Raw genomic sequence first — 72089 nt, 5'->3', positions numbered from 1 at the left:
TGAAAACTATAAAACATTAGTGAAAGAAACTGAAAAAGATAAAGTAAATTAAAAAATATTTCATGCTGCTGGATTGGAAAAACTTGTATTGTTAAAATGTGCATAGTCCCCAAAGCAATACCCAGATTTAATGCAATCTCTATCAAAATTCCAGTGACATTTTCCACAGAAATTTAAAAGCAATTCTAAAATTCATATGGAATGACAAGAGACTGTAAATAACCAAAGCAATCTTGACCAAGAAAAGCAAAGCTGAAAGCATCACACTTTCTGATTTCAAACTACATTACAAAGCTATAGTAATCAAAACAGTATGGTATTGGCATAAAAACAGACACATAGGTTGATGGAATAGAATAGAGAGCCCAGAAATAAACCCATTCATATATGGTCAATTAATTTTCAACACAGATGCCAAAAAATATACAATGGGGAAAGGACAGTGTCCTCAATAAGTGATGTTGGGAAACTGAACATTCATATGCTAAAGAATTGAATTTGATCCTTATCTTACACCCTACATACAAATCAACTCAAAATGTTTGAAGATCTGAATGTAAGATCCGAAAATGTAAAACTCCTCGGGGAAAAACAATAACATAGAGGTTAAACTCCTTGATATCTTGGCAATGATTTTTGATTTAACACCAAAAGCAAAGTCAGCAAAATAAAAACAAACAATTGGGACTACAGCAAACTAAAAACCTTCTGCACAGTAAAGGAAACTATCAACAAAACAAAAGGCAATCCATGGAATAAGAGAAAATATTTACAAACCACCTATCTGAAAAGTGGTTAATATCCGAAATATATAAGAAAGTCATGTAACGCAATATCAAAAATAAAAGCAAAAACAAATAACCCAATCTAAAAATGGACACTGGACCTGAACAGACACTTTTTCAAAGAAGACTTAGAAATGGTCAATAGGTAGATGAAAAGTTGCTCAACACACTTGTCATCAAGGAAATGCAAATAAAAATCCAAACCTGTTAGATGTCTATGAACAGGAAGAAAGAAGATAACAACAACTACATTCTTACAAGTAGTAAGGATGAGGAGAAATGGGAACCCCTATACACTAATGGTAAATGTAAACTGATACAGCCATTATAAAAAAAAATAATAAAAAAGTAGGGAGTTTCCCTCAAGGGACTAAAAACAGAGCTACCATATGATTCGACAATCCTACTCCTTGATAAATCTCCAAAGGAAATGAAGTCATGACCTCAAAGAGTTATCTGTACTTCCACATTCATTGCATTGTTCATGACAGTCAAAATATGAAACAACCCAAGTGTCTGTCAATGGATGAATAGATAAAGAAAATGTGGGGTGTGTGTGTGTGAGAGAGAGAGAGATGAAATATTTTTCAGCCTTAAAAAGAAGGAAACTCTGCCATTTATGACAACGTGAATGAATCTTGAAGGCATTATGCTAACTGAATAGGTTAGAGAATGACAAATACTACCTGGTATCTCTTATCTATGGTGTCTAAAACAAATAGAGAGGAGAATGGTGGTTGCCAGGGGAAAGGGGATGGAGGAGATGGGGAGAGGCTGTTAAAAAGATACAAGCTTTCCATTATAAGATCAGTAAAGGTATGAGGATCTAATGTATAGTGTGCTAACTCTAATTGATAATACTGTATCATATAATTGAACTTTGTGAGGAAAGTAGATCTTAAGTGTTGTTACCAAAACAAAACAAAACAAAACAAGGTAACTATGTGAGGTGATGGATATGTTAATTAACTTGATTGTGGGAATCCTTTCACAATGTAGACATATATCAAATTATCATATTACACACTTCAAACATACTACAATTTTATCAGTTATACTTTAATAAAGCTGGAAAAATTTTAAAATAAGAAATATGACAACAAAAAAGGTATAACATAATTTATGGAAAACAAATTTCCATTTTGTAAAATAAGTGCTAGTAAATTCACATAGGAAATGTTAGCAAAGTCATTAATGTATTTTTTTCTGCAGAACACATTTCATTGTTTTATATCATGTTTGAATCGGAAATTATCATCTTTATCCAGTGTCTATTACAAAGCAAATACAAAGTTCTGCCCAATAGTTGTCTACTAAATGCTATTCCTCAAAAAACAATAAATATGTATTGTATTACTAATTTAATGAAACTTATATATGCTGATTTGTGACTCTATTCTTTGGGAATTAAGACATAGTGAGGATTTTTGTCTATCAAACCTCTGACTACATATTACAGCTTTCCTAATTCTACGGGAAGACAAACAGGATGAGCAGGCTGGCAGGAACAAATACTGGACTGAGTTCACAAAGATGTAGTAGGCGACGAGGATCAGACATCCACACTGAGAATACAGTCTATCAGGCAGAGCACATAGATAAGAATATGGAATACTGATGTGCTTTCAGTGATTATCACAGGATGATGGATGCTCTAGAAAGCAGCAGGTGTTTCCAATTTAAGCATGTGTCCGAGTCATTTGGAGGGCTCACTGCAACACACATTGTCGAGCGTCAGCTCAACTGAATTAGAAACCCAAGGCAGGAGGTGTGTGGCCTAATAATGTGCATTTCTAACAAGTTCTTAGGCAATGTGCATGCTGTTGGTTTGAGGAGCGCAGTTTGACAACCAGTAATATAGAAGAAGAGAATACTCATGAAGGCAGGAAGCATCAGGTAAGTCCAGCTAGTGCCAACCCAGTGGGTAGAATTCTAGTCCCTGAACAGGGATTAGTCTAGAGCAGTACAAAAGGAATGATTGCTAAATTTGGGATTCAGGGACAAGGTTCTGATTATTAAACCTAGGGTGTGAGGTGGGGATGAAGTTTTAGGAATAAGGAAGAAACAGGGATCTCAGAACTACTGCACCAGATCAAGTCTAGTTTAATACTCAAAGTGAGTTAATGCTAAATCCAAAAGAGTTGAGTTACATTATTCCTGCTTAAAGTCAAAGCTGGTCCTGGGGTCAAGTCTCAATCCGCAGGAAACATCAAAATCTATTTTAGTGGAGGGGCGCCTGGGTGGCTCAGTTGGGTTAAGGCCTCTGCCTTCGGCTCAGGTCATGATTCCAGGGTCCTGGGATCAAGCCCCACATCGGGCTCTCTGCTCGGCAGGGAGCCTGCTTCCCTTCCTCTCTCTCTGCCTGATTGTGATCTCTGTCTGTCAAATAAATAAAACCTTTTTTTTTTTAAATCTATTTTAGTGGAAAGGTGCCTGGCAGGCTCAGTTGATAGAGCACACAACTCTTTGTCTCAGGGCTGTGAGTGTGAACCCCATGTTGGATGTAGAGATTACTCAAAAAACAAAACAAAACAAAACAAAACAAAAAAACAAAAAAAAAAACCCAAAACTTAAAAGAGATTGTGGTGGGAACTAATAACAGTTTGAAATCAAGTAGAAGTTGGCTTCAACATTAAATAATAAGTCCCACCAAAATCTGAACATATAAAATAGATAAAGCAGTATCTCACAATGCTTTAATCTAATGTAAACATTTTCTCAAACAAGAGTTTCAAGCACGGGCACCTGGGTAGTTCAGTGGGTTAAAGCCTCTGCCTACAGCTTAGGTCATGGTCTCAGGGTCCTGGGATCAAGCCCCGCATCGGGCTCTCTGCGCAGCAGGCAGCCTGCTTCCTCCTCTCTCTCTGCCTGCCTCTCTGCCTACTTGTGATCTCTGTCTGTCAAATAAATAAATAAAATCTTTAAAAAAAAAAAGAGTTTCAAGCATATTCTTGGACTATAGAGAAGATATTTGAACGTTCTCAAATCACATTATACTGCACTGGTCTTATATTATCATACTATCTAAAGCTATAAGCAATATAAAACAACCACTCATTAACACCTGCTATGTTCTAGACCCTTCACATATGCTATCCCTTTTAAACCTTCCAAATCTCTCAATCTCAGCAGATATCCTCAATTTCTATATCACTAAAAAAGAAGAAGAGGAGGAGAAGGAGAGCAGCAGCAGCAGCAGCAGCAGCAGCTACAATCTGGAATTACCTCAACTTTTGCTACCAAACCTATAAACCTATCTTTATCTGAATCCATTCTTTCTCCTCACCCCCTCACCCCATTGCAACAAAGGAAATGTTAATCTTTCCATCTAAAGTAAAATGCTCTTGGTATTTTGATAGGGATTGCATTAAATGTGTAGATTGCTTTGGGTTGTATAGACATTTTAACAATATTTGTTCTTCTGATCCATGAGCATGGGATGTCTTTCCATTTCATCATCTTCAATTTCTTTCTTCAATATTTTATAGTTTGCAGAGTACAGATCTTTCACATCTTGGTTAGATTTATTCCTTGATGTCTTACTATTTTTGGTGCAATTGGTAAATGGGACTTTTTTTTAAACATCTATTTATTTATTTGACAGAGAGAGATCACAAGTAGGCAGAGAGGCAGGCAGAGAGAGAGGAGGAAGCAGGCTCCCCGCCGAGCAGAGAGCCCGATGTGGGGCTTGATCCCAGGACCCTGAGACCATGACCTGAGCCGAAGGCAGAGGCTTTAACCCACTGAGCCACCCAGGCACCCCAATTCCTAAATATTTCTGAAATTCAACTACTTATTTCCATTTCCTCTATTACCTTCCAAGTGCAGGACATCATTGTCTTTAAGATTCCTATCACAGTTTTGTAGCTGGCTTCTATATCCAGTCTTGTTCTCTCTTATCCTTATCCTGCAGTGACGAAAACGACTTGTTAAAAATGCTTAAAATACTCAGGTCATGATCCCAGGGTCCGGGGTCGAGTCCTGCATCAGGCTCTCTGCTCAGTGGGAAGCCTGCTTCTCCCTCTATCCTTCCCTCCTGCTCGTGCTTTCTCTGTCTCAAATAAATAAATAAAAATCTTTTTTAAAAATGCTTAAAATATTTTAAAATATTTTCACTGTCTTTAGGATAAAAAACAAACTCCTAAGCACAACTAAAAACTTCGGATATTACATATAAAATAAACATAAGAAGACTCTAAGTGGTGGTGAAAAAGAAGGTATACTCTCTAGAAAACTCTGAATCCAAGAAATGACATGGTGGTGCATTCTCCAGCCTTTTTCCCCCCTTTCATATATCCCAGACTTAGAGCTTAAAAACCTGACAAACCAGAAACATGAGCAGGCACCGAGATAAAAACCCTAACAAAAGCCATTATCTGTAGCCAAAAGATTGGAAAGGGGCAGGCTAGCAACACACAAAACTTAGACAGTAACCCCTCTGTTATAGCCAAACATTACATAAAAACTGTAACCTCTGACTCAATCCCCATCCCCATTGGCAAAAGCCAAATAGGGACCCTCCCCTCACCAGGGTGGTATTAGAAAAGACTCAGTAGGAATACAGGACTTTCTTCCCCAATGGATATACTTAATCCCCCACTTCATATTAGTGAACAGTATGTGGGTAGCCTGAACTTCCACCCCATCCAGCAGTGATGAGTCATCCCTCCTCTTCACCACTAGAATGGTGTCAGAGGAGGCCTAGTAGAGAGTCAGGAGTTTCACCACTATCCAGCAGATACAATAATCAAAAGATGTCAAGACCAAGATAACAGCAATTTTACAACTATATGACAAAGATGTTAAAGCAGCCATCATAAAAATGCTTCAATGAATCTTACAAACATGCTTCATATAAATGAAAAAAGTTTAAAATCTCCCCCAAAGAAAGACAGTCTTAGCAAAGAACTAGAAGATATAAAGAAGGACCAAGTGGAAATTTTGGAACTGAAGAATAACTGAAACAAAAAGCTCAGTAGAGGGGCGCCTGGGTGGCTCAGTGGGTTGAGCCTCTGCTTTCGGCTCAGGTCATGATCCCAGGGTCCTGGGATCGAGTCCCGCGTCGGCCTCTCTGCTCACAGGGAGCCTGCTTTCCCCCTTCTCTCTCTGCCTGCCTCTCTGTCTACTTGTGATCTCTGTCTGTCAAATAAATAAATAAAATCTAAAAAAAAAAAAAAAGCTCAGTAGATGGGCTCAACAGAAGAACAGAGGGAACAGAGGTAATAATAAGTAAACTTGAAGACAGAATAATAGAAATTACCCAATCTGAACAATAAAAAGAAAATGAGCTGAAAAAATATAAATGACTAGAGCCCCAGGATCCATGGGACTATAATAAAAGATCTAGTGTTCCCATCACTGCAGTTCCAAAAAGAAAGAAGAAGGTGGGGTTGAAAAAGTACTCAAAGAGAGGCACCTGGGTGGCTCAGTAGGTTAAGTGTTTACCTTCAGCTCAGGTCATGATCCCTGAGTCCCAGGATCAGGCTCCCTGCATCAGGCTCCCTACTAAGTGGGAAGTCTGCTTCTCCCTCTCTTCTAGTCCCACCCCATTCATGCTAGCTTTCTCTCACTCACTCACTCTCTCTCCCAAATAAATAAATAAGATCTTAAAAAAAAAAAAGATAAATACTCAAAAAAATAATGGACAAAAATTTTCCAAATTTGGCCAAAAGCATAAGCCCATAGAATCAAGAAGCTGAACAATTCCAAACAGAATAAATCCAAAATAATCTACACCAAGACATATTATAGTTAAATATCTGAAAAGTCATATTAAAGAAAAACAAACCCTAGAAAACAGTGAAAGAGAAATTACATTTTACCAATAAGAAAAAAACAATGCAAATGGTAATGGGTTTCTCAACAAAAACCATGGAGATAAGAAGGAATTAGTACAACATTTTTAAAGTGATGAAAATTAAAAACTATCAACCCAAAGCCAATATCTGGCAAAATGACCCTTCAGGAATGAGGGGAAAATGAAGATATCTCAGGTAAGGGGAGCCTTAGGGTACACTAGAGAATTCTATCAACTGCTGAAAGAAGAATTAAGATGAGTTTACACAATCTTTTCCAGAAAATGGAAGAGGGAGGAACACTCCCCAATTCATTTGATGAAAGTAATATTACTCTGATGCCAAAACCAGACCAAAAAAATGCAAAAAAGGAAAACTACAGACCAATATTTCTCATTAGTGCAACATCCTTAATACTACTAGCATAAGGAATTAAGCAATATATACAAAAGAATTAAACACCATAAATGGGGTACTTGGGTGGCCCAGTCATTAAACATCTACCTTTGCCTCAGGTCATGATCCCAGTGTCCTGGGATCAAGCCCGAAATCAGGCTCCATGCTCAGCAGAGAGCCTGCTTCTCCCTCTCTAACTCCCCTGTGCTTGTGTTCCCTCTCTTGCTATCTCTCTCTGTCATACATAAATAAGATCTTTAAAAATAAATAAAAAATAAACGCCATAACTATTTTGGTTTACTAGGACTGTCATAACGAGAGTACCATAAACTAGATGGTTTTAAACAACAGAAATTTACTCTCATGGTTTTGGAGGCTAATATTCCAGACTCAAGGCGTCAGCAAGGTCATTCTCCCTCTGAAACTCTGGGCAGAATCTTGCCTTTCCTCTTCTTTGCTTTTGGTGATGGCCATGATCCCTGTCCTTCCAATCTATGTCTCTGTCATCACACAGTGTTCTGTGTATCTCAGTCTTCATGTGGCTTTTTAATCTTCTAATGACACCAGTCATACTGAATAAAGGAACTTGCATTTGGAAATTGTTTCTTAGATGTGACACAAAAGTACAAGCAGCAAAAGGAAATAAATACTGGACTGTATTGAAATTTAAAATTCTGTGCTGAAAACAATACCATTAAGAGAGTGAAAAGACAACTGACAGAATGGGAGAAAATATTTTCTAATTGTATATCTAATAAGGGGCCAGTGTCCAGAATATATAAAGAATTACAACTCAATAATAATATGACAAAGAACCCAATTAAGAAATGGCAAAGGATCTGAACAGATTTTCTCCAAAGAAGGTATACAAATAGCAAACAGGCACATGAAAAAAGGTATGCAATAGCGCACAATAGCGTTAGCTATCAGAGAAATACAGGTCAAAACCACTTCACTCCCACAGGAGTGGCTGTAATTAAAAAAAGACCTTGATAAGTGTTGGGGAGGATGTGAAGAAATTGAAATCCTCATATATTGCTAGGGAGAATGTAAAAAATTGTTCAAGCCCTTTAGCAAAGTTTGGTAGTCTCCCAAAGTTATACAGAAAGTTCACATACGACCCAATAATTCTGCTCCTAGGTATATACCCAAGAGAATTTAAAACTTATGTGCACACTAAAATGTGTACGTCTGTAGTAGCATTATTCCTAATAGCCAAAAAGTGGGGAAAACCCAAAGTCTATCAACTGAGGCTTGCATAAACAAAATTCAATATATCCATAAAATGGAATACTATTCAGCCATAAGTAATGAAGTACAGATATATGCTAGAATACAGATAAAATTTGAAAACACTGTTAAGTAAAAAGAAGCCAGTCACAAAAGAACACATATTGTAGGATTACATCATATGAAGTGTCCAATAAGCAAATCCATAGAGACAGAACACAGTTGCTAGGGGCTGGGGGAAAAGGAATGGGGAGAAGACTGCTAACAGATAAGGGGTTCTCTTTGGGGGTGGTGTTGAAGTATCCTGGAATTAGATAGTTAAGGTGGTTGTAAGATTTTACAAATACACTAAAACTATTGTATACTTTAAAATAAAATAATGTTAAATAATAGTGATGACCCCAAATGCTGGTGAAGTTTCAGAGAAACTTGTACATTGGTGGTTTTAGGATATGGTGCAGCCACTCTGAAGAATGGTGGGCAGTTTCTTATAACACTGAATATGTAACTACCGTACATCACAGCAATGTCATTCCTAGGCATTTATCCCTAGGATAAATGAAATCCCTAGGATAAACGAAAACTTACATTCACACAAAAACCTGTAAAAACCTGTAAACGAATGTTTACAGGAGCTTATAATAGCCCAAACCTGGAAATAGCCCAGAGGTTGTTAAGCGGGTGAATGGCTAAGCAAACCGTGCGGCACCATTCAAGTAAAAAGAAAGGGACTGACACATGTAGCAAACTTGCTCAAGCTCTGGAGAATTGCAGAAAATAAACCAATCCCCATGCAGGAAAATAAACCAATCCCCAAAGATTACATGCTGTATGATTCTACTTACAGAACATTCTTGAAAGGACAAAAATACGGAAATGGAGAAGAGAATGGTGGTTCGCAGAGATAGGAAGGTGTGAAAACAGGAGGGAAGTAGGTGTAGCTATAAAAGGGCAACATGAAGGAACCCTACAGTATTGTTAATGCTTTATATCTTATACCAACATATTTACCTTGCTTGTGATATTGCACTATAGTTTTGAAGATATTACCATTAGATGAAATGAGTAAAGAGTACATTAACTAGATTTCTTTGTATTATTTCTTAAATGATGAAATGAGTAAAGCGTACCTTAACTAGATCTCTTTGTATTATTTCTTAAAATGGCATGTTTATCTACAATTATCAAATACTTTAAAACTTTAATAAAAAAAAATAGGTCACAACAATAAGACCACTACACACCTATTAGAATGGTAAAAATCGGGGCGCCTGGGTGGCTCAGAGGGTTAAAGCCTCTGCCTTCGGCTCAGGTCATGATCCCAGGGTCCTGGGATCGAGCCCCGCATCAGGGTCTCTGCTCAGTGGGGAGCCTGCTCCCTCCTCTCTCTCTCTCTGCCTGCCTCTCTGCCTACCTGTGATCTCTATCTGTCAAATAAATAAATAAAATCTTAAAAAAAAAAAAAAGAATGGTAAAAATCCAGAACACTGACACCACCAAGTGCTGGGTGAGGATGTGGAGGAACAGAACTCTCATTCATTGCTGCTGGGAATGCAAAATGGCACACTTTGGAAGATAGTTTAATGGCTTCTACAGAACTAAAAATACTCTTACTGTACAACCCAGCAACTGGGCTCCTTGGTATTTACCCCAAGGAATTGAAAACTGATGTCCATACAGACACCTGCACATAAATGTTATAGCAGCTTTATTCATAATTGCCAAAACTTGGAAGCAACCAAAATGTCCTTTATTGGTGAATGGATAAATAAACAGACATTATTCGGAGCTAAAATTAAATAAGCTATAAAGCCATGAAAAGACACAGAGGAAACTTAAATGTGATTAAGTGAGAGAAGCCAACCTGGAAAACCTTCATACTATATGATTCCAACTATATGACATTCTAGGAAAAGACAAAACTATGGAGACAGTAAAAAGACCAGTGGTTGCCAGAGATTGAGGGGAGGGAGGAAAGAGTAGGCAGAGCACAGAGGACTTTTAGGGCAATGAAAATACTCTTTATGATACTTTAATAGTGAAAAACTATCATCGTACACTTGTCCAAACCTACAGAATGTATGCCACCAAGAGTGAATCCTAATGTAAACTATGCACTTGGAGGTCATAATGATACATCAATGAAAATTTATTGATTTTAACAAATGTACTATTTTGGTGGGGGAAATTGATAGTGGAGGAGGCCATACATATGTGGGTATATATGGAAACTGCACTTTCTCCTTAATTTTGTCTAAAACTGCTCTAAAAAATAAAGTTTATCTTTAAAAAGGTAAAACCATTAAAGCACTAGAATAAAAAAGAGGAATTTTGTAAAATCTCAGAGAAAGGTCAGACATAAAACACAAAGGCACCCAAAGAAAAAAAAGTATAAATTTGATTTATAAAGGTTTTTGATTTCTACATGGAAAAATCAAAATACAAATAATTAAAACTAGACAAAATATTTGTAAAAATATGACACAAAATTCCAATTTCCTTGTTACATTAAAAGGTTGTATGTATCACCAAGGAAAAGCAACCAGTAGAGAAATAAACATGAAGAAGCCATTTCCAGAAATAAAAATATAAATATAAAAAGATGTCCAGGGCGCCTGGGTGGCTCAGAGGGTTAAAGCCTCTGCCTTCGGCTCAGGTCATGATCCCAGGGTCCTGGGATCAAGCCCCCCATCAGGGTCTCTGCTCAGTGGGGAGCCTGCTCCCTCCTCTCTCTCTCTCTCTCTCTCTGCCTGCCTCTCTGCCTACCTGTGATCTCTATCTGTCAAATAAATAAATAAAATCTTTAAAAAAAAAAGAATCTTAAAAAAAAAAAAAGCTGTCCAACCTCACTCATAATTAAAGAAATATACATTACAACAACTAGATAATACTTTTCATCTAACAGATTGGCCAAAATATAAAAGTTTGTGTATGTAATGTATGGATAATCGAACTAATTATTTTGAAAATTGTTAAAAAAGAGTAATAAAATTTTACGTTTTTCCAGGACACATTGGACCCCTAGGGAACTGAATAATAGGAGAGGAAGTTTCTCATTATAGACATTCCAGCTAATAAGAAAGGAATGATATAGGGCGCCTGGGTGGCTCAGTGGGTTGAAGCCTCTGCCTTCCGGCTCAGGTCATGATCTCAGGGTCCTGGGATTGAGTCCCACATCAGGCTCTCTGCTTAGCAGGGAGCCTGCTTCCCTTTCCCTCTGCTTGCCTCTCTGACTACTTGTGATCTCTCTGTCAAATAAATAAATAAAATCTTAAAAAAAAAAAAAGCAATGATATGCCCATTTTGCAACACCTGATCAATAATCTATCTAGGTAATGAACATCAAAGGCTGCTCTATAAATACAAAAATAAACACAACCAGATGATCTACACTATCTTGACCAAAAAATGAGATAAACCTGAGTCTGATAAAGCCTCTCCAGATCCAACTATCAATTTACAGAAAATATGGAGGACAGGAAACCATACGAAATGGCATTATGGAGATACAATCAGCAAAATCCATAGGTGTAAAACTATAGGTCAAATGACCAATTTTTTGGATAAATAAGCTTCAAGGGGGAGAAAAGGTGGAAGAAACTCTTTAGATTAAAAGACTTATGTGTCAAATCAATAAATCTCAATGTGTGAATTTTATTTGGATCTTTGCTTCATACATACTCAATAGTAGACAGCCGGAAATTTGAACAATGACTGGACATTTGATGACAAAGAATAATTAAATTTGTATGTGTGGTGATATTGGGGTTGTTTTTAAAAAAACTTAAAAGCTTCACACTGTAATCTTTACAAATGAAATGAAAAAGTATCTGGGATTTAATTCAACATGAAATAGGGAAGAGGGGAAAGGATGAGGGTTTAGGTGAAACAAGACAGGTCATTAGTAGATCATTGTTGAAACTGGACATTAGGTACATAGATCTATTACATTAATCTGTTTACTTTTTCACGTTTGAAATCTTCCATAGTAAAATTGATTTAAAAAATAAGAAACACATACACAAAATGAAAAAAAAAAAACCCACAGGAAACAGTAAAGAGTGCTATTGTGAAACAAAACCTATGTGGTCTTTTTTATGATATAGCTAATTGTGGAAGAATTATCTTCAATCCCTGCTACTCTCTCAGTCTCCATGTCCAAGCAATCACCAAATACTGTTGATTCTACCTCTAAACTAATACTTCTTTCGAACTAGTCCGAGCTAAATTTGGCCTGTGCCTAGTATGCTTTTACTTTTGTCTGCCTCCAAAACTGCAGCCAAAGTGTTTTTTTTTAAAACACCAATTTGATCATTCCCATAGTTTGCTTAAAATCCACAAACGCTTCTCACCGATCATAGGATAACAGCTAGCATCGTCGATATATATACATTTTAAGGCCTTGCAGGATCTATTCCAACCCTGGGTACCTCACCAGCTCCATCTTGAGATGTTCTGCCTTACGTTTCTACACTCCAGCTACTTCTTGAACTTGCCATACTCATTCCCAACTCAGAGCATCACACTTGCTGTTCCCTCTGCTGGGAATGCCGCCTTCCCCTACAAGCACCCTGATCCTTCAGATACCACCAGAAATGCTGCCTTCTCGGGACAGCTTTCCCATTATTTTCCGTCTAGGTGAGGTCAAGCTTCTCACAGCTTTATAACAACTTGTCACAACTGAAATTTTAAAATTAGCAAAGTTATTTATTTAATGTCTCTTTCCTCCTGTAACACAATCTCATAGAGAGAAGAAACAGGTCTTACTATATCCCCAAAGCCTAGCATTTTTTCTGCACATAGTGTAAAAGGACAATAAATCTCTACTAAACTATAAATGACTGGTTTGATGAATGAATGAATAAACAAATTTAAACACAATACTGGTCGAATCATGAAAGAGAATTACATGCACCATAAGCACAATATTACACAGTTAACCTTAATCATGTTAGTCATATTCCTAACAAAAGATTTGCAAAGCTTCAAAGTATATGTATAGAAACAGACAAAAATAGGAATTAGGTGAGAATGACTACATTACAAATCCAAGTTACAGTAACTCACTGATACTCCAAAAGTATTTAACAACAAAGAAACAGGGACATCTCTCCATATACCATCCACCTTTTAAAGGAGGCAAACAGATATTCAATAAAACAGCTGATTCAAGTTCCAACTTCGCTATTCAGACAGAAAACTCAGATTCTCTGAAAGAGTAATAAAGACCATATATACTAAAATTTTACATTTATATTCAATTATTTAAAACAGGCTACATACAGATTGCACACGGTCTCTTAACTTTTATAAAATGGGTGAACTTAACTAATCTATTCAAGTAAAATCAAAGCTTAAACATTTTAAAGGTTAGATCTTCATAACTTTTAATTAATGAGAAAAAAACTACAAACTCCTGAACCAAAATTTTATTTTAAATTATTAGGCTTTTGTGCATATGAAAGTTTTTTATAACATGACATGTAAAGATGTTAGCACATTGAATAGAAAATATTCTCATACAACTTGTGAATCCCTAATTCTCTAGTGAAATGAATGCACAGTTTGCTTAAATCAACTTTGTCATGGAACATCAAGTAGGTTTAAAATTTTTATATTATTGCTTAATAACTTCCTAATAAGATTTTGAGTTTCTTGTTGACTTACACATAATATTTTTTTCAATGTATTGAATACTGTAGTAGCTTTTTGTCTCATCTCTGGTGGAACATATCTAATATCTAAATATTCAGCTAATTTAGATCTGGAATTGTACAGCGTGTTAATAACAGTTTCAATGTCATCAATTCCACTACTGCTTCGTCCTAGTGGTAATAGCTGGGATTTATACATCTTTTGTAGTTTATGTTCTGCTGCTTCTGCTAAAGCAAGGCTCCGTTTTAGGTGCTCTCTAGAGGCTCGAATGTCCTCTCTGTATTCTGGCTTGAGGCTCTCAGCAAGAGGTACCCCTTGTACCTGTGAATGAATATCTGAAATTTTTTTCAAAATGTCTTCATTATTCAGAATCTGTGGGTGTTTTTCAAATGTTACTGTGTCAGGTGTTCCCATTTCATATTCGCCTGAGAGCTGAGGAACATCTTCTAGCTCTGTGACGGTATTCATGTCAGTGCTTCTACTTAAAGAAGTGATAGACGGTTGGCCTGAGGTGACCTCTGGGCTTGGGGATGTCTCAGTAAAGTTTAGCCATGGCCTTGTTTGTGATAATTCTGGTTCTGGCTCTGGCTCTGGCTCTGGCTCTTTTACAATATAAGGTTCATCTGTGCGTAAAACAATAGAAACATTATTTGGTTTAATCGACCAGAATGCTGTGCTTTCGGTAGGTTTTTTCTTCTGTACTTCCAGTGTGAAGCCTCCAGTAGGGGAAGCTGTGGTTTCTTCACCAAGAGGATTGATTAAAACATCATTTTCAGTTGAAACGTCTCCATGTGTGATTATCTCCTTTAATCTTGATACCTTCCGTCCTATAGAATGAACATTATTTGGAGACTTTGATTTTTTCTCACGACCTGGCTCCCTAGTAGGAACACTTAGTATTAGGTTCTGTAAAACTTCTACATAATGATTTAAGTTTTGTTCTTCGTCAGGCGTCACGGTTATGCCTTAAAGGAAAAAAAAAATCGAACAATAAGTAACACTTAACATTATATATGACATATCGACAGAATCTACTGACCTAAATTTAATTCAGATGTTATCACTTAAAAGTTGAGAGAAAGAACCAAGAAATAAAGCACCTTTGACTTGGTTGATTTTCACTTAAATAAAACATATATATATTTTCAGATTCTTAACAAAACACATGAACAAGATTAGTAAAGTTTGCATATCCACACAATTCTTTATAATTTTTTGCTTTTACTCTCCCATATGATTCAGTAGGTAGCTCATTAAACCAAAATCCTGATCATTTCGTCTCCCACAGCAGTGTACTGGAATTGGTTCCTACTGCCTCACCAGAATCAATTATTCAATCTTTAGGAATGCTGTGAACCAAACGTTAAACACAGACATTATTAAAAATTATTTTAATTTGCAATTAAATAAATTGTATTCAAAATAAAGGTAATAAGTATTCAAAATTTATCACTTCTTATTATTTTATGTCATTTTACTATTATCTATGGTCTTGTTATTTACATCTAGGGTAGCTGTATGGTAGAAATGCTATGTAATGGTGTACCACTCTGTATCTCTTTCTATGTCCCTGCTTAGTAACACCAAATACATAGTCTGAAATCAACTGTGATGGGCAAATGCTGTAAATCTCAGCTTACCAGTCTCTCCAAAGAGCCAGTTGTTGAACGTTTACCAGTATACCACTGCCTTCAAACCGGCAAAGATCTAACTACACCCGTGGGTCATTTCTGATGTGGAAATGTTAAGGTTTAGAGCAAACAGTCAAGAAAGAACTCTTGAGACATCTTTGGTGTAAAAGGGTGATATTATTATTATTATTTTTAAAGATTTTATTTATTTATTTGACACAGACAGAGATCACAAGTAGGCAGAGAGGCAGGCAGAGAGAGGAGGTGAAGCAGGCTCCCTGCTGAGCAGAGAGCCCGATGCGGGGCTCAATCCCAGGAACTTGAGATCATGACCTGAGCCGAAGGCAGAGGCTTAACCCACTGAGCCACCCAGGCCCCCAAAGGGTGATATTAGTAAAGCAAGGAGACAGCACCCATGGGCAGAAAGGGTTGCACTGGGACTGTGGGGGGTGGCCAGTTATATATTTTCAAGTTGGGAGGGGGTTAAGGACAGTGTAAATCTCTAAGGAATCTGGAAACAAAGTTTCCAGGGGTAACTATTGTTAGGCAAAGGTCATTTATTACTGTCTAGTAAAACCTTATTCATGAAACTCTTCAAATGCGTATCTGTGGGCCATCTGCTTGAAGGATGACTGCTAACATATATCCTGGAGGTTACAGAAAAAGGAAGTTTCCAAAGGGATTTTTATATGTTAAAGGAGCATTACAGGATCCTGGTAATTAGAATAATGTTAAGTGAAGATTGCCTTTTGCCCTTAGCGAAGTGTCAACATCAAGGTAACTTGAGTTCCTAGAGGAAGGTCACTCTGCCCAAATCAAGGACTTGCCAATTGGCTTTATGTTGTGAGGAAATTTATTTTTTTTCTTTTGCCTTTGTTTCCTACATTAACATCCATCTTTGTACATAAAGTTTTACTGGAACCCAACCAGTCTTGCCCATTTGTTTATATATTATCTATGGCTGCTTTTGGTTGCAACAATAGAATTGAGTAGTTACAACAGAGATCACATGGGGTACAAAGCTGAAAACACTATCTGGTCCTTTACAGAAAAAGTTTGCCAGCTCCCGGTCTAAACCAACAACATTTCGCTCTCAAAACAAAATGGCAGTTCTATTTGTAATGGTATTTTGCAGCATCTGAGTGGTTGGTGAAGCCTCTCATTTCCAACATAGAAAACAAAAAAAAATTATTGGATAAGATATTCTGAAATTCTCCTCAACTCCCCTACTCCTAAGACGGTTTTTAATATTAAGTGCTGGAATTTTGTACTACATGTCATTTTTTTTTTTTAAGATTTTATTTATTTATTTGACAGAGAGATCACAAGCAGGCAGAGAGGCAGGCAGAGAGAGAGGAGGAAGCAGGCTCCCTGCTAAGCAGAGAGCCTGATGTGGGGCTCGATCCCAGGACCCCGAAATCATGACCTGAGCCGAAGGCAGAGGCTTAACCCACTGAGCCACCCAGGTGCCCACTACATGTCATTTTGAAATGATTTTGCCACTATCAAGGATATAAATTGACTTAATTCAAGAGAGTAAGTCACTTTTTACCAAACTCTAATGCATAACTCCTACCTAAATCCTCCCTCTGCAGGCCAAATGAAATACCAAACCTTCTGTTCAGCAGGTACTTCTATTCAGCACTTTCACAAGCACAAAACGGTAAAAAAAAAAAAAAAAAAAAAAAGCTTTATGTTTACATGTTTTTCCTCTCTTCCTTAACTCTTCTTACAACTTAGAAATACCAGATGGAGATTTAATCAAAACTGAAAGTATATTTCTAAATTTTAAAAATTTCTTTCTTTCTTTTTTTTAAAAGATTTATTTGACAGAGAGAGTGGAGAGGGAATACAAGCAGGGAGAGTGGGAGAGGGAGAAACAGGCCTCCCACTGAGCAGGGAGTCTGATGCAGGGCTCATCCCGGGACCCTGGGATCATGACCTGAGTCAAAGGCAGACACTTAATAACTGAGCCACACAGACGCCCCAAAATTTTAAAAAAATTTCTTAATGAGAAGAGTTTAGTAAGGCAAAATGATCGGGGAAAGATACTGTAAGGGCCTGTTTAGCCAGAGCGGCTCCACCTTGGTTGAATAGCCATTTTGTTGTTTATGCAGTAAAACTTAAACTGACCCCGCAGCCCCCCCCCCCCCCCACCCCCGCGGAACTTACTTAAAAGCAAGTCTGGGAAACTAGTAAAATATGGTCTACCAGTCCCAGGTAACAGAGCCCAAATACAAGGGCGGGTCAGGTTAGGTGGAGATAACAGAGCCCAGTTGCAGGGGTGAGTCGGGCCAGGTGGAGACATCCAATCAGTGGAGTGAGCATACTGTCTCCCTAGCTACCAAGGAGGGTGGGCCCCGCCTTTTGGGCGCCAATTCTGACCAAGGTGATAGGCTAGTTCAAATAGCTACTATGGGGTGAACTGTAATTCAATTGGCCACCCGTGTGGGACCGAGCATGACTGTGCGCTTTCTCTGTGTGTTGCAATCTCATTGGCCACCTGTGTGTGGCCAGGCCCAATCACATGGCCTTTGCTCTATAAAAGTTAGTCCGTGAGGCTGGGAGGGGTCACCCTCTCTATAAGATGCGGCCCCCAACGGTTGGTTTGATTCCTCGATGCTTGGTGCAAAATAAAGCTTTGCTTGACCTTCACTTTGTATCAGTCTCGCTGCTTTGATCACGGACCCATCAATACAAGATTTGTCTGGAGATCTAGATTCTAAAGGCAGATTCTGCATTTTATGTAATGTTTTGAAAAGCTTTGCTTACTTAAATATCCATATGACGAAGATAGGTGAAAAAAGGGAGGTAAACTTTGATATTATCCCTCTGATAATTTTCTTAAAATCGCTGACCCCATATAATGCATTTTGTCTGTGAATTGTGGATTTTACAAAAAATGGACTAGCAAGCTAACATACCTAACTCTTGTGGGTCGTTGCCTGTTTTGTGCCGGTCTCAGCCTATCCACAGTAAGGCTGCAGACTAGAAATGCCTGGTAGAGCTCACTTGGGCCCTGGAGTGAGCTACCCATTGACATTTCCCCTTTCCAAATCAGTGTTGTATGACTGGACTGACCCTTATGGTTCTTAATATGATTGCAAGACATCCTTCAGCAACAACCATCACGAAACTTTGACAAAATAAAGGTTTAGAACTGGAAATTACATAGCACACTTGGGGCCACACAGCGGGAGGTGGAGGGGGATGGAGAGAGGAAAACAGAGAGAGGGAAATGAGAGCAAGTGGGAGCCCAGGAAATCGAGGGAGCTAGAGACAGTGCCAAAGAGAAGGTAGCTGGAGGGTAGGGGGTGCTTAGAGTGCAAATGGGCCAGGGGTTCTCCTTGTATTGGGGTCAAATGTCTGGGCTCTAGGGTTTACTCATTATTAATGAATTTAAAACATAAGAGCATGAATTTGAAGCTCAGGAAGAGGAAAAACAACTGGCCCAAAAGGACAGTTCTCAAAATCAACTAAGATCTCCAAAACAAAGGAGCCTCAGTAGAGGGAGGTGGCCTGGCTCTTTATCTAGGTTTTTGGCTGGCAATGTGCATATTTAAGATAGCAGACTTTGAAATGGATTGGCTCTTTGAAATGGATGCCTCTACAATCAAAGCTTAAGTCTGGCACTTGCATTACAAAAACAGAAAAAAAAACAACTGTCAGTTTATACTACGTTGCCTCTGAGGAAAGGAAATGGGACTGAAGTCAGGTCTTTAAAGGGAACTTTACACTTATCTATATATAATATTTTACTCCCTAAAAACACACAAGCACACATACCCAATCACACAATATAGTAAACAATTAAAAACTCACATTTAAAAAAGGAAAATAACTTATTTACATATTCTCATAGGCATGTAACACATCGTCCCGAATCTACGGTTTTCCTGGAGGAAAATATTAAGTAAAATGAGTATACAGCCTAGAGCAGTGAATTTTTTTTTTTTTTACTCTGGTCCTGCTTGTAGCACTTTCCAAGCATAATGACCTTAGACAATTATTTAATTTTTCTCAACATTTACTTAACTATAAAATTAAGATACTTTGTATCTTAGATATTTGTCCTTTTATTTCATAGAACCAAATAAATTAGATACTTGAAAAATGCTTTAAAAGCCCTATAAATAGGCTCCTGGGTGGCTCAATGGGTTAAAGCCTCTAAAGCCCCTGCCTTCGGCTCCATTCATGGTCTCAGGGTCCTGGGATCCAGCCCAAGGGGCTCTCTACCCGGCGGGGGGCCTGCTCCCCCACCCCAGCCTGCCTCTCTGCCTACTTGTGATCTTCCTCAAATAAATAAATAAAATCTTTTAAAAAATAAATAAAAGCCCTATAAAGAAAAATAAATAAAAGCTCTATAAAGATAATTGATGACATTTCTCATCTTAAAATATAAAGTTAAATCCCTAAAAAAAAAAAAAAATTAAAAATATGCCTTGGATCCTATCTGAAAAAAACACTAGAAGGTTTCTGCTAAAGACAGAAATAAGATCAGGATAATAATATCTCCATTACTATTTAACATCATGTTGGAGGTATTAGTCAATGTAATTAGACAATGGAAAGTAACTGGAAGCATGAGAATTGGGAAGAAAAAGGTTAAACTATGTTTATATGTAGATGATATAATTAGACATCTAGACAACACAAAAGAGTTCCTTTGAAAAGATACTGCAAGGAGTAAGATAATTTAGAAAAGTAGCAAATTATGAAATCAACATGCAGAAATCACTATACCAATGTAAACCAGTTAAAAGGTGAGAAAGAAGATGCTATTTTGATAACAAATAATGAAAGAAAATATCTAATCATAAATTTAAAAAGACATGTCCAAAATCTATAGGAGTAATTATATTAGGCTAAATCCTCCCTGGAACCTGTAAATATTACCTTACCAAAAAAAAGGTCTTTGCAGATGTGATTAAATTAAGGATCTTGACAGGGGATTATCCTAGATTATCTGGGTAGACTCTAAATCCAATCACAAATGTTTTTTATAAGAGAGACAAACAGAGATTTGATACATAGAAGAGGAGAGTGTAATACGGAAGAGGCAGAGATTAGAATGAAGTGGTCAGAAGACTTGGAATGCTGGCAGTTACCAGAAGCTAGAAAAGCCAATTAAAATACTGTCTTTTAGGGGCACCTGGGTGGCTCAGTGGGTTAAAGCCTCTGCCTTCAGCTCAGGTCATGATCCCAGGATCCTGGGATCAAGCCCCACATTGGGCTCTCTGCTCCATGGGGAGCCTGCTTCCTCCTCTCTCTGTCTGCCTCCCTCTCTGCCTACTTGTGATCTCTGTTCGTCAAATAAATAAAATCTTTAAAAAAATAAATAAAATAAAATATTGTCTCTTAGAGCTTGTAGAGGGAATGCAGCTCTGCCTTACACCTTGATTTTGGCTCAGTGAAACTGATTTTAGACTTATGGCCTCTAAAACAGTGAGAGAATAAATCTCTGTTATTTTTAGATACCAAGTTTATAGTAATTTGTTATAGCAGCCACAGAAAACTGATATAGGAATGTAACAAAACCTTCCAAAAAACATAATGTAAGCTTCAGCAAATGGAAAGGTATACCATGTTCTTTTTTTTAAGCCTTTTTTTTTTAAAAAGGTTTTATTTATTTGAGAGAGAGAGCATAAGCAGTGGGGAGAGGCAGAGGGAGAGAGAGAGAAGCAGACTCCCCGCTGAGCAGGGAGCCTGATGTGGGACTCAATCCCAGGACCCTGGGATTGTGACCTGAGCCAAAGACAGATGCTTAACCGACTGAGCCACAAAGGCACCCAATATACCATGTTCCTAGACAAGAAGATTCAATATCATAAAGATGCTTAGATGTCATATTCTCTCTGTTAATGTACACATTTAATATGCTCCTAACGAAATACCATTACTTGTTTTCTGGAGTTAGGAAAATGGATTATAAAGTTCATCTGGAAGGAAAAATGAATAAGAATAGCCAGAAAAGTAGAGGCCAGCCCCAATAGATACTGAAATATATTATAAAATCTCTATTATAAAAATCATATAGCATTGTACATGAATGTACAGATGAATGGAACAGAACAGAAAATACAGAAACAGACCCACTGCATATGGAAAAATAGCTATAAGTGAGTGAAGTTCAATTTACAAATGTATTTAGCTAACAAATGAAGAAGCCACTTATAATTATGACATTTTGCAATGATTATCAATATCAATGATTTCTTGTATCACAAAAAGATACACAATCAGACATTATGAATTTCCTGGTGAAGGAATGTAATACCACCTATGAAGCAGTCTTGAAAAGATGGTCAAAACCTGTATCTAACAGGTCTCTCAAGATCTAACAATATGCTGAAAATACATGGGACAACAAAGAAAGATATAAACTAGACTATAGGATATAATCAGCAAAATCTAAACTATGGGAAACTACAGAACGTATGATCCAATTTCAACAATTACATTGCAAGGACAAAAATAGAGATGGAGGAGGAATACATTAAAATGGAATTAAAAGATATATCAATGAATTACATGTATGAATCTTTTCCGAATCCCAATTCAACCAAACTAGAAAAGAGAGAGTCAGAGAAGTTTGAACATTGGCTAGATATTTGATAATACTAAGGAATTATCTTTTCAGGTGTGAAATTCACATTATTATTGTGTTTATTTATATTTTAGTGCTCCATATTAAAATACTTACTGATAAAATTATATGATGTATCAAATTTGCTTCTAAAAAATTCAAGTCTGAGAAGTTGGGGAGAGGGACCAGAAAGATGAGGGGGAAAGGAATATAGGCGGACATATCAATGAAAAAAATTAATTATTGGTTAGTAGTTGAAGCTGGTTATAGATATATGGAGGTTTATTATACCATTATTTCTACTTGTGTATATATTTAAGTTCTTCCATAATAAATTTTTTTATATATGTTCTGTAAATATTTCAATTCTGGGCCATTATTCACATGCAAATCAAAATGTGCAGCCAACAAAAGCTTAAATGCTTTTAAAAAGACGTTGCCATCAAATTGTAGGCTGCTGAACATTCCATTTTTTATTTTTTTAAAGATTTTATTTATGTGAGAGAGAGAGAAAGAGAGAGAGAGAGAGCAAGAGCAGGAGGGAGGGGTAGAGGGAGAAGCAGACTCCTCCGAGCAGAAAGCCCTATGTGGGACTCAGTCCCAGGACCCTGTGATCATGACATGAGCCGAAGGCAGATGCTTAACTGACTGAGTCACCCAGGCACCCTAAACATTCCATTTTTAATCATTTAACTTCTCCCTTCTCAAAGTAGTAAACAGGACACCCAGGTTACTATTAGGTGAATTAGATTGTCAAAGGACAGGAAAAGGAGATCCTTACTGCTAGCTGATTCCTAAAAAAAATTAAAGTACTCATTATCCCTTTACACTGTTACTTAGGCAACATTAAAAAACCCGTTCATGGCTGCTGAACAAAACAACACGCTATCTTCTACCTTGCTTTTCTTCTCTTCTTCATGAACCCTTTGTTTCCATATTGTTTTATTGTTAATTAAATCTATCCTCTCCCCCACATACTTCCCACCTCCTACTTTTGTATCCCTAAAACATCTACATACTTCATATTGACTTCTCAGTTCCACTAATCAGAACTGTTCTTGCAAATCAATTTGATCTTTAAACAAATGTTTGTAGGCAAGGTGGTAAAATATAGTTAAGCCTCAAACATCCTGACAAATGGCCCTGGCCACTATGAAAACCTGCTTTCCCCATTCTTCAGAAGTTCCTAGAAAGATGAACTAAACAAAATTCAAATTCCTACAAAGACCAGACTATTCTGCTATAAGTTGAGTTTTTTACACATTGGATATGTGTAGTTTACATGGGTGTGCTTTATAATATCCCCTTCTATCTTCTTTACCAATTAGTGATCCAACCAGACATAGCAATGTCTCAGAATGTGGATAAGGTAAGAATCTCTTCCACCTTTAGAAACCATAATGCTGTTTTCCAGTGCCTCTAGTAAGCAGGATAGCTCCTTCTTAAGCAGGCTTAAGGTTTAACAGGAATCACAGATACAGATGTCATAGGTGTGCTTGAGACTGTCTGCACTTCTCTTCTTGAAACAGTACAGGGAGAATTAATTACATGACAGGAATGATAGGAAAGTAAAAAAAAAAAAATATGGGAAAACAACTGTAGGGACAAAAGTGGCGTGAAATCTGAAGGGGTAAATTGGAAGACAGTGATTGAAAAGACCATAATAGCTCAACAGACTGAGCAATTGCTACGTGCCAAACACTATACTAAGGGCTTTGAATGTGAGGAGTGTTTTTACAGAGAGGAAAATAATGACACTTAGAAATGATAAGTAATTTGCCTAAGATTATATTTGATTTTTAGGTGGTAATAATGGCATTCAAAAGAGGCTGCCTTACTTCCAAGCAGGTACACATAACAACTATACAATGTTGTCATAAAAAGATGCCACAAGGATGCTGGTAAAACAGAAGTATGATAATAAAATTTTCCTGGAAAAATAAGACTCTCTTTTGAAATACATGTAAATACTAAGATATAATCAATCAATCAATCCATAAATAAAATACACAAAATTATGCTCTACTGTCAACTAGGCAAAAATATATCCCTTTCATAAATTAAGATGTATTTAGAAATATTTTTTAAAACTGATCCAAAAACCTTTTTTACTCTTTTTATTTTTTAATTTTTATTTAAATTCCAGTTAATTAACATACAGTGTCACATTAGTTTCAGGTATACAATATAGTGATTCGACACTCCATACAATACACAGTGCTCATGATGACAAGTGCCCTCCTTAATCCCCATCACCTATTTCACCCATCACCCCCAGCCACCTCCCCTCTGGTAACCATCAGTTTGTTCTCTATAGTTAAGAATCTGTTTCTTAGTTTGCCTCTCTCTCTCTTTTTTCCCTTTGCTTGTTTGTTTTGTTTCTGAAATTCCACATATAAATAATATCATATGGTATTTGTCTTTCTCAGATTGATTTATTTCATTGAGCATAATACTTTAGCTCCATCCATGTCACTGTAAATGGTAAGATTTCATTCTTTTTCACAGCTGAATAATATTCGATTGTGGACATATACCACATCTTCTTTATCGGTTCGTCAGTTGATGGACAGTTGGGCTGTTTCCATAATTTGGCTATTGTAGATAATGCTGCTATAAACATTAAGGTGCACGTACCCTTTGAATTAGTATTTTTGTATTCTTTGGGTAAATACCTAGTAGTGCAATTGCTGAATCGTAGGGTAGCTCTATTTTTAACTTTTGCAGGAACCTCCTCCATACTGTTTTTCACAGTGGCTGCACCAGTTTGCAATCTCAGCAACAGTGCAAGAGGATTCTCCTTTCTTCACATCCTCACCAACACCTGTTATTTCTTATGTTGATTTTAGCCATTCTGACAGGTGTGAAGTGATAGCTCATTGTACTTTTGATTTGCATTTTCTTGATGATTAGTGATGATGAGCATTTTTTCATGTGTCTTTTGGCCATCTGTATGTCTTCTTTGGAAAAAATGTCCCAAACTAATCCAAATTTGATATGTTTTTGTTACTACAAAGTATGGGTAGGAACTGACAGTCAATGACATATAAAAGAATACATTTACTTCACACAGAAGCAAAAAATAAGTTTTTAGTTAATTTTGAGGAAAATAATAAAATCTGATTTAAAATGAGCAATGCAATACAAAACTTCGATCAATAAACAATACTTTCAAAACATACATTTCCTTGTCATGGAATGGCCAATTAAAGATGGAATAGAGTACAAGAAATAAAAAAGCCACTTAACATGAAAAGTTGCTGAAGTTCACTGTTCATAAAAGAAATACAAGTTAAAAACAATCTTTGCCAGTCAAGGTAAAAAAAAAAATTAAAACAATAAAACCTAGGATTGGCATGTATATAATTACTTCCTTGGTAAAAGGAAAGTAACTTCCTGGGACACCTCAGTCTATTAAACATCTGACTCTTGATCTCAGCTCAGGTCTCAATCTCACGGTCATAAGTTCAAGCCCCATGTTGGACTCTGTGCTGCGTATGGAGCCTACTTAAAAAAAAAAAAAGGTAATTTTTCTTCCTTTATGATCCTCACATTCTTCATGAGTTTCTCAGTAGCACACTGATCTTTTCTTTATAGAATTTAAGATAATCTTAACTATATATATTTGCTTAATGTTTTTTAACGACTACATATTGTAAGCTCTTTGAAAGCTGTGACCATGTCTGCTTTGTTCTCTATATCCTCTGTTCTACTCAATGCCTAGAGCCATAGCAGACAGTCAAAAAGCGTTTGTTAACTGAATGACTGAATGAGTGAACCAAAGTCTGGCAGGTATGTAAATTAATTGTACCTCCACTAATTTATCTTAAGGAAATAATCACAGGTAAAAAAATTTTCTATAAAATTCTGTAAGAATGCAGTAGAGGAAAACTAAATGTCATGTTATGTTTAAAATAAATCTGCTAGTCTAAAAACTGTCTTTTGTTTTGGTTTTGTTAAGTTTTTTGTTTTTTTGTTTGGTTTTATTTCTTAAATAATAGTCCAATAATTATTAGGGATAAAATCTGGGCATTAAGACAAAAGTTCCCTTATTTTAGGCTAAGGAGGCAGTTTTCATGTTTTGTTTTAATTTCTAAGTTTGAAGTTTATCAACAACAACATCATAATTATTGTAGTTAAATAGCTCCAATTTTCAGAAAGACTCTTTACTTCTTCTAACTGGCCCTTATTAAATAGCCTAATATAAATTTAGATCAGTAAATTATAATCTTAGGAATTAAAATCCCTAAGGGTTACTAGGATTAAAATACCTTCATAACTTACCTTTTACATATTTTAAAGTATACGATTTGGTATTTAGTATATTGTAAATGGTAGTAAATGGTATTTAGTATATTCACAGTTGTGCAACCACCACCATGATCTAAGTTTAAAACAGTTTCATCATCCCCAAAATAAACCCATTCCCCAATTCCCTCAGCCCTAGGCAAACACTAAACTACTTTCTGTCTCTATGGATTTGCCTATTCTTGATGTTTTATATAAATGGAATCATATAATATGTATTCTTTTGTGACTGTCTTTTTTCATTTAGCATAATGTTTTTAAGACTCATCCATATTGTAGCACATGTCAGTATTTCATTCCTTTTTGTGGCCAAATAATATTCCATTGTATGGATATACCACATTTTGTTTATGAATTCATCAGTTGCTACACATTTGCCTTGTTTCTACTTTTTAGTGATAATGGGTAATGCTGCTATGTTCATGTACAAGTTTTAGTGTGGATGTATGCTTTCATTTCTCTTGAACAAGTATCCAGGAGCAAAATTACTAGGTCATTTGGTAATATTATGTTTAACCTTTGAGGAACTGCCAAAGCAACTGCATTCCCATCAATATATGAGGGTTCCAATTTCTCCATATCATCCCAATACTTACTATCTGTACTTTTAATCATAGCTATCCTTGTTGGTGTTGTCATAACTCATTGTAGTTTCAACTTGGATTTCTTTAATAGCCAATGATACTGAACATCTTTTCACAGGCCTGTTGGCCATCTTATATCTTCTTTGGAGAAATCAGTATTCTGATACTTTCCCTATTTTTTAATTGGGTTATCTTTATTATTGAGTTTTAAGTATTCTTTATATATTCTGGAGACCAGTCCTTTGTCATCTATATGACTGAAAATAGTTTCTCCTGCTCCTTAGTTGAATTTTCAAGAAACAGGAAATTTCGGTCACCTAAATTTTATGCAGTATTTTATTTACCTATTTTTAATTTTTTTAAACATTTTATTTATTTGAGAAAGTGAGAAAGCAAATAAGCATAAGTGAGTGCTGGGTGGGACAGAAGGAGAGGAATCTCAAGCAGACTCCGGGCTCAGCCTGACATGGGGCTCAATCTCATAACCTTGAGATCATGACCTAAGCCAAAATCAAGAGTCTGTCGCTTAACCAACTGAGCCACCCAGGTGCCCCTCTGTGCAAGATTTTAAATAGTTGCGTGCATTAAAACATAATACTTATAAACTAGTCTAGGCTGGTAATATTTTGTCACTTGGTTCAGGCACTGGTTTCACGGGGGCATTAACCATAAAAATTCATTAAGCCTCTGATTTGTGGACTTCACTGTATGTATATATTTAAAATACCATGCTTATCACTATGTTCTGCATTATAGTTATGGACATTAACATAAAGATAAAACAAAAAATCATTTTTAAAGAACTAGTTTACAAAAATTTGATTTTATCAATAGATGTTATTTTCATTCAGTTAGTAGAACTAATTGAAGACATTCTATAAACTAAGCTGGAGTTCCCAGTTTCGTTATGCCATAAATTTTATTACTTTGAACTAAGACAAAATTAATATAATATCTCTTAAATTTAAGATTATAGGTATAATGGTACAGCTCTTAAGATTTTTTCTTCTCCCAAAGAGTTAGAAGTGATTTGGGTCTCCTATCTCAGCAGAGAAACTATGATTTCTTTGGCCAGAGATATTACAAAGTTTTAAAAATTAAAAAATGTGATTTTTAGCTCTAGTCAGTCATTTTAAAGAACAAATAATGGTTTTAACACGTGTAAATTACATGCTTATTTTCTTTTTTAATGAAACTGTATAACAATCCACCCCAAGAAAACCTTGTGCTCTGTTATCTATGCAGATATACTGCATACTAATTTATGCATACTAATTTATTTTATTGTATTTTTAAAGATTTATATATTTACTTATTTGAGAGAGAAAGAGACAGAGCACACAGAGGGAAAGCAAAAGGGAGAAGCAGCATCCCCACTGAGCAGGGAGTCCCAGGTAGGGTTGGATCCCAGGACCCCAGGATCATGCCCTGAGCTGAAAGCAGAAGCTTACCTGACTTAGTCACCCAGGTGCCCATTAATTAAGTTTTAAAAATGATGTTTGGAAGTCTCAAGTTCTTAAAAATATACGATCAAGCATCAATTAAAATGTCTAATAGCATACCTGAAACTTCAATTGGTAACAGGTGTAACAAACCAAATAATTTCTTCTACAGTGTCTATTTAAAAGAGTGGCTATACATAGATGTGTTTTTTTGTAAAAATCCAAAAAGCTACACTTCTATTTGTTTCTGGAGAAATTTCCTAATTGGTAAAGTTAAAATGGTATTATGCATTAACTGTTTTTTTTTTTTAAGATTTTATTTATTTACTTGACAGAGATCACAAGTGGGCAGAGAGGCAGGCAGAAAGAGAGGAAGAGAAACAGGCTCCCTGCTGAGCAGAGAGCCCCATTCGGGGCTCGATCCCACGACGCTGGGATCATGACCTGAGTTGAAGTCAGAGGCTTTAACCCACTGAGCCACCCAGGCGTCCCTGCATTAATTGTTTTAACTAACAATTTTTTTTTCCAGAAAAACCTTTCACTCAAAAATGAAAAAAAAAACACAAAAACCAAAGAAAAAACCCCCACAAAGAAAAAAGACTCTATGCTCCTAAGAAGTAACAGCATGCCAAAAATTACAATAAAATGTAATGATAGTAATAAAATGCTAATATTAAAAATCTTATACAGTAGCATACCTAGTTTCTTTGAAACTAAAGTTTTAAGAAAGAAAAACATGTCATCTTAAATCTTGGGCAAAGAAGCAATAGTTTCTAAGCTGAATTAAAAAGGAAAACTAAGGGGTGCCTGGTTGGCTCAGTGGGTTAAGCCGCTGCCTTCGGCTCAGGTCATGATCTCAGGGTCCTGGGATCGAGCCCCGCATTGGGCTCTGTGCTCAGCAGGGAGCCTGCTTCCTCCTCTCTCTCTACCTGCCTCTCTGCCTGCTTGTGATCTCTCTGTCAAATAAATAAATAAAATCTTAAAAAAAATAAAAAAAAAGGAAAACTAAACTGTTTCCACCCTTCTTTGGTTAAAAAAAAAAAAAGGAGGGGGAATATAATTTTTTAAAAAATTTATATGTAATTCAAATTTGGGAACTTTTATATGAAATATCTTTACTTTAAAGAATAATAAAATACAGGTCTACAATAAAACTAGGTAATTTTAATATTTCCTCAGGGAGTTTCTTACTTACTGCTATAATTTAAAATTCCAGAAGAATATTGGTAAAATTTGGGTCTTATAAAAAACTTTACTTTTTAACAAAGCATTTTTTATGTGTTTCTTTTGTGTGGTGATCATGTTGTTATTACAGAACACAAAACCAGAAAATAAACAGGGCATATCCAAATCTATGCAGAATTTAGATTTTTGCACTTAAGCTAATGTATCTAAACTTTTTGAGAAATATAGTGAAAAACATATAATAATTATAATGTGAATATGCAATTTCACTTGAAATGTGCTATAGACCAAGTACCTGGTGTCTTAAAAATTAGTTATTATGAAACCTACACATTATAAGTATAAATAATGTTTAGAATTTTTCAATTAAGTGATTAGAATTCAATTAAAATGTCCTATGTAGAGTTTTTTAAGTGTTATAATTCTCTGACAATATTTAATATGAATTGTATTTTATTTTGACATTAACTTGGTTATATTTCCTGCCATTTTTAATTATGACCCTATAAGCTAACATTTAAACTAATAACATGTATTTAGCTAAAGACTTATAAGAAAAACATTAAGGTTTGGCATCAAACTGCTTGTAAATTAAAAGGAGTGTTGCTAGGAAAGTAATGTACACTGATTAATTGCCTATAAAATTGAAAACTTAAAGAACTTCAAACAAACTCTCAAAATACTGAATTTATTTACAATCTCTGTAAGTTATTTAGGTGGAGTATTATGAATCACTAGTCAGATTCAAAACGTGCATTTTGAAAGGCAGAGAAAAGACACACCAACTAGGAACTTCAAGATCCAAGGAATGATACAGCAGAGAGTTCCCTGGGTTTTCTTTTTGCCACAAATACCCCAGACTGGAGAAGCCAGCAACTCAGAAACACCAATGCACCAATGGACATAGCCAAAAAAGTCTCCAAGAAAATATAGCTTTCCATAGCCAAAGGACAAGTAAAAGGGTGGCCTAGAAAGAAAGAAAACTTTTAGGCAATAACCACTCTATTCCAGTCAAACACCACAGAAAACTTTGTAGCCCTATAGCCACTAGCAAACACTGAGTATAGAGCCCAGACTTTTACCCTCATCAGGCTGCAGCGACATGCTTCAACCTCTCTGCCCTTATCCCGTAGAAATGTTGCTACCAAGTATGAATTAATAAATTCTCTTCCAGTAGAGAAGGCTGTATGAGGAGCTGGGATCTGTGGTAACAAGACAACAGTTGTCTTCCACCACTCAAGTGATGTTAAAGGCTCAGAGGCCTATTTAAATCTGTAATAGATTTCAGTAAGATCCAGAGTCTTACAATGTAATACCCCAAATGTCCAGGTTTTAATCAAAAGCCACTGGTCACAACATGAACCAAGAAAATTCCATTTGAATAAGAAAAAACAGTCAACAGACACCAACACAAAGATGACACAGATGTTACTACCATCTGACAGGGGTTTAAAAGCAGCATCATAGAAATGCTTCAACAAGCAATTATGGACATTCCTGACACAAATGAAAAATAGAAAGTCTTGGGATGCCTGGGTGGCTCAGTAGGCCCCTTTCCAACTCTTGATTTCAGCTTAGGTCATGATCTCAGAGTCATGGGATCAAGTCCTGCCTCTGGCCCTCTGCTCAATGGGGAGTCTGCTTCTCTCCCTTTCCCTCTGCCCCTCCCCCTGGCTCACACTCTCTCTCTCTCTCTCTCTCTCTCTAAAATAAATAAATAAATCTTAAAGAAAAAGAAAAATAGAAATTCTCAGCAAAGAAATAGAAAATCTCAGCAAAGAAATAGAATATATAAAGAAAAATAAATAAATAAATAGAGAAAAAAAAAGAATATATAAAGAAAAACCAAACTGAAATTTTAGAACTGAGAAACACAAAGACTGAAATGAAAAAAAAACTTAATGGATGGGCTCAACAGCAGAATGGAGGGGACAGAGGTAAGAATCTGTGAAATGGAAGACAGAACAATGGCAAATGCTCAATGTGAAAAACAAAATAGACTGAAAAAGAAATGAACAGAGCCTTGGGGATGTGTGAGACTATAACAAAAAGACCTAACATTCATGTCATCCATGTCTTGGAAGGAAAGAAGAAAGAAGGTGAGTCTAGGAAAGTACTGAAAGACATAATAATGGCTGAAAAAAATCCCAAGTTTGGCAAAAATCATGAACTTACAGATTCAAAAAGCTAAGTGAAACTCAAACAGAATAAACCAAAAGAAATCCATGCCAAGACATACTGTCAAACTTCTGAAAACTAAAGACAAAGAATAAAATCTTGAATGAAGAGAGAAATAACACCTTATCTATAGTGGAAAAAAATTTGAATGACAATTTAAATTCTCAGGCAAAACCATGGAGGTCAGAGGAAAAATGGTGTATTTGTTAAGTGCTTAAAAAAAAAAAAAAAGACTGTCAACCTAGAATTCTCTATCAAGGGAAAGTATCCCTCAGGAATATAAGAATGATCAACACCTCTCAGATGAAGGGAAATTAAGAGAAGTTGTTGCCAAAAGACCTACCCTATAATGGCTAAATGGCTTTCATTAAACAAAAAGAAACTGATACAAGAAGGAATGCTGGAACACTGGGAAGGAAGAACGAATAAAAGGAAGTGCAAAAGTATGGGTAAATGCAACAGACTTTCCTTCTCTTGAGTTTTTCAAATTATGTTTGACAGTTAAAGCAAAATTTATAATACTCTGGTGTGGTTCTCAATGTATGTAAAGGAAATACTTAAGGCAATCATACTGTGAATGGGAGAGGGTAAAGGACGTAAAGAAAGGTAAGGTTTCTATATTTCATTCAATCTGGTAAAATACTGATACCAATAGATTGTAATAACTTACGTATACATAATATAATATGTAGGCTATTCAAGGACATACACTCAAAAACAGCATAAATTAGAGGAAATTCTAAAAAAATCTGCATCTCTCAATGTAAGATGGGTGCTATCTAATCATGTGCTTAATATACAACTTATGTTTTAAAAAACAAAGACTTTAAAGCCCAATAATACTGTTAATTTTCAAATGTGTGGTAGTAAAATGTTCCATTTCATTGGAGGAAAGCTGGTAGCTCAGTAAGGAGGAAAAGATAAATTTTTTAACTTTCACAGGAAGACAAAGGAGTTAAAGCTCAACAAAATGCCTCTGGTCTCTGTTCTTTAAGAAATGTGTTTTTACTTTGCCCTTGGCCTATAAGCTTGCTATGGCATCTGGTGATTACACTCAAAATTTAACCAAGAACCGTAGATGCTCCATTTTTTTTAAAGATCCGAATATAACTAGGATTTTTATTACCACAAGAATGAAAAAATGGAATGGCTTTATTGATTTAAAAAAAAAAACAACTCATATACATAAAGCTTAACATATATCCAAGCATATGTATAGGTGGACCAGACTCTGGCTGAATGTCCTTAATTTGGAGAACAAATTCTTTGTATTTTCCACCCATGTCATTAAGGGGGAACACAAATAGACATCCCTTAGTCTACAGAAGTGATACAAATAAGAATACCTGAAATCTGTCATCATGTAAGAACTGCCAGCTAGGGGCGCCTGGGTGGCTCAGCGGGTTAAAGCCTCTGCCTTCAGCTCAGGTCATGATCCCAGGGTCCTGGGATCGAGCCCCGCATCGGGCTCTCTGCTCAGCAGGGAGCCTGCTTCTCTCCCTCTCACTCTCTACCTACTTGTGATCTCTGTCAAATAAATAAATAAAATCTTTAAAAAAAAAAAAAAGAACTGCCAGCTAACACACCAACATGTTCAAATTAAAATGAACATAAATAAGACGAGGTACTTGCAACTTAAATCAAAGTTCTAATAACTGTGCTTCATTAGTGGGGTACACTCAAAGAATGGACACAAAGGGAAACATTTTATCTTGTTATTCGTCTAGCAGTTTCCCTATAATTTGTTAATTTAAATTTTTGCTGACAGACAAAACAAGTAATTTTGTTCATATGAATTAAGTGTTCCAGATAAAGAAATATAACTTTAGGGTTGGGTGTGGAAGAAATAGAAAGAGTCTGGTAAAAGGGTACAAATTTTCAGTTATAGGATGCATAAGGCCTGAGGATCTAATGTGTAACATGGTGACTACTGTTGATCATACACCCAAAAGGTAATTATGTGAAGTGACAGACTAATTAATTCAATGGTGGGAATCCTTTCACAATGCAGACATACATCAAATCATCACACTGTATATATATTTTTGAAGATTTTTATTTATTTGACAGAAAGCGAGAACAGCATGGGGAGCAGCAGAGGGAGAGGGAGAAGCAGGCTCTCCGCTGAGCAGGGAGCTCCATAAAGGGCTCGATTCCAGGACCCATGATCTGATATGAAGGCAGATCCTTAACCAACTGAGCCACCCAGAAGCCCCTAAATTATCACATCATATACTTTAAATATATTACATTTTGTCAATTATAGCTCAATAAAGCTGGGGGGGGGCGAAGAAAAAAAAAGTTTATGACCTTGCACTTCTTGGTATTTATGTTCTTGGTTAGTATATTCCCATAGTGAATATGGGCTTGCCTAATGTGATTGTCTTGGCCTATGGAGACATTAGAAAGTCTGACACAGCATAGGCTTGATAAGAGCTTGCATACTGAGGGCTTGTAAAGCTCCCTCTAAGAAGCAAGGTGCCATGGTAAAAAAAAAAAAAAAAAAAACACTTGGGCAAGACTACTAAAAGATAAGAAGTCATGCAGAGAAAGACCTTGGAAGATAAGAGGCCAGGTGGGATGTTCTCATCCCACTTGAGCTTCTAGCTGAATATAGCTGAATGAGTGACCTCAAATCCACCATATGAGGCAAAACTGCCCTGCTGAGCCCAGTCAGTCCACTGACCATGAGAAATAATAAATCTGGGGGGTGGTCTGTATGCTGCAATACATAACCAAAACAGCTTCATTAAGTTATATTTTTATTTATTTATTTTAAGATTTTATTTTTGAGTAATCTCTACACCCAAGATGGGACTCAAACTCATAACCCCAAGATCAAGAGTCACATGCTCCACCAACTTAGCCAACCATGCATGCCAAATTATATTTTTTAAAAAGGGATACAAATTCAGTTCCAGTGAAGAGTTAAAAACCGGGTTATCCCAGGAGTAATGTTAAAATTGAATTGGAACCAAAACAAATTCACAACACATCTTTGAAATAGATCTCTTCTAGTTCTGCTCAATAAAATGACCTAAATAACAATATCACCTGAGACATAAGTCTGATACATCTCCCAGGTACTTCGGTCTCTAATACTATGTTCTACTGTCTCCTCAGAAGGATGGCTGAACCCATTCAGAGTAGGGAAGATACAAAGTGGTCTTGGGACAACCAGCTAATATCAGAAAACAAGTCTTAAAAACACATGAGATCCTATCAAAAGAACACAAAAAGCAGCTCAAAAGTACAGAAAGATGGCTTTTTTTTCCTGATAAAACATTAAAGGAAAGTCTAATGCAACCACTGCAACACCCCTAAAGGCAGCTCTCTGGACATTCACATGTTAGGTAACATGCTCCTCATTACCTAAAACATTAACGAAGTGTGTCATGGCCTTCCATCTGTAGGTCTGAGAGACCCTCCCAGTGCTATAGCCTTGGGCCTTGAAACACTGTAAAGTAAACATGCGGCATCAGAAGTGAATTTTATCTTTTGAATGTACTTGAGATAAAAGGAATCTGCTTTTCTTTTTAATGTTCTTGCCAATACATTTCAACCTTATTTGAACCTTTAGGTTCAGTTATTTGAACAGTTATTTGACCTTTAGGACAAAGGTCTTCCTAAGGACAAAGATATATGCCAAAAATGTACATATTGAGCTTTCTTTAAACACCAACCTAGAGAAGCAAGTTAAGAGGTTTTCTTACCCGAGCTTAAAACAATCCTGGATCATTAACTCTACTTTTGCTGACTGATCCAAAGAGATAGCCAGGAAAAAACAATTTATCTATGAGATATAAAAAAGAGCCCAAAAGCTAGTATTTCACATTCTTGTGTTTGTAGCTTCAGGCTCACGAAGATTTGGTGACTTAAAATTATAAAAGGCAAATAACATAATTAAATAATATTTTAATACATAACTATTATATAAATGATACTTTAGAAGTTATAATTTTTTTAAAGCAACAAGCATTCTCATTAAGAAGTGAATCAAGTTATGGGGTGCCTGGGTGGCTCAGTGGGTTGAGCCTCTGCCTTCGGCTCAGGTGGTGGTCTCAGGGTCTGGGGATTGCCCACCGACACTGCATCGGTCTCTCTGCTAGTGGGGAGCCTGCTTTCCCCTCTCTCTCTCTGCCTGCCTCTTTGCCTACTTGTGATTTCTCTGTGTCAAATAAATAAATAAAATCTTAAAAAAAAAAAAAGAAATAAAGCTAGTTTATATACTATAAATACAATAAAGAGGTATGACTTTTAAATTTGGAAAATATTTAAAACTAAAACTATGGAAAAATCAGATAGAAGAAAATTGAATGTATATAAATTTAAGTATATAGTAAAAAGATGTTTATCCTGCACTGTCAGGATGTTTATGCATGTACAGGAACGCAGACTGCTGTATACCCAAGCCTTATTCATGTCAAACTGAATTTAGATTAAATCGGTACTAGCTAAACTTGGGTTGGGCATATTAGAATGGTGTGGACAGTTAAAAGAATACTGAGGTTTTCAATAAATGTAATTACTTAATACAATACCTATGATGTCTGTATAAGATGACCTCAAAACTGTCTTTGTATTCTATTTTTTTAAAGTATTTTATTTATTTATTTACTTAACAGAGAGAGAGAGAGAGAGAGAGAGTACCACAAGCAGGGAGAGTGGGAAAGGCAGAAGCAGGCTTCTCACCGAGCAGAGAGCTGGTTGTAGGGCTTGATCCAAGGACAACGGGATCATGATCTGAGCTGAAGGCAGACACTTAGCAACTGAGCCACCCAGGCATCCTGCCTGTCTTGTATTCTAGAAAAAAAAAGTCAATGCTGCACTTTTCATTATAAAAACCTGTGTGCCTTTTCTTTGGCATGACAGAATTTTTTATGATTCTCTCACCAACAAATGTTGGAATACCGGCCACGTAAAATAAATACAAATCTGATTTAAATCAAACACAAGGATAAGCCTGGTTTCTTGTGGTGTACTTATTCCAAAAAAAATTAATAAACAAAATTAAAATTACTTAGAGAAAAAGAATGAGAGAGAGAAAGTAGCCATGTTAACACTGCCCCACATATCCCTTAATCCACTTCTGTGGAAAAGTAAATTACATTTTCAAGATATCTTCTATGATCTGTATATATTTTCCTTATGCCTTGTGTCATCTATACATTTAACACAAAACAGCTCTCTTCCCAGAAAATTATCTTTTCTTTTCGTACAAGCCTTAAGAAAGATTAAGGAAGAGTGCAGAAAGAGAATGGGGCCACAAAATGATGCAGTTAGGCAGGAGCTTGCACTGAATTAAGCGAGGATCCAGCAATCCCAGAGTGTACTCTATGACTTATTAATGTCACTTCAACTAAAGTCTCCATCCATGTCAAGTCAGTTGTGACTTACTGATCTATAGCTACCAAAACGAAATAACTGATGTTAGTAATAACGACCATTAGAAATCAAGAAAAGATATTATCTTCAGGGTGTCTGTTTCCTTACGGCAAAGAAGAAACATTTTACAAAGATCTTTTTTAAAATAGCTAACAATCATAACTGCCAGCTAGCATTTACAGGGCTAACTTTGGTTATCTAAGACACTTTATCCAGAATTTTCTCACTACCACTCATGATTTTAGGTTGTGCTGTATTTTCATTTTTTTTTTAAAGATTTTATTTATTTATTTGACAGAGAGAGATCACAAGTAGGCAGAGAGGCAGGAAGAGAGAGAGGAGGAAGCAGGCTCCCTGCTGAGCAGAGAGCCCGATGTGGGGCTCCATCCCAGGACCCTGGGATCATGACCTGAGCTGAAGGCAGAGGCTTTAACCCACTGAGCCACCCAGACACCCTGTATTTTCATTTTTTAAATCTAATTTTTAACTAAGACCTTTTAACAATTCTGAAATATAGCTCTTCATAACCGGCATGCTTCTTGGTACTTTTTTTCCACACCTACCTGTTAAACTTTATTTGGCTAAACCAACCCCAACATCACTAATGTTACAATGAACTTGTTAGACTAGATGGACAAGCCTCATAGTCTTATGTGGAATATCAGACATTGAATTCTCCAGTTAAATACCTCAAAGTGTCCACATGTTAATATGGTAGTCTTAGCAGGTTTGATTTTCAGCTATTGGGGGGGGGGAACGAACAAGTGGTAAGTTTCAATTCTGTTTAAATAAGGTTGTGAATCCTGTGGGATGCACTGTGGGAGTACACTGGGGGGATCGGCATTCCCGGGTCACGCCTAAGACCCACCACCCGCCTCGCTGGCGGCGGCGTGCAGGTCGCTGGGGGTGGGGGGGAGGCGCGAGTAAGAGAGGGACACACCTCCGCAACGGAGACCCAGGACGCGGGTCACTGAGGTGTGGGAGGAGTGCAGGACCGGGTCTCCGACGGGCCCCGAAACTTGGGACTTCCCCCAGGACTGTTCCCTGGGTCGGTGCCGCCGCAGGTAGGTCACTCACTAGGATTGGCCGGCACGGACGAAGGCCATAGCAACAGCGCGACTAGAAGGACTAAGAACTTCATGGGCATCGTCCGCAGCACTCCGCCATGCGACGGGAACGTCCTGGGCCACCAGGCCGGGTACCTCAGGGCCGAAAAGAGAGGGTGCCTAGGGCGACCGTCCCCCCCTCAGGGCCGTGGGCGCCCTGCAACGGTTGTCCCCAGCGCGCAGGCACAGCGAGGGGTGGGGGAGGGGAGCGCGAGCGGCCGAGGCCCGCCCCTCCTGGAGAGGCGCGAAGGGGGCGGGGCGATAGCGCTCAGCCGCGCCCCGGTGCGCATGCTCGCTCGGATTTCGAAACTGCCCGCGCGCGGTACTCCGAACTTGACGCCCAGGCAACTCCTGGAGCTGTGAGTGCTGGGATGTGGCGGGGCTGGGGGACTGCGCGAAGGATGGGCGTGTGGCGGTGCTTGAAAGACTGCCCTTGCGCGGAAGGAGCTGTCTGATGGAAGACATAGACGAGTAGCCTGGCAGTTACAGCCGCGTGGAAGTGCTGTAGTGGGGGAAGCACTCGGCACTGTGGACCACAGAGGAGGTTCCCCCCAACCCAAAAGGGCTGGGGGGAGTCTCCCCAGAGGGAAGAAAGCTAGACGTTCCCGGGGAACCGAAAAGTCCAGTCTAATTGCCACGATGGAGTGGGGAGCAGGTGTTGGAGGTGAGGTAGAAGAGCTAGGTAGTCATTAAAGCCACTTTAAGGGGCTTGGGTTTGTTTTGTTTTTTTCCAAAAGATCCCCCTCCCTCCCTTAAAAGACAAGCTGTGGAGACAAACTATGGTGAATAGATCCGTGATTGTCTGGGGTTAGGGATGTGAGAGAGTGTAGCTATAAAAGGATAGCATAAGGGCGTGATTTGGAGTGGCACATAGTTGTGGTGGCCTTAGAATCTAAACACGTGTTAAAAGTCACAGAAGTGTACACCACCAAGACTAAGTTTTACTCTAGGGTAATATTTAAAAATCTATATGCACCCATATGTCTGCTTCAGGAAGCAAAGGGCATGGGTTTTATTCTGAGGCAATGGGGAAATAGTGCAAGGTTTAGAGCTGGGAAAAGTGATGGGGAAATAGTGCAAGGTTTAAAGTTGGGAAAAGTGTAATTAGATTTGCATATCAGAAAGCTCCCCTTGCTCTGTCAAGAACTGGTTGGAGGGGGACGCCTGGGTGGCTCAGTTGGTTAAGCAGCTGCCTTCGGCTCAGGTCATGATCCCAGCGTCCTGGGATCGGGTCCCACATCGGGCTCCTTGCTCGTCAGGGAGCCTGCTTCTCTCTCTGCCTGCCATTCTGTCTGCCTGTGCTCGCTCTCTCTCCCTCTCTCTCTCTGACAAATAAATAAATAAAATCTTTAAAAAAAAAAAAAAAAAAAAAGAAAAAGAACTGGTTGGAGGGAAGGAAGCAAGACTAAAAGGAAGGGAGCCAAGTTAGGAGTTCTGGTACTCCAAGCACGGATTGACAGAGACCTGAACTCATACTGGCAGAGCACCTGGGGCCCGTGGACAGAGTTGAGAGACATTTAGAGTTAGAATCAACAAGACTGGGAAATTGTCTGAATGTGAGGACTGAGGGAGAAGGAAATCATGCTCATGTTTCTGGCTTGAGCACCTTGCATGTGGTGTGAGATGGGGAATACAGGAGTTGGGGGAGATGGAGGAAGAGAAGTTTACTCTCAACATTGTTCTGTTGAGATGGGCTTGGGACCTCCTACTGGCGAAGCCTGTCCAGTGAGTGGAGGAATGTGGAGCCCTAGAAAAAGCTGAGATGAAGAGGGAGGTGTAGGAGGCATCAGAACCTAGAAGTGGGGATGTATGATCGGATTGCCTGAGAGCTTTTAGAAGTGAAGGCCTTTAGGGGTACATTAGATCCCTGGAAAACATGGCAGGCTAGAAGGAGGACGAGCAAAGGAAACAAAGTGGAGAGGAAAAGCAGGAGAGAATGGAAGCTTTATGGGAAAGGAGGAGTCGAAGGCTGTCACATGCTTCTGAGAAGTCAAACAGGAGAACTTCATTCAGCAACAGGACCCTTGACAGAAGCAGTTCAGTGTAGTGGTTTAGACAGATGCCAGACTACAGGAGTTGAGGAATGAGTAAGAGCCTAGGAAATGATGACAGCTGATACAGACAACTCTTCCAAGTTTGGTGCAGGAGTCTTGGGTGTGCCCTACCAGAGCTCTTCTAGACTCAAACACAACTATTTGGAAAGCAATTTGGACTATGTAACAAAAGCCTTAACATAATATAAATACTATGATGTAAATTACATAAAATAAATTCAGTGGGGGATATGTCCTAAGATAGCCATATTGGCCATCATCTATAATAAAATTTTAAAAAATAAGAGAATGGTAAAGTTTGTTTCTAAATAAGCATTCTAAAATATTGTTATAATACTGGGCAACTATTAAAATGGTGCTCATAAGGCACCTGGGTGGCTCAGTTGGTTGGGTGACTGCCTTGGGCTCAGGTCATGATCCCGGAGTCCCAGGATCGAGTCCCGCATCGGGCTCCCTGCTCCATGGGGAGTCTGCTTCTCCCTCTGACCTTCTCCCATCTCATGCTCTCTCTGTCTCTCTGTCAAATAAATAAATAAAATCTTTAAAAAAATAAATAAAACGGTGCTCATAAAGTATATCTAATTTGGGGAAATCTTTCCATTGTAGTGAATTATATTTGAGGTATTAACTGAGGTTTCACCTTCCCTGAGCTTCCTTGTCCCACTACCTTTCATTCCACCATTGAGATATCTGTGGTCACCTTAATGCATGTGCTTCAGGGAAGGACAGCTAGAATCTTGAACAGAGAAGTCAAAAGAGGGGCTGAATTTTCTTTCTTTTTTTTTTTTTTCATTTCATGATGGGGTTGAAAGTTAAATCACTTTTATAGGAGCTGCTGCTTAGCTGAAAAGTTTTGTTTTTGTTGTTTTGTTTGTGTTTTTAGTGGACATGCTTGCTTGACTTTGAATATCAAAAGCCAAGGAAACTGGTGGACAGGAGAGCATAAACCATAGATTGGGGGTGGTTTCAGGATGATGTATAATCTGTTTCCCCACCACTGGTTGCAGTTAACAGAGAGAACCCCCTCATTGGTTTTGGTGTTTGCAGAGATAACTTACATTTCCTGAATTGAGTGAGGGGCTGTTAGTGAGAGGTTCAAAGAAGACGTCGGTTTGTTAGACCCAGAGTTGGGGTTGTTTTTTGCTTTTTTGTATGTTTATATAAATCAGGTAAGACCTTAGTGGCTTTCAACTTATGGATCATCCAAATGGACATGTTGAGGGGCGTCTGGCTGGCTCAGTCAGAAGAAAGTGTAACTCTTGATCTCAGGGTTGTCGCTTCAAGCACCATATTGAGTGTAGAGATTACTTAAATAAACTTAAAAAAAGAAAGAAAGAGGGCGCCTGAGTGGCTCAGTGGGTTAAGCTGCTGCCTTCGGCTCAGGTCATGATCTCAGGGTCCTGGGATCGAGTCCCGCATCGGGCTTTCTGCTCAGCAGGGAGCCTGCTTCCCTCCCTCTCTCTCTGCCTGCCTCTCTGTCTACTTGTGATCTCTCTCTGTCAAATAAATAAATAAAATCTTTAAAAAAAAAATAAAAAGAAAGAAAGAAAGAAAGAAAAACAAATGGACATGGTGAAATAGCCAAGGTATATCCTTACTGTGGGATTTTAGTTACCAAGAATGACTTTTAACTCTGTGTACTTTATGATCTATGTACTAACATAGGAAAAACCTCCAAAATAGGGTATTGAGTAATTTTTTTAAATGCAGAAAAGCACATATCCATTTATGTAAAACCATAGCACAGTTATATATTTACATGAATACTCCAGAAATCATTCTGAAGAAAACACAGCAAGCTGATAGCAGTGCTTGCTTCTAGGAAAAGAAATGAGATTGGGTGGGAAAGTGAAGATTTTGAAGGGAGAATTTTTCTTTTTACTGTTTTTTTCCCCTTATCTCTTAAATTTTTTTTTTCTTCTTCTTCTTTTTTTTAAAGATTTTAAAAAATTTATTTATTTGACACAGAGAGAGAGGGAAAGAGCAAGGACAAGCAGGGGGAGTGGCAGGCAGGGGAGAAGCAGACTCCCTGCTGAGCAAGGAGCCAATGTGGGGCTCAATCCCAGGGCCCCAGGATCATGACCTGAGCCAAAGGCATCCGTTTAACCGCCACCCAGGCACCCCTCTGTTGATTTTTTCAAACAAGATTGTATTATATATTATGTATTTATCATGTAATTAAAATAAAAACTTTTTACAAAATCTAGAAGCTTGGAGGAGAAGTAGTAGTAAAAGTAATATGCATTTTATGCCTTGTGCTTTCTCCTATTGTCTTCACTGAAATATGTTTTTTTAAGAGAGGGAGAGGGAGGGAGGGAGAGATGATAGGATAGGGAGAGAGAGAATCTTAAGTAGATTCCATGCCCAGTGTGGAGCCCATATGGGGCTCAATCTCATGACCCTGAAATTATGACCTGAGCTGAAATCCAAGAGTCAGATGCTGACTGAGCCACCCAGGAGCCCTTCACTGAAATATTTTTAAAATGACTAATTCACTACCCCCCCAAAATGTATTTTGGCCTGTATCTCTGCTTTGCCTTTGAAGTCTTTAAACTGTTCTGATGCCTAATCACACAGTATCATTTAATATTACATGATTTTTTTTTCAGGGATGTATTGTATCTTCCCTTTATATTGGTTCTTATGTTTCTCCATTTCACACAGCATCTTGGTGCTCAGTAAAGATTTACAGTTCATGCTCTTCCAGCCTAAAGGAAGAGACACCAACCTGTCCTTCCTCTAAATCTCCCAGATCTATTAAAATCCACTGTGTTTCAAGGCCCAAATGCCATATCTGCTAGGAAGCCATCCCTTCCTTATCCTTCCAATTAGAATATATGGTATTTTTCCCTTCCCCATATTCCCACAATACTATTTTTTCATTTAATTACTGTTTTATTTTTACAATTCAAACTTCTCTAGACCAAAGTCTTTGAGGTCAGAGAAGCAGATTTAAGTTATCCCTGTGTTGCACTCTCCCCACCCCAGCCAAAATATTGCATTCATAGGTTGCTCAATAAATGCATGTTTGAGTTCAAAGGAAATTGAAAGGTTGGGAATTTTTTGGTAGGTTTTTACAGAATCCTAAAAGGAACTAAGTTATTCAGCTGCAGAGACAACTTCCAGCGCAAATTGCATTATCAAGAAACTTCTCAGCTCTTACGTGTCTGTGAGGCCATTGTTTAAGCTCAGGTGGAAGGAATGGCACTAGTCTCATCTGCTCTTTTCTCTATATATCCCTGCAAGTAATTCTGGACAATAAATTTCTAATTGTGGAATTGCTGTCAAATGAAATGCACCAATTCCCATACCCATCAATAGTGTAATGACTTAAGAGGCACCTGGGTGGCTCAGTTGGAAGTGTCTGATTCTTGATTTCAGCTCAGGTCATGATCTCAGGCTCTGTGATAGGTGTGGAGCCTGCTTAAGATTCTCTCTCACTCTGCCCCTTTCCCCTGCCGGCTTGTGCATGCTTTCTTTCTCTCTCTTTCAAAAAATAAAGTAGGGCACCTGGGTGGCTCGGTTGGTTGGGTGACTGCCTTCGGCTCTGGTCATAGTCCCAGAGTCCCAGGATCAAGTCCCTCATCGGGCTTCCTGCTCAACAGGGAGTCTGCTTCTCCCTCTGCCACTCCCCACTGTTGTGCTCGCTCTGTCTCTCAAATAAATAAAATCTTTTTTTAAAAAAAGAATTACAAAAAATAAAATAAGTTGCATAATGACTTAATAATACTGGGTGTCATCATCTTTGAGGATCAACCATGTTAAATATGGTATCTTGTTCTTCTATCTGTTTCCCTTTGTTTTTCAGTGATGCAAAGACTTCTGCTTACTCTCCCTGTCTTCCCCCATCTAGAACTTCCTCTATACTCTTAATGTGTATCTAAAGCCTGCATTTACCAGCTCTGTATTTTTTTTTTAATTTGAGAGAGAGAGCATGAGTGAGAGAACAAAAATAGAAGGAGCAGCAGAGGGAGAGGGAGAAGCAGTCTCCCCACTGACGAAGGAGCTTGATATGGGGCTTGATCCCAGGACCCTGGGATCATGATCTCTCTGCTCTGTATTCTTTCTCCTATTAACCCAATGAATTTGAATTAATAGACTAAGGTTAGCAGAGTTATGTTTGTCTCCCTGAAGAATGAAGCATGTTTGGGAAGTCCTGCCCTCATCTCCACTATTCTTCTGAAACCAATGCATAGGGCATCTCTGACTATAGCCCTTGGTTTACTTAATGCCAAAGCAATTTTCAGATATCAAATCTTAAATGTCACTTCCTGAGAGCATTTGGCACAGTACCTGGCAAAATAGTTGAAATTCAATATTTACTAAGTGAATGAACCCACCCACCTCCCTACCCATCCATCCACTCAACCATTCTAAAACTCATCATAGCCCTTACTAGCACAAGAGCACCCGTGGTTTTGTCGGAAAAGAACTTCAGCCACCTGGGGGCAGCAGAGCCTCACCAATGGCTGGGCTAGAACTTGCTAGCACTTCTGAGCATCTCTCCAGTTGGGGGTCTGGGAACTGGATTCTGATCTTGTTGTGCTAGAGGATGTTTTGCTAGCATGCATTTTGATTTATTCTCATGCCTTGAACTCTTAACGCACCAAATAGCATTTAATAATACTAAAAATGATTCTGTAATACTAGCCTTTATTCTCCACGGGTGATTTTCTTCAGTTTAGGCTGTCTGGAGGAATGTTGCATATCCAGTCTTCCTCTAATTGTTAAAGCTACTCGATATGCGTTTGCATTACAGACAGACCTGGGTTGAAATCACTTTGTAAAATGAGACCTGGAAGCACACAGAAGTAGTAGTTTTACCCTTGGAATTACCCTTTTTCTGTAGGCGCTGTACCACCTGAGGTAAGCAAGTGTATTTTTTATTCAAAATACAGGACTCTGACTTGGCTTCATGGAATGTTTTTGTTTTGTTTTAATAAATGGATGGCAAAGAAATTTTGGAATGGGGATGAGAGGAGGTGCAAGCATGTGAGCCTAGGAATGTTTTTAGTTCTTTCCAGGGAAACCCTCCCTCTTTCCTTTTGTCTCTATAAAGTCCGCATGCAAAATCCTGTGAAAGTCTGAGAATATAGCTGGTGACTTACAGAGATGTCAGAACAATGATTTATTGCCCTATGAATCCATCTACCTAAAAGGTCCCTGGAATTCTAAAGGAGTTCTCACTACAAATTTAATTTCAATTCACTTAACTTTTGAAAAATGGTATATGTCCTCACTAAATGGGAAGAATCTTAAGGACAGGGACCGTGTCTTTTTGTGTTTGTGTCCCAGGAACTTTTCACATTGTCTGGCAGAATGTACTCTGTAAGTATTTGTTAAATAACTTGAAATTTCCTAGCTAATGCCACCAAATCAAATAAAAAGGTGACCTTGGGTAAGAAAGACGTTAATCTCTCTGGATCTCTTTTTCCTTCCCCACCCCCACCCCACTCCCAAATACTCAGCCTTTGTTTTTGAATACTGGCTTTAGTCTAAACCTTACAGACTCTATATTTCCTTTTATACTCACAGGCATACCAGAAAGGTAGACTAAATATGTATTAGTATCCCAGTTCCATTGATGAGAAAATTGAGACTCGGGCTAACAGATTCAGCCAGATCACCTAGCCACATCCTCATTTACAAAGATCACAAAACACATGTTTTTTTGCTTCTAAGTACAACATGTTTTCACTGTATTTCTCCAGAGTGTAAGAGATAATCATACTAGACAGTCTCTTCAGACCATTTTTCTGGCTTCAGCAGTGGTTCTCAGTCCTCATAGCACATTAGAATTAGTACAGAGCTTTTAAAAAATAACCAGGAAAACAAGACTGTGTGGTATTGGCAGCAGAAGGATAGCCATGTAGATCAATGGATTTTTATAAAATGCAAAAGCAATTCAGTGGGAAAATGGTAACCTTTTCAAGAAATGGAGCTGGAGCAATTGGACATCCATAGGTTTAAAAAATAAAACTCAACCTGAACCTCACACCTTTCACAAAAATTAACTCAAAATAGATCACTATAAAACTTTAGGGAGAAAAAAATAGAAAAAAATCTTTAGGACTTAGGACTGAGCAAAGAATTCTTACACTTGATACCAAAAACATGACTATACAAGGAAAAAATGGATGAAGTGGATTTCATCAAAATTAATAACATTTTTTCCAAAAAAGACCCTATTAAAAAGATGAAAAGACAAGCTACAGGCTTAGAGAAAACATCTGTGAAACACAAATCCAACAAAGGATTAGTATCCAGAATATATAAAGAGTTCTTAAACTCAGAAGAAAAAGAAAATTCAATTAAAAATGGGCAAGACACACTTCATTGAAGACAATCTACAGATGGCAAATATTGCTTATAAAAAGATGTTAATATCATTAACCATTAGGGAATTGCAAATTAAACTCATCATGAGTACCACTACATACATATTAGAATGACTAAAAAAAAATAGTGACAACACAAAATGCTGCCAAGAATGCAGGGAAAGGGACACTGACTGGCTCAGTTGGAAGAACCCATGACTCGATCTGGGGGTTGTGAGTTTGAGCCCCTTGTTGGATATAAAGATTACTTAGATAAATAAAATTTTTTAAAAATGCAGGGAAATAGGATTACTCATAAATTGCTGGTGGGATAAAAAATGTTCTAATCATCATGAATGACGGTTTGGTATTTTCTTATAAAATCTGATGAAGCGGGGCACCGGGTGGCTCAATGGGTTAAGCCTCTGCCTTTGGCTCAGGTCATGATCCCAGGGTCCTGGGATTGAGCTCCGCATTGGGCTCTCTGCTCAGCGGGGAGCCTGCTTCCCTTCCTCTCCTCTCTCTCTGCCTGCCTCTCTGCCTACTTGTAATCTCTATCTGTCAAATAAATAAATAAAATCTTAAAAAAAAAAACAGATTGAAACAACTATATGACTCAGTAGTTGCAATTTTGAGCACTTGTCCAAGAGAATTAAAAACTTGTGTTTATACAAAAACTTGGACATGAATCTTCATAACAGTTTTATTGATAATCAAAAAGGTTGGAAACAACTTAGCTGTCATTCAATGCATAAATGGTTAAACAAATTGGTAAGATTTTTCTATTGCCTAATGTATGGTCTCTCCTGGAGAATGTTCCATGTATACTTCAGTAGAATGTGTATTCTGCTATTATTGGGTGGAATGTCCTATATATCTGTTAAGTCTAGTTGGTTTACAATGTTGTTGTATTTCCTTATTCTGTTTCCTTATTGGTCTTCTGTTTAGATGTTCTGTTCATTACTGAAAGTAGGATATTGCAGTCTCCAACTATCGTAGAACTATTTTCCACTTCTATTCTATCACTGTTTGCTTCATATATTTGGGGCTTTATTGGTTGGTGTGTGTAATTATTATAACTTCTTGATGAATTGACCCCTCTACCAATATGTTATGTCCTTGTTTGTCTCATAACAGTTTTTTGAATTAAGATCTATTTTTTCTCCCTGATTTTAGTATTGTCATAAAGTTCTGCTTGGCCTACCATTTGCATGGGAATATCTTTTTACAAACTTTCACTTTCAACCTATGCATGTCCTTAGATCCGAAGTGACTCTCTTGTAGGTAAAGAGTTTCCCAGACAAACAAAAACTAAAGGAGTTTGTGACCACTAACCCAGCCCTGCAAGAAATATTAAAAGGGATTCTTTGAGTAGAAGAAAAGACCAAAAGTGAGAAAGACTGGATAGGAACAGAGAAAATCTTCAGAAACAATGATGAAACAAGTAATAAAATGGCACTAAATACATATCTATCAATAATTACTCTGAATATAAGTGGACTAAACACTGCAATTAAAAGACATACAATGTCAGAATGGATAAAAAAAAAAAAAAAAAAAAAACAAGACCCATCTATGTGCTGCCTACCAGAGACAATTTTAGACCTAAAGACACCTGCAGAAAGTGAGGGGATGGAAAAACGTTTATCATGCAAATGGACAGCAAAAGAAAGCCAGAGTAGCAATACTTCTATCAGACAAAGTAGTTTTTAAACCAAATACTGTAACAAGAAATGAAGAAGGGCACTATATCATAAAAAAGGGAACTAGCCAACAAGAAAATCTAACAATTGTAAATATTTATGCCCCTAACTTGGGAGCACCCACTTGTATAAAACAATGAATAAGAAATATAAATGAACTCTTTGATAATAATACAATAGTAGGGGACTTTAACATTCAACTTACATCAGTGGATAGATTATCTAAGCGAAAAATCAACAAGGAAACAATGGCTTTGAATGACATACTGGATCAGATGGACTTAACAGATATATTCAGAACATTTCATCCTAAAGCAGCAGAATACACATTCTTACTAAATGCACATGGGACACTCTCCAGAATAGACCACATACAGGGCTCACAAATCAGGCCTCAACCAGTACAAAAAGATTGAGATTATACCATGCATATTTTCTGACCACAGCATTATGAAGTTTGAAGTCAACCACAAGAAAAAATATGGAAATACCACAAATACATGGAGGTTAAAGGACATGCTTTAATGGGTCAACCATTAAAGAAGTTAAAGAAGAAATTAAAAACTACATGGACACAAATGAAAATGAAAACACTATGGTTCAAAACTTTAGGGATGCAGCATAAGCAGTCATAAGGAGGAAGGAGGAAGCATATAGTAATATAGGCCTACCTCAAAAAGCAAGAAAAATTTCAAACAGCCTAAACTTACACTAAAGGAGCTAGAAAAAGAATAACAAATGAAGCCTAAAGCCAGCAGAGGAAGGAAAATAATAAAGATTAGAGCAGAAATAAATGATATAGAAACAAACAAAAACATAAGAGATCAATGAAACCAAGAGCTGGGAGCTTGTTCTTTGAAAAAATTAATAAAATTGATAAATGCCTAGCCAGATTTTTCAAAAAGAAAAGAGAAAGGACCCAAATAAATAAAATCACAAATGAGAGAGGAGAAATCACAACCAACGCTACAGAAATACAAACAATTGTAAGAGTATATTATGAAAAATTATATGCTACCAAATGGGCAAACTGGAAGAAATGGATAAATTCCTGGAAACATATAAACTACCAAAACTGAAACAGGAAGAAATGGAAAACTTGAACAGACCAATAACCAGCAAAGAAATTTCATAAATAATCAAAACAAAAGTGCAGGGCCAGATGGCTTTACAAGGGAATTCTATCAAACATTTAAAGAAGAGTCAACACCTGTGCTTGCTTCGGCAGAATACACTAAAGAAGCGTTAATACTATTCTTCTCAAACTATTCCAAAAAATAGAAATGGAAGGAAAACTTCCAAACTCATTGATGAGGCCAGCATTACCCTGATTCCAAAACTGGACCAAGACTCCACTAAAAAAAAGAACTACAGGCCCATATCCGTGATGAACATGGAGGTAAAAATTCAACAAAATACTAGCAAATTGAATCCAACAGTACATTGAAAGAATCATTTACCATGACCAAGTGGGATTTATTCCTGGGCTGCAAGGGTGGCTCAATATTTGTAAATCAACAACGTGGTACACTTTCTTAATAAAAGAAAGGATAAGGATAAGAACCAATAAATGAATCAATAATCAATCAATAAATCAATCAATAAATGAATCAATAAATGAAGAAAAAGCATTTGACAAAATGCAACATCCATTCTTGATAAAAATCCTCAACAAAATCGGATTAGAGGGAACATACCTCAACATAATAAAGGCCATAGATGTGGTCAACTAATCTTCGACAAAGCAGGAAAGAATGTCCAATGGAAAAAAGACAGCCTCTTCAACAAATGGTGTTGGGAATATTGGACAGCCACATGCAGAGAAATGAAATTGGACCATTTCCTTACACCACACATGAAAATAGACTCAAAATGGATGAAGGACCTCAATGTGAGAAAAGAATCCATCAAAATCCTTGAGGAGAACACAAGCAGCAACCTCTTAGACCTTAGCTGCAGCAACTTCTTCCTAGGAACATCGCCAAAGGCAAGGGAAGCAAGGGCAAAAGTGAACTAGTGGGATTTCATCAAGATCAAAAGCTTTTGCACAGCAAAGGAAACAGTTAATAAAACCAAAGGACAACTGACAGAATGGGAGAAGATATTTGCAAATGATGTATCAGATAAAGGGCTAGTATCCTAAAATCTATAAAGAGCTTAGCAAACTCAACACCCAAAGAACAAATAATCCAATCAAGAAATGGGCAGAGGACATGAACAGACATTTCTGCAAAGAAGACATCCAGATGGCCAACAGACACATGAAAAAGTGCTCCACATCACTCAGCATCAGGGAAATACAAATCAAAACCACAATGAGATACCACCTCACACCAGTCAGAATGGCTAAAGTTAACAAGTCAGGAAATGACAAATGCTGGCGAGGATGTGGAGAAAGGGGAACCCTCTTTGCATACACTGTTGGTGGGAATGCAAGCTGGTGCAACCACTCTGGGAAACAGCATGGAGTTTCCTCAAAAAGTTGAAAATAGAGCTACCCTATGACCCAGCAATTGCACTACTGGGTATTTACCCTAAAGATACAAACGTAGTGATCTGAAGGGGCACATGCACCCAAATGTTTATAGCAGCAATGTCCACAATAGCCAAACTATGGAAAGAACCTAGATGTCCATCAACAGATGAATGGATAAAGAAGATGTGGTATATATACACAATGGAATACTATGCAGCCATCAAAAGAAATGAAATCTTGCCATTTGCGACGACGTGGATGGAACTAGAGGGTATTATGCTTAGTGAATTAAGTCAATCAGAGAAAGACAACTATCATATGATCTTGCTGATATGAGGAAGTGCAGAAGCAACGTGGGGGATTTGGGGGTAGGAAAAGAATAAATGAAATAAGATGGGATTGGGAGGGAGACAAGCCATCAGAGACTCTTAATCTCACAAAACAAACTGAGGGTTGCTGGGGGGAGGGGGGTCGGGAGAGAGTGGTGGGGTTATGGACATTGGGGAGGGTATGTGCTATGGTGAGTGCTATGAAGTGTGTAAACCGGGCAATTCACAGACCTGTACCCCTGGGGCTAAAAATACATTACATGTTTATTAAAAAATTAAAAAAAAAATAAAAGACCATAGATGAAAAATACACAGCTAATATCATCCTCAATGGGGAAAAACTGAGAGCTTTTCCTCTATGGTAAGGAATAAGACAGGGATGTCCACACTCACTACTGTTATTTAACATAGTATTGGACGTCCTAGCCTCAGCAGCAGATGACAAGATGAATAAAAGGCATCCAAATCAGCAAGGAAGAAGTCAAACTTATACTATTAGCAGATGACATGATAATATACATAGAAAACCCAGACACTCTACCAAAAATTGCTAGAATTGATACACGAATTCAGTAAAGTTGTAGGATACAAAATCAATGCACAGAAATCTGTTGCATTTTTATATCCCCAATAATGAAGTAACAGAAAGAGAAATCAAGGAATTGATCTCATTTATAATTACACCCAAAGCCATAAGATACCTAGGAATAAATTTAACCAAAAAGATAAAATATCTGTACTCTGATAACTATAAAACACTTATAAAAGAAATTGAACACAAAGAAATGGAAAGACATTCCATGCTCATGGATTGGAAAAACAAGTATTGTTAAAATGTTTATACTACCCAAAGCGGTCTACAGATTTAACACAATCCCTCTCAAAATAGCAATAGCATTTTTCACAGAGATAGAACAAACAATCCTAAAATATATATGGAACCACAAAAGACTCTGAATAGCTAAAACAATCTTGGAAAAGAAAGCAAAGCTGGAGGCATCATGATTCTGGACTTCACGTTATGTTACAAAGCTGTAGTGATCAAGACAGTACAGTACTGACACAAAAACAGGCACATAGATCAATGGAACAGAATAGAAAACCCAGAAATGGACCCACAACCATATGGTTTACTAACCTTCAACAAAGCAGGGAAGAATATCCAATGGAAAAAGCCAGTCTCTACAACAAATGGTGTTGGGAAAACAGGACAGCAACATGCAGAAGACTGAAACTGGACCATTTTTCTTATACCATACACATAAATAAACTCAACATGGATGAAGGCCCTAAATGTGAAACAGGAATCCATCAAGTTCCTAGAGGAGAACACAGGTAGCAACTTCCTTGACCTTGGCCATAGCAACTTCTTACTGAAAATGTCACCAGAGGCAAGGAAAACAAAAGCAAAAGTGAACTATTGGGATTTCATCAAGATAAAAAGCTTCTGCACAGTGAAGGAAAGAATCAACAAAACTAAAAGGCAGCCTATGGAATGGGAGAAGATATTTGCAAATGACATAGCTGATAAAGGGTTAGTGATCCAAAATTTACAAAGAGCTTATCTAACTCAACACCCCAAAAAACAAATAATCCAGTTAAGAAATGGGCAGAAGACAGGAATAGACATTTTTCCAAAGAAGACATCCAGATGGCCAACAGACACATGTAAAGATGCTCAACATCACTCATCATCAGGAAAATGCAAATCAAAGCCTTAATGAGACACCACTTCACACCTGTCAGAATGGCTAAAATTGACAACACAGTAAACAACAGGTGTTGGTGAGGATGCAGAGAAAGGGGAACCCTCAGGCACTATTGGTGGGAATGCAAACTGGGACAGCCACTTCGGAAAACAGTATGGAGCTTCCTCAGAAAGTTACAAATAGAACTACCCTATAATCTGGCAATTGCACTACTAGTTATTTACCCAAAGGATACAAAAATACAGATTTGAAGGGGTACATGCACCCTGATGTTTATAGCAGCATTATCAACAATAGCCAAATTATGGAAAGAGCTCAAGTGTCCATCAGCTGATGAATAAAGAAGATAAAGAATATATGTATACATATCTTCTCTATATATCTTCCATTATAGATATATAGAAGCATAGATAGATATCTATATCTATAATGGATTATTACTCAGCCATAAAAAGGGATGCAATCTTTCCATTTGCAATGATGTGGATGGAGTAGAGAGTATATGCTAAGTGAAATAAGTCAGAGAAAGATAAATACCATTTGATTTCACTCATGTGGAATTTAAGAAACAAAACAGATGAACATAGGGGAAAAAAAGAAAAAAGAGGGGCAATCCAGAAAAGACTCTTAACTATAGAGAACAAACTGAGGTTTCTTGGAGGGGTGATGGGTGGGGGGATGGGTTAAATGGGTGATGGGTATTAAGGAGGGCATGTGTTGTGATGAGCACTGGGTGTTGTGATGAATCACTAAATTCTATACCTGAAACTAAAAAAAATAATAATAATAAAAATTTTAAAAAGTGAGTCTCTTGTAATCGACACACATTTGGATCATAGTTTTTTAAATTCATCCTGCCAATCTCTGCCTTTTGTTGGAGAGTTTAATTCATTTACATTTAAAGTGACTATAGATAAAAGACTTACTTTTTCATTTGCTATTTGTTTTCTGTATATCTTATACCTTTTTTGTTCTTCTGTTTTCTTCATTACTGCCTTCTTTGGTGGTCATTAATTTTTTCATAGTGCACCATTGTGTGTATAATTTTTAGATATATTCCTAGTGGTTACCATGGAGATTACAATTAACATCCTAAATGGCAATCTAGTTTGAATTGATTTCAACTTAACTTTAATAGCATACAAAATTCTGCTCCTATACAGCTCCATTTCCTTCTTAGATTTTTTTCCCCTCAAAAATTACATCCTTATATACTGTGCACCCATGACATAGACTCAGTGATTGTTTTCTGCATTTGTCTTTTAGTCATGTAAGATATAAAAGTAGAGTTAGAAACCAAAAATACAGCAATGCTGACTTTTATATTTACCTACATACTTCTATTAGAGAGCTATATTTCTCATATGGCTTTGAGTTACTGCTTAGTGTCTGTGCATTTCAACCCAAAGAACACCTTTAAGTATTTCTTGTGTGGCAGTTTTACTGGCAACAAATTCCTTTAGTTTTTGTCTATTCAGAAATGTCCTAATTTCTCCTTCATCTTTGAAGGGTAATTTTGCCATAAACACAATTCTCAGCTGCCAGGGTTTTTTTTTGTTTGTTTGTTTGTTTTTGTTTTTTTCTTTCAGAACATTAAAAAATGTCATGTCACTTGCTTCTAGCCTCCATGTGTCTGATGTGAAATCTGCTTTAATATTATCGAGGATTCTTTTTATATACTTAGTCAACTTATCTGTTGCTACTTTCAAGGTACTCTTTATCTTTGTTGACAATTCGATTATGTGTCTCAGTGTGGCTCTCTTTGTTTATGCTTCTTGAAATTTATTGAGCTTCTTGAGTGTTTAAATCCATGTCTTTTATCAAATTTAGGGAGTGTGATACCATTATTTCTTCAAATATTCTTTGTGTACTTTTTTCTTTGGCCTTTCCTTCTGGAACCCCCACTGTACATATGTTAGTGTGGTAGTGTCCTACACATCTCTCAGGCTCTGTTGGGTTTTCTTTGTTCTTTTTGTTGTTGTTGTTGTTGTTCCTCAAACTGGGTATTTTCACTTGATCTATCTTCAAGTTTGCCATTTTTTTTTCTTCTTCCTGGTCAGATCTATTGAAACCTTCTAGTAGGTTTTTCATTCAGTTATGGTATTCTTAGCTTCGGAATCCAGTTTGGCTCTTTTTCTATCATTTCTATTTCTGTGTTAATATTCTCTTTCTCCATATTGTTTTCCAGTTTTCTTTGCCATTTGTTCATGGTTTCCTTTAGTTCTTTGAGAATATTAAGGACAATTTATTTAAAGTTTTTTTCTAATAAGTTCAATTCTTCCCTAGGTACATTCATATCTTCTGTGAATAGGTCATTTTTTGGGGGGGGGTTTCTTTTTATACTTCATAATTTTTTTTGAAAACTGAACATTTTGAATATTAAAATGTGGCAACTCCAAAAGATCAGATTGTTTACTCCTTCAGTGTTTGTTATTGTTGTTTTCTGTAAACTTCAGCTATTTGTTTGCCTAGTTACTTTTCTAAAGTATTCTGTAAAGTCTTCAGTCTTTGTTATAAGTGATCTCCAAAGTCTCTCTTTCTTTAGCTTATATTCAGGTAGTGTTTTAACAGATTTCCTTGAATCCCAGAAACTGAATGAGAGAAAGACACAGAGAGAGACACCTTTCCTAGTCTTTGCACATTGGCTCAGTTCTAGGACACTCCTTCATCTCATTTCAATTCCTAATTGCTCCGGCTGGAACTTCTAGTATGATGTTGAATAGCATTGACAAAAGAAGTCTTTTAATTTTGATTCTAATCTTAAGGGGAGAGATTTTAGCCTTTTACTATTGAATATGGTGTTATTTGTGGGTTTTTTTTTTTAAGATTTTATTTCATTATTTGACACTGAGAGAGCACAAGTAGGCAGAGTGGCAAGTAGAGGGAGAGGGAGAAGCATGCTCTCCACTGAGCAAGGACCTGGATGCGGGCTCCATCCCAGGACCCTAGGATCATCATCTGAGCTGAAGGCAGACACTTAACCAACTGTGCCACCCAGGCACCCCTTATTTGTGGGTTTTCATATATGGCCTTCCCTTTTTTTTCTTTTGTTTTTGTTTTTGTTTTTGTCAAGTCTGTACAGAACCACTGATCTGGTTACAAAAGAGAATCCTTGAATATTGGAAGTTTATAGTCCAAATCTTCCATTGTATAGAAAGAGAAGGTGAGGCTACATGTCTTATCCAAACTATGCAGAGCTTGGACCAATAATAATAACAATAACTATGTTTTTTTACTTACTGAATGCCAGTTACTATAGCAAATAACACTATCACATTTATTCTTCATATTAATACTATGAGGTAGGTACTACTATTTCCATTTTATAAATGAGGATGCTGAAGCTTGGAAAGTTTAAGAAAATTGTTCTAGGTTACACAGCTTGTAAAATGATGAGCTGGTGACCGTGGAAGATCTGGTTATGTCAGAAAGTAAGGAAACTTTCAAAGATTTATAAAAGCTTGTCAAAAGAAGTAAACCATCTTGAAAGGGTTCTGCTGGCCAAATATGTAACGATGTGGGCATCAAAAAATATTTAATGTAACTGGTTGAAGTACTGAGAATTCAGAATGATATTCCATTGTAAATTCACGATGCTATTAGAATAAGGGTAAAAAACCAAACTCATTTGTTACTAGTGGTGGTAGCTATAGCATTAACTTTGAAAATTGGTAATTACTTTCTTACTTTGAAAATAGGTTATTAAAGGAAAGTAAGCATTTATCCTACTTTTTCATTAGGATCTGTTATCAGGATAATCAGATTAACCTTGTTGATGAGGGTGAGTTTGATTTATAGGAACATGCTGGATAATAAATGTTGAAGGAATAATAGAATTAGAAAATCAACTTACAACCCCTAATGAAATAGTTGATACATGCAAGGATCAACAAAAGGTGTTAAAAGCATCAGGTGAAAGACTCGATGGGAACTGGTGTTTTACATTTTCACAAAATTTCACCTAACAGGTTACTTGCTAAGCACAGGAAAATTTAATTTTGTAATTCTGGTATCAAGTTATCATTATCTTAACCCAGGGATCACTCTTAGCATTGCAAATATTGGGAGAACTAGATTCATGTGCCTTCTAGTATGATGAAAAGTGAAGTATACAGCACCACCTATCAAGTATTTTTGCCAAAAAATATTTAACTTCTGGTTAAAAGAAAAGAGGAAGGATAGAAAAAACAACTCATGCAGTTGTATGAGGAAGTAAACAGACAAATTCAGAAGGTGTGACTTCAATAAGTGAATGGTAAGATAGTTCAAGATTGAAGAGACATACAATAAGATTATAAATGAATAAACCAGCTATAAAGATATTTGGGGGACAGTTGAAAAATCTTGGCTAACTTCTAGATATTAGATAATATGAAGGAATATAGTTAGAGATGATAAGGTTATTGTCATTCAGGGAAATGACCTTACTTTTTAGAGATGCCTACTGAAATACTTAGGGTGAAATATAATGATGTCTGTATTCGCTGTACAACATCTCAACAATAAGACCAGTATGGAAAACATGGCAAATATTAATGGTAGTTGACTGGTATGTGTATATAAACTATTTGATTTGTTCTAGTTTTTTTTTTTTATGTTGAAAACTTTATCATGGAAATTGGTAGGAAGCATTACATGTTAAAAAGGTATCCCTGTTTTCCCTTAAGACACACCAGCATGAAGAAAAAATGTCAAGGACAGTCCCAGGTTAGGCAGTCAAGTCAACAAGGAACGGCTAGCAGCACCACTCCAAAGTGACCAACAAGAATAAAAGCTAGACCAATAGCCCTGCACCTAAGATGGAAGGCCACCAAAAGTGCTAGATCATACGTAAATTCTTAGAAGAGGAACTAGAGAAAAAGTGGCATAAAATGATGGAGGACGTCCTGTGGAGAGGGGAAGACACCAAGCACCTGCAGTGATGTGGATAAAGAAATGGAGTGGAGGCTCCAGGTAGCAACTTTTACTTGCTCCATGAAGCCAAGGGGCACATTCACATTCTTCTTAGATCATAGAGAGGTGGGACATCTACTTCCTCAAGGGATTCTCAGAGGAAGTCCCAGAGACCCCAGAAAATTTCTCAGAAACCCCAGAGAAATTGATGAACTCAACCAATCTCTTCCTGATATTCCTGCATTTCCAAGGGCAGCTGTTGAATCGTAAAGCTTCCCTTTGTAAGAGTCAGATCATGTTCAAAGATTGGAAAATTCAGTATTGTGGAAATGTCAGTCCCTCCCAAGAGAGCCCAGAAACAGGCTCACACTGTCACTTGACATTAAAAAAAACAACAATGTGGGGGGCGGGGAATCCTGAGGTACTAATAATGTACTCTTTCTTGATCTAGATGCTGGTTATGTGAGTGTGTCGAGTTTATGAAAATTTAATAAGCTGTATATTGTAAGTACACTCATGTTTGCATGTTATACTTCAATTAAAAGTTTATTTTCAGTCCCTTTATAAGAGTTCAAATGATGTTTTCCAAGATTAAACTGCTGTTATTCCTAGCAATTCTCCTTAATTCCATACATTTCTAATACTCTCCATTAGTTCTTTGGTTGCTTTCACAGAGTACTAAGTTGATTGACAGGGACTATTTAATGGGTGGGAAGAGAGAGAGTTATCCTTGGTCTTTGAGTAGTTGCTCTTCAGTCTCTTCTTAATTGTTGCATCTCACAAGTATGTCCTGACCCACTTCCTTCCCCTAGTCCATTTGGAACCTTCCAGAAATAACCCTTTGATTTAGAGCCATTCACAGACAACTTCTGCTTCCTGTTTTAAAATATCTTAAAATTTACTTTAATTGAATGGGGTGCCAAGATGACAGAGTAAGAGAACCCTAAGTTCACCTCGTCCCATGGATACAACTAGATAACACATCAGTGTAAATAACCCAGAAAATGACCTGAGAACTGACAGAACAAACACTACAACAAAAGGTAGAGAAGAGGCTAGAGGCCATATCAAAGAGGGCAGGCAGGACAAAGATGTGGTGGGCAGCTAAATGGACTGTGGCTGTCCAGGGGGAAGGAAGCTGCAGGCATAGAGAAAGGAGAGAAATGGATTATCACACCAGGTAGCCTATGCAGGGAAGATAAATCCCCAAAACATTTGGCTTTGAAAACCCAAGGGACCAAATTTTGTGACTTCTTACAGTGAGACCTAAAGCCTGGAATTTTAAAAATCAGAGAGCTCAGTTCCAGGAGAGCCTGGAGGGCAATAGGAAGCTGAGTCCCCACCCTTAAAGAGATAGCATGACAAACAACCTGTGAGTTACAGCAGAGAAACAGCAGTTTGAAAAATGCCTGGAACTCACAGGAGTGAGAGAGTTATTTATGCATCTCAGAGCATGTCCAGAGGGGCAGTATTGGAGGTACTTCTCCAGGAACAAAGGAGGTGGCAGGTGCCATCTCCCTCCCCCACACTTCAACAGGAACACACAGCCACCTGTAGGACTGCAGGAACCAGCTCAATGCTGACATTCACTAACTAAGTTGCTTACATCAAGCCCCACCCTCTATGCTTCAGTGGATCCACCCTTCCCAATTACTTTACCTCAGTTCAGGCAATGTGGGTTCCCTTTCTCAGAAGACTAATGCAAATCTTCCTAACACCGTGTCTCCCCACCAGCACTTTTTGTGGGGCCTTGGGCACAGTGTTGGCAGTGGTGGTGGCTGTAGGCCCTGTGCAAGCCCAAGGCACACCTTGTTAAAACTGAGAACCCTGCCTAGGCAGCGCCAGTCCCAGCAGTGGCAGCAGGCCTCATTTTGCAAGCTCACTGGTGTGTACCTTGTTAAACCTATCTGGACAAACACTGTCACAACAGGCAAAGAGAGCCTCTGCAGACAACTGGACTGAAAGAAAAATGGGCAGGACACAACAGCAGTATACATAGGAGATACCCCTAAAGCACAAGGTTCTGATAAACAGGGGACACCATACTGCAGGGCATTACAGGACCTCTTCCTCATAAGGCCATTACTTTGAAGAACAGGAGACATAGCTGACTTTCCTAACACACAGAAAAAGATACAGAGAGTTAGACAAAATGAGGAGATAGAGGGATATGTCCCAAATAAAAGAACAGAACAAAACTACAATAAGAGACTTAAGCAAAACAGATATAAGTAATATACCTGGTAGGGAATTTAAAGTAATGATTAGAAAGATACTCACTGGACTTGAGAAAAGAGTGAAGGGCATCAGTGAGACCCTTAATGAAGAGATAGAAAGTGTAAAGAACCGATCAGAAATGAAGAACACAATAAATGAAATTAAAAATACACTAGATGGAATAAATAGCAGACTAGAAGAAGCAGAGGAGCAAATTAGTGACCTGGAGGGCTGGTAATGGATAGTTATCAAGCTGCACAGGTGAGGGAAAAAAATTATGCAAAATGAAAACAGACTAAAGGAACTCAGTGACTCCATCAAGCTTAATAATATTTGCATTATAGGAATCCCAAAAGAAGAAGAGAGAAAAGGGGGCAGAAAATTTATTTGAAGAAATAATAGCTGAAACCTTCCCCAATCTGGGGAAGGAGACAGAAATCCAGATCTAGGAGGCACAGAGATCCCACAAGAAAATCAACCCAAGGAGGTCCACACCAAGACACATAGTAATTAAAATGACCAAAAGTAATCATAGAGAATCTTAAAAGAAGCAAGAGTGGGGGAAAAAAAGTTATGTAGAAAGGAAATCCCATAAGTCCATCAGTGAATTTTTCAGGAGAACCATTGTGGGCCAGAAGGGAGTGGCATGATATATTCAAAGTGCTGAAAGGAAAAATATTGGCCTCCAAGAATACTCCGTAAGGTATCATTCAAAATAGAAGGAGAGAGATGTGTTCCCCAGAAAAAAAAAAAAAAAAAAAAAGCCAAAAGAGTTTATGACTACTAAACCAGCCCTACAAGAAATGTTAAAGGGGACTCTCTGAGTGGAAAGGAAAGAGCATAAGCAAGAGTTTAAAAAGTAGGAAGTGCAAAAGCAGTGAAAACAAGCATATCTGTAAAAATCAGTGAAGGGGCTCACAAAATAAAAAGATGTAAAGTATGGCATCATATACCATATACAAAAATGTTGGAGGAGAGGAGTAAAGAATGGGCTCAAACTTAAGCAACCACCAACTTAATGTAGACTGCTATATGCAGAAGATGTTATATACAAACTTAGTGGTTTGTATAGAACAAAAACCAGTAATAGATATGCAAAAGAGAAAGGAATCTGAGTACAGCACTGAAGAAAGGCAACAAACCATGAAAGAGTGCAAGAGAAGAAAAGAATCAGAGAACTACAAAAACAACCACAAAATAAGTAATGAAATGGCAATAAATAAATACTTATAAATAACTACTTTGAATGTAAATGGACTAAACATTCCAATCAAAAGACATAGAGTGACCAAATGGAGAAAAAAAACAAGACCCATTTATATGCTGCATTTAAGACCTAAGGACACATGCAGACTGAAAGTGAGGGAATGGAGAAACACTTATCATGCAAATGGATGTCAAAAGAAAGCAGGGTAGCAATACTCATATTGGACAAAATAGACTTTTGCCTATTGTCTATTGAAGACTATAATGAGATAAAAAAGACACCATATAATCATAAAGGGGACAATCCAACAAGAAGATATAACAATTGTAAATATTTATGCACCCAACATGGGAGTACCCAGATACATAAAACAGTTAATAACAAGCATAAAGGAACGAATTGACAGTAATACAATAATAGTAGGGGACTTTAACACCCCAGTTACATCAATGGACAGATCAGCCAAACAGAAAATCAACAAGGAAACAATGGCTTTGAATGACACACTAGACCAGATGGATTTAACAAATATATTTAGAACATTCCATCCCAAAACAGTAGAATACACATTCTTTGCAAGCACACATGGAACATTCTCCACAATAGATCATGAATCTTTTCTGATCACACCACTATGAAACTAGAAATCAACCACAAGAAAAGATCTTGAAAGACCACAAATAAATGAAGTTTAAATAACATGCTACTAAATAATGAGTAGGTCAACTGAGAAATAAAAAAAGAAATCAAAAATTACATGGAGAAAAATGAAAATGAAATCACAGTGGTACAAAATTTCTGGGATGGAGCAAAAATGGTTCGAAGATGGAAGTTTATAGCAAAATAGGCCCACCTCAAGAACTAAGAAAAATCTCCAAAACAAACCTAACCCTACACCTGAAAGAGCTAGAAAAGAACAAAACCCAAAACCAGTAGAAAGAAGGAAATAAAGATTAGAACAGAAATAAATGAAACAGCAACTAAAAAAACAATAGAACAGAACAATGAAACCAAGAGCTGGTTCTTTAAAAGATCAACAAAAGTTCATCAAAATTCATTCATTCATTTCTCTTATTCATCAAATAAGAGAGAGAGAGAGAGAACTCAAATAAACAAAATCACAAATGGAAGAGGAGAAGTAACAACCGAAACCACAAGAATACAAAGGATTGCAAGAGAATATTGTGAAAAATTCCATGCCAACAGATTGGATAACCAATAAGAAATGGATAAATTCTTAGGAACATAACCTACCCAGACTGAAGCATGAAGAAACAGAAAATTTGAACAGGCCAATTACCAGAAATGAAATTGAATCAATAATAAATTTTTTTAAAAATCCCAACAATGGAAGTCCAAGATCAGATGGCTTCACAGGTGAGTTCTGCCAAACATTTAAAGAAGAGTTAATGCCTATTTTTTCTCAAACTATTCCAAAAAAATAGAAGAAGAAGAAGAAAGAAAACTTCCAAATTCATTGTATGAGGCCAGCATTACCCTGAGACCAAAACCAGATAAAGACACCACAAAAAGCAAGACAAAACAAAAAAACCACATGAGTGCCTGGTTGGCTCAGTCAGTAGAGCATGTGACTCAATTTGGGGTTATAAGTTCAAGCCCCACATTGGGTATAAAAATTACTTAAAAATAAAATCTAAAAAGAGAGAGAGAGAGATAACTAGAGGCCAATATCTCTGATAAGCATGTTACCAAAATCCTCAACAATATATTGTTAGGCCAAATCCAACGATATGTTAAAAAAAATCATGCACCACAATCAAGTGGGATTTATTCCTGGGATGCAAGGTGGTTCAGTATTTGCAAATCAATCAATGTGCTACATCACATCAGTAAGAGAAAGAATAAAAACCATATGATCATTTCAATAGACTCAGAAAAACCATTTGAAAAGTCAACATCCATTCATGATAAAAACCCTAACAAGGTAGGTTTAGAGGAAACATAACTCAACATGAGACTTTATATGAAAAACCCACAGCTAACATCATACTCAATGGGAAAGCTAAGGGCTTTTCCCCTAAGATCAGGAATAGGACAGGGATGTCCACTCTCGCCACTTTTATTCAGCACAGTACTGGAAGTCCTAGCCATAGCAATCAGACAACAAAAAGAAATAAAAGGCATCCAGATTGGTAAGAAAGAAGTAAAACTTCCACTATTTGCAGATGACATAAACTACATACAGAAAACCCTGAAGACTCCACCAAAAAACTGCTAGAACTGGTAAATGAATTCAGCATTTGATAAATGGCTTAATATGTTACCTAATTGAAAACTTGCCAAAAATACAGGATAAAACAGCTCTTCTTTTTTTTTTTTTCCCTTCCATCCCTATACCTGGGATGGTATGAAGAGGCCTGCTTTTACTTGCAAGATCCTTGATGTCTTTTTGTATATGATCTCTGCTATCTTTTGTCTCTGATGTGGTTATTCCAAGGGAGAGGTACAGTGATTTTCTGAGTCAGGACTTAATTGACAAGATGTTCCTTGGTTTAAAAAAAAAAAAAAAAAAAAAGAAAGAAAGAAAGAAAAAGAAAATTCTGCCTTTAAAAAACAAAAGTAAGTACATTTTAAAAAATGTAAAAGAAACATTCCCACTCTCAAACACTAACCGCTCTTAAGTTTGCTCTGACTATAGTGTTTGCTGAATTATTTATGAGCATACATATGAATGTGTATTCAGATTGTTTTTTTGAATTTATTTTACAAAATAAAACTATACTATGCATGGTGCTCTGCAGCTTGCTTTCTTTTCCCCGGTATATCTAAGACTTATTTCCAAGTCAATTGCATATAGATCAATTTCCTTCTTTTGGATGGCTGCATAGTATTCTTCAGTAAGGCTCTACAATAAAGTATTTATTTATTTATTATTTGAGCGCATGCATGCAAGCAGAGGGGGCTGGGAGAGTAAAGGGGCCAGGAGAGGAAGGAGGAAAGAATTTCAAGGAGACAGCAGAACCCAAAGTGGGGCTGGATCTCACAACCCTGAGATCATGACCTGAATGGAGACGAAGAGTGGGACACTTAACCAACTGAGCCACCCAGGCGCCCTTGGATCTACCATAAAGATTTTAACATGATTGTTAAACATCTAGGTGGTCAACTTTTCACCATCACAAATATTATAACTATTCAGCAATAAGATTTCCTTGTTTATATATCTTTGTAAATCTGTGCCAATATTTCTGTGAACAAAATTCTTAGAAATAGCCCTGCTCCATCAGACACATCCACTCCACACAATACATTGTATTTAAAATTATGTATTTGGGGGGGCACCTGGGTCACACAGTTAAGCTTCTGACTCTTGGTTTGGGCTGGGGTCCTGATCGCAGGGTCATGAGATCGAGCCCCAAGTAGGGCTCCGTTCTTAGTGTGGAGTCTGCTTGGGATTCCCTTTCCTTCTCCCTCTGCTCCTCCCCCCATCACAGCTCTCTCTCTCTCTCCCCCTCTCTCTCAAATAAATAAATAAATAAATCTTAAAAAAAATAAGAAGAAACATAAAATTTTGTATTTAGAGTCAAATGCCCTCTAAAAATTTTGTCCCACTTTACCTTTCCATAATCGCAGATGAGCATGTTCAAACCGCACCCTTGCTCGTGGTGCCAGTTTCTTATTTGGCTCTCTACTTGGCAAAGCTGATCCATTTCCAATCATTCATAAACTACAACTGGCTTTGTTTTGACTGACCTTGCAATTTAAATCTTACTGGTGCTGCGAAAGGCCAAGTTTTAAGTAGTTGGTTAATGAAGTTTCTGTAACCCATTTATTCTTTTAACGTGGGTGATTATCTTTCACGTCTAGAAGTCTTTTATTGTTTTTTAAATAACAACAGGCAAAGATGTTGATCAAACGTGATCACAAGTGACTCTATTTCAAGGCCTGAGTCGTGCCATAAATCATTAGTTATGGATTCCCCAGATCATGCCATTGGTTGGAGGGCAACACATGATGCATGAAAAACACCATCATTCTCTTTTACTACTATCTGTTTCAGCACAAAGCCTCCACAGTACAATAGCTTGGTTGTCAGTAACATTGTGTATTGATTTTTTTTTTTTTTAGTTATTTAACTCACACAGGGCATAGTTATAGCAGGACCATATACTCTCCAAACCTTTTGTTTAATTATATATTCCAAATGTATCCTTCGGTATCCTTCAACTATCTTAGATACTTCAAATTTCAGCCTTGGACCCCATATCTAGGGTTTTCTAAATTTCTAACACATAGGTATGGCACCAACCTCCAGGTGATTTTCAAAAAGCAAAATTTTTGCCAGGTCCAAGAAAAATTATAAAATTTCAATATTCATCTTGTTTTTAGTTTGTAAAACACTCTACTATGATTTATATAAAGGATATTACATAATTACATTTGGTGTTACCATCAAATAAATGCTCAATTTGAGTTAAAGTGAGGTTAGTTTGGGGAGGAGGCGTCATGCTTTTAGGCTGAATGCTCCTAGTTTGAGGGCCTGTTTCAGCATAAAGGGAATGGGTAGTTTCTGTTCCTCTTCAGAAAAGGTTTATAGTCTCAGCGAGTGAGAAACCAGCCATCCTGTAAGATCACAGTGTGCTATACTCTAAAGGGTTTGGGTAAGGTAGCCAATAATTCTGGTTTGCCTGGGGGGGGACTGTCCCACGTTTAGCACTGAAAGCCCTGCGTCCTAGAACACCCATAGGACTGGATTCCTGTGGGAAATCCCAGCAGGGCAAACAGGCTCAGCTGCATCTATTTTTATTTTATTTTATTTTTTCAGTGTTCCAAGATTCATTGTTTATCACCACACCCAGTGCTCCATGCAATACGTGCCCTTCTTAATACCCACCACCGGGCTCACCCATCTCCCCGCCCTCTCCCCTCCAAACCCCTCAGTTTGTTTCTCAGAGTCCACAGTCTCTCATGCTTTGTCTCCCTCTCCAATTTACCCCAATTCACTTCTCTCCATCTCCCAATATCCTCCGTGTTATTCCTTATGCTCCTCAAGTATGTGAAACCATATGATAATTGACTCTCTCTGCTTGACTTATTTCACTCAGCATAATCTCCTCCAGTCTCATCCATGTTGATACAAAAGTTGGGTATTCATCCTTTCTGATGGAGGCATAATACTCCATTGTATATATGGACCATATTTTCTTTATCCATTAAAAGTCTGTTGAAGAGCATCTTGGCTCTTTCCACAGTTTGGCGACTGTGGTCATTTCAGTTATATCTATTACTTGGTCATTTGTAGAAATGACAGAATGGTTGTAAAAATTGTGGCACATGTTAACATTTACATATAAAAAATAACGCATTTAAAACACCCCAAATACACAAGTCCTTATACTTGTGGTATTCACAAGATAACTTCAGAATTTTTAACAATACTGATTTACATATAGAAGTCCAGTGAATGGCACAAGTTAAAAATTGTAAGGTGAACATCTTCCTTTCTGTTAAAAGAAAACGTGATCTTAGATATTCTTGTTTTCTTATTTATTTCTAAATGTCAGACTTCTCAGACTTGAAAACACATTAAAATTAGTCCTTGGCAATCTCCAATTATTCTTGGTGACCTTGCTACCCATCTAGCCATAATCTTGGGACCAGATTATGGTTCTTCATTCTGGTTGGTCTATCTTTGTGACTGTAACAATAGCCTCATTTAGATGACAAATGTAAATTCTAAATATAAGGCCCTCTGTAAATGCCAGGCCTGGGCCATGACAGATTGTGGGGAGGTGAAATGCAAGAGACCGGGGAGAGTGGATTACCAAGGTCAAGGAAAGCCTATCCTTGGTGCAAGCAATAGAGAACATGAAAGAGAATTTTAAAATAATAGTAAAACTCCTTTTATTACTGCTTTTTACTATCACTACTGCTTTTGTTGATCTGCTTTTTATTATCACTACTCTCTGACAATTCCAATTTTTAAAAATGATTAAAAAAACTACCCCCTGAAAAATATTATTTTGTTGGTCTACATCCTAGAGTAGCAGTGAGTACTGTTGAATTTTAAGAATAAACATATAAGCTTTGAATGAGCACTTTTGTTTAGCACTTATACTTTGGTAAGCATTGTGCTCTATATGAAGGCTAATTTGGAGAACTCCCAATTATACCATTGGCCCCTGATACACTTAGCTATGTACTTTCGTTTTGAGATTAAATTCAGGATTGTTCAGAATTGTTCCAGCTCTCTTTGGCGTAGTATGTGATATGACATATCCTGCCCTTAGATAGTAGATTTGATCTAAGCAATGATGGCACATAGTATCAAGATAAGAAAGCAGAGCCTGAGTCACTTCAGTTCTGTCATTCTTTGTGACCTCCTGGAGATTTTCCTTGTATTTAAAACTGAAAACGGTGAAACAGTGTGCCAGTCCTAAGATACACTTTTTTTTGTAAGTACAAATTTTAGTTCATACCTGAAATATCACTAAAATTTGTATCAGTTATTTTTAAATAGCTGCAAAACTAAAAACAAATGGAGAAAATTATTACTGATTAAGAAAATGATTTTGGGGGCACCTGGGTGGCTCAGTGGGTTAAGCCTCTGCCTTCGGCTCGGGTCGTGATCTCAAGGTCCTGGGATCGAGCCCCGTGTCGGGCTCTCTGCTCGGTGGGGAGCCTGCTTCCCCCTCTCTCTCTGCCTGCCTCTGTGTACTTGTGATCTCTCTCTCTCTGTCAAATAGATAAATAAAATCTTAAAAAAAAAAAAAAGGAAATGATTTTGTCATATAGAGGATAAGGGGCTATTGAATATGTTAGTATTTGCATGTATCTGCTTTAACATTAACTTTTTTTTCTCTCTGTTTATAAGTCAAGTGACTTGCCCAAGGTCACACGGTTCAAAACTGACTCACAGAAGCTGAAACTCTATTCTCAGTCCTTTCCACAACTGCACAATTATCTTTCACCATCTGTTCTTGACCATTTTTCAAGTGTAATTCAAAGCCCTAAATATTTGGGTCTAAAAGTTCAGCTGCAAAAGAATCTCTTGTTTAAAAAGGACACTTTTGTCCTTCATATGCAAAAAATCTATTTTGCACAGAAGTAGCTGTGGTTCTCCTAAATGTTTTCTTTTTTCCCCCAAATACAAATTAAAGTGTTAAGAGACCTTCCAGACAGCTCCTCCATAAACTGTGGGCTCCCTGTGAAATGCTCTTCAGTGAGTACGTAGGAGAGCTTATGGAGGCTAGGCCAGAAGCAGGAATATTCAGAGGATAGTGGTCCACCACTATAGGTTCATGTGCAAGGTGTGACCCACATAAGCAGTAACCCCAAGAGCTGACTGCCATGGCTGGGGAGAGACCTAGAGCATAGCAGACATTTGAAGACTTTGTACTGACATTGAGTATCTGCAAGGCCAACCCCACCTTGGTCCATTATTTAGACAGACCCTAGGCATTGCTGTGGAATGATCCATCATGCTTCAAAGAGCAGGAATCTGTGGAGATGTTTTACATGTCCAGTGAAAGCACAGGTTTTTCCAGATCTTTCTATTGCCTCCCAGGGTAGCTGTAGCCTTTGGCAATGAATTATACCAATATCACGAAGCACATGTTATACTCTCTGCTTTCAAGGACACACATTTGGGGCATCTGGCTGGCTCAGTCAGCGGAGTGTGCAACTCTTGATCTCCTGCCCTGAGTTGAAGCCCCACACTGGGTGTGGAGCCTACTAAATAATCAATCAATTAATTAATTAACTAACATGGATTTATGGATCTTTTTCTTCCCCATGGGGAGAAACATAAAATATAATGTCAATACAAACACTTTACATTTATTTATATTTATTACAAATCATGGTAGACTAAAGATCAGGTTTAAATTTAGCTTTATGTAACACATTCTGGTCTAGCTAGCAGTGGACCCTCAACAAACAGTTTCTGAATGTTTTCTGCTCTTACCTTGGAAAATGGTGTTCAATTTCGCTTGAACAATTTGGCTTATTTATTTACTAATTCGTAGAAGAATGAACTCATGGCAGATGTGCATAAAGGCAATAATTTAATAATAGAGTAATAATTCAATTAATAACACAACTCTGCCATCTTCGTAGGTGAGTTTTCTACTCAATTCTAGCACCTGTTGCCTCAGGGCTACTTGCTCAGTGCTCAGTTCTGATGTGCAGGAATGACTGTAAGACTCGTATAAACTTGGCAGGTGTCCCCACTGTTGGAAAGTTCACATTATAACACTGTGCTTTTGTGAGAGACCTAACTAAAAGAAATCCGGGGAAGATTTTTGCTTTTGTGAATAAGGCAAAGAATGAAAATGGCGCATTCAATGTTTTGTGGTGAGCTGTCATAGAGGCTTGAGTATTTCTGTTTTATCTCAGTTTATTTTGTGCCTCTGTTAATAAGATGTGTCCTAAGGTATCAGAGAAGCCTAAGAGAGGTTATTTTTTGGGGTGTGGGGACACTCAAAAAATTTTCTGTATAAATTAAATTAGTGGCAATTGCTTCTTCACTTCATTCCATTTCAGCTTATCAGAGGTATTCTAGGAATTCTCTGTCTACTTTTGGATAATGGGGACAACCTGTGTTCCTTCTTTGGCATCATTTAATATAGCTAAACCTAGTGATGTACCTAGAAGCAGGCAATGTTTTTGTTTGGGTTTTAAATATATTAAAAGACATATTCCAGCAGCACACCAGAATCCAGCCTTGCTGGGTTCTCATGATTTCATGGATTCTCTGTGAAATGTCTGGCCAACCCACTCTGGTGCTGTCCTCTGGTGGGTGCTCGTCTTCTCCCCTTCCTCCCATGACAAAGTTTACCTTGTCTTCATTTCTCCATGGTTCATTAGTTTAACAGACATGTGAGTGTTATTTATTTTCTCTGTGAATTGATTTTTTAAGATATTTTTGAACTTCTCTTTAGGAGTACATTTGAAAACTACAATCAGGATTTCACTTGTAGTGATCAAAGAAATTTGCTTTCCTAGTTTTAGAATAGTGCATGTAAACATAAATCAAAATGTATTACTATTAGTGAAAATTAAATGATTATAGCTTGCAAAATATAAAATAAGAAAAATATTCACTAATATAAGATGCAAATGAGTCGATCCCTTGTTTGTTAATCAGGAACATAAGGGAAGAAAAAGATAGCATCCACTTTTACCTCAAAGAAAACAATAAAATTAAGTAAAAATATATCAAGACCAAAGCAATTCAGGTTTTGGCAGAATTGCTTTCTAGATCGACTATAAAGAAGGAACATCGGGTCTTGATAACATTATAACTTTACATACTAATAGTTACGTGAATATAAGAATTATTCAATATAGTGTTCAAACCACAGGGTTGTTTTGGGGAAAAATAATTTAGATCCTATTTTTATACTTTGTGCCAAAAGATGTCTAGGTAGATTGAAGAGTTAAATAAATATATAAACATCAAGTCATAAATAGAAAAAAGTAAAGTTGCATATCTATCGCTTCCATTTATCAGGAGAATATCTCTCTAAATGGGGAATAATTTCCTAAGTTTAAGAGCAATGTTAGAAAATCAGAGGAAAGTGGAAGCAGGTTTAGCAACATTAAAATTACACGAGACTATAAACATAATTAAAAGACTAACTAGAAGCTGGAAAAAATTGCAACAAATTTGATAAAGGGTAAATATCTTTACCAAATAAAGATTCTACCCCTTATGTAGAAGCAAGAACACTAGAAAGGAGCAAACAGAACAATGAGCAAAAAGTATGAATACACAATTCTAAAAAAGGAAAAAAATAGTTAATCAATAAGCAAAAAATACACTTACTCTCAATGGATTCAAATTAATGCAATAACAAATACTATCCTGCCTAGTTCAAAAGTATACATAATTTAAAATAGATTATTTTAAGCAATTCTGGTCAAAGTGAAGTAAGGTGAATTCTTGCTCACTATGGTGAGTGTGTAAATATTTAGCTTTCTGGAACTAGTTCAATCATGTATACTGATTATCTGAAAAGGGAAGATATTCTTTGGCATAAGGATAACTTCAGGCTAATTATATTCTTTTTTAAAAGATTTTATTTATTTATTTGACGGAGAGAGAGAAAGAGAGAGAGAACACAAGCAGGGGGAGTGGGAGAGGGAGAAGCAGGCTTCCACCTGAGCAGGGAGCCCGATGTGGGGGTGGAACCCAGGACCCCTGGGATCATGACCTGAGCTGAAGGCAGCTGATTAACAACTGAGCCACCCCAGGGCCCCTAGGCTAATTGTTTTCTTGCTGTTGTTTAACGTGTTGCTGGATCCACTGGTTGGTTAGATTCAGGTTCTTTTTTTTTTTTTATTAGACGAGGGTGCTGCATATATGGTGATGTGTGCTTCACTTGGCACTCATGGGTGCACTTCCTAACTGCTCAACCCATCTTTAGTAATGATAAGTAACACTGAGGAAGCCACTCAGCCGATGTAACTCTATTTCTTTTTTATATATGTAAAATTATCGAACTCAGATAAAAATTATCCTAGAAAATATAAGCATAAGCTCCATTTATAAAGTAAGAAGGGGACGTAAAGTAAACATATTAAAAAAGTGTTTTTACTGTTAGGCAAGTAGTTGGTTATATATATTTTCTGAATACTGCAGCTTACAAAGTAGTTGATTCAAATTTGATACTATTAGAATGCCATCCACAGAAGCCTTCTTCCAACTTTCTATACCACATTGAACAACCATCAGAATGAGTGAACTCAGGTTGCTTCTAAAAACAGAACTTTAATACATTGGACTTTTTTTTTTTTTAAGATTTTATTTATTTATTTATTTGACAGAGAGAGACAGCAAGAGAGGGAACACCAGTGGAGGGAGTGGGAGAGAAGCAGGCCTTCCGCTGAGCAGGGAACCCAATGCAGGGCTCGATCCCAGAACCCTGGGATCATGACCTGAGCCGAAGACAGA

General features: G+C 37.3%; 1 protein-coding gene across 1 annotated transcript; it reads right to left on the bottom strand.

The window, feature by feature from the left end:
• Positions 1–13626: 13626 nt before the first annotated feature.
• On the bottom strand, positions 13627–38307 carry LOC111153130 (sperm equatorial segment protein 1). The gene is made up of 3 exons (XM_022511925.1): positions 38238–38307; positions 38029–38130; positions 13627–14826 (listed from the first exon to the last, which is right to left on the bottom strand). The coding sequence occupies exons 1-3, from the start codon at positions 38305–38307 to the stop codon at positions 13790–13792; spliced, it is 1209 nt and encodes a 402-aa protein (XP_022367633.1). The 3' UTR covers positions 13627–13789.
• Between the last annotated feature and the right edge of the window lie 33782 nt (positions 38308–72089).

The sequence above is a fragment of the Enhydra lutris genome, unplaced genomic scaffold (assembly GCF_002288905.1).
Source record: "Enhydra lutris kenyoni isolate GAN:26980312 unplaced genomic scaffold, ASM228890v2 scaffoldscaffold31, whole genome shotgun sequence".
NCBI lineage: Eukaryota > Metazoa > Chordata > Mammalia > Carnivora > Mustelidae > Enhydra > Enhydra lutris.
This window is presented reverse-complemented; position numbering and strand designations above follow the sequence as displayed.

Coding starts and splice junctions, on each gene's coding strand:
- LOC111153130 (XM_022511925.1), bottom strand. CDS start 38,307: ATGCCCATGAAGTTCTTAGTCCTTCTAGTCGCGCTGTTGCTATGGCCT. Junction 38,131..38,237: donor GTCCGTGCCGGCCAATCCTA/GTGAGTGACCTA, acceptor CCCACACCTCAG/TGACCCGCGTCCTGGGTCTC. Junction 14,827..38,028: donor CGCCGCCAGCGAGGCGGGTG/GTGGGTCTTAGG, acceptor TTTTCCTTTAAG/GCATAACCGTGACGCCTGAC.